We start from the raw sequence: 60,134 nt of genomic DNA, 5'->3' as shown, positions 1-60,134 counted from the left end.
GACTCAAGTAGGAAGGAACTCGGATTGAAAATATCTTTGCTAGTGATTAAGTGATATTAACCCTGGTCGGACGACTTGAACCATGGTCGGGCGAGATGCCCTTGTTCAAGGGAGATGAACCGTGGTTGGACGAGATGACTCTGACTAACTTCTATCTGAGTTCTACTCAATTTCCTGGAAACAACTTAGAATCTAATCCTACTTTGATATACTCTAATCTTATATATTTTGATTCTCTCTTCCGGACCTTTCAAGGGCATCCCCAATATATTTGTTTGGTATTTTAAATCTGAGATATATATTGTGTATGACAGGTGGTATGTTCCTCGTACCAATTACATGACAAATTACGACATTATGTAAGAACCTAAAGTGGTATAATAAATATAATGTGGTTAAATTTTAAACTTTTTTATACCAAACATTGGCGCGAATATATACATAATAATTTCACACAACATTGAATTACAATAAATAAATTAAATATGCATTTGATAAAGTCATCCTCCCACGTTCTCGAGTCTTTTCAACTGCATACTCTGTCAAAAGCACTATATAATAATTACTATTAAATACGGCTTCTTAGTATAGACTAATTATCATTATTCATCTGAAACGGAATTACAATCCCAATTCCAAAAAACAAACAAACAAATAAAGCAATCTAACAATTACTTTTTATATATATAAAAATTAATGTGAGACGATATTACAGATCAATTTAATGAGATAAATATTCAGTTTCAGTCATTCGTGAAAAAATATTATTTTTTATTGTAAATATGAATATGATTAATCCGTGTCACTTTATATTTTGATTTAAGGGAAAGAGTGCAGATCGAATTCCGTGATTTAAGACACTTTGATTAAGGGCCGATGTTTACTGAAGTTGATTGAATATAAAATCCGAATTTAATTAAATATTAACAGGATATTGAAATGTCATGTGACAGTGGTTAGTGAACAAGAATCTTGTTAGCACAAAATTTATGTTGGATCTGTCACCATATTTTTTAAACAAAAATTCTTCAATGATGCATATTAAGCATTCGATCTTAACATCTATTTCCAGTTACCTCCAGTCCCAACATGTAATACAATTTAATGGTTTCAAATTCCATTAATTCTTGTAAAATAATAATAAAAAATTGGATTATTACGATTTTTTTTATATGTAGTTGTCACTTGTGGATGTACTGTCTTCGCATTTTTTTCACGGATAACTTTAATGTTTTAATGAAGAAATGAGTTAATAGATAATAATGTTAGAAACAATGCTAATAACAGTAGCGTAGAACTCGTAAAGATAAAGCAGTAACCGAACAAATATGATGTTTACAGTAAGAATATCGTGCAAAGGAAATCAAAATCAAACCGAGGCCTGTAGCGTGTACAGTTTCCTTAAAACAAATTCGTCCCCTCCGGTATGTGCTTCGAGGTTTCAACAGACGTCTGTTTCCCAGGATACAACAGAACAACCAGCAGTGACTTAGCACGAGACACTACTACGGCGAATTGAAAACGTATCTTTACTTTATCACCGAGATTTAACGGATGCCAAATGGAAAGATAACAATATGTAATGCAAGAGAGTGCTTGAAAGAGAAAAAATTTTCATTTTTATGAAATGAGGAAATGAATACACTATCTATAAGCTCAAAAATGCACACCAAAAGTCATGCAAAATTAATTAACTCAATTAATATTTTCATTAACTCAAGAATATGAAGAACCAAAACTCTTCCATTAACTCAAGAATGTGGAGAGCCAAAAGACACTCCAACATTCATGAGACATAATTTTTTATTCAACCTCTAAATTTATTAAAATTTCCAACAATCCCCCACATGAATGAAAATTGATACAAATCTTGGTGACAAAGTTCTACAGTTGAATCCTGCATAGGATAGGTAGGTGTTACCTTTTGAACCTTCCCTTATGAAATATATTTGCTTTACTAGCTGATCAGTAGACATGATGTCCTTGAACTATTCTGCCGTTTATGTAAATTAAGATATACTTCACACAAGACTCTCCCTGATACTATTCAGTTCTCATGATTGTGTTCGTTTTGGCCATGAACACACGCCTGGTTCTGCAAGAGGGTCTAAAATTGAGCCCTGCAACTCCTTCGAAGCGGCCCCATTTCTCTCTCATATAGGTGATTATATATTGCTTTTTATCAGAATCATTAAAAGCCGTAAGCTTATCCTTAACATTCACTGTTTCATAATAGGAATGGACTAGGGATAACCCCCACAGTGATATACCAAATCAGTGCGATTAGGTTGTCCCATTGAACCTAGTTCTTGGGATCTCCAGTCAACGTAGGTTGGGTTTTTCTTCGCACCAATTTATACTATAGGCTTGAGCCCCATTCCTTTGACATTTTCGCAACTAACTCTCTGTTTAACCCCTTGGTCAGCGGATCCTCGGTTTTGTACTTCCTGTCAAGGGATTCCCACAGCTCTTTAACTGTTTTCTTTTCGCAAAACACATTGTAGAGCGAATCGGCCAATCCGTTTAGTACATAGTTTCGACATAAGAAATCAAAATGATTCCATGCCTCCACAGCACTAACAGATTCAACATCTCCCTCACTCTCCTCGAGTTTAGGAGCATCCTCGGACAGGAATCTGGTCAGGTTCAGCATCGTCAAGTAGAACAGCATCTTCTGCTGCCACCTTTTGAAGTCCACACCAGTGAACTTTTCAGGTTTTTCACCGTGACTGGCTGGGACAGCAACCGCAGCAGCACGTAGAGTAACATGAGGGACAACTTGAGCCACAGTAGGGACAACATAATCAGTTTCCCTTTGCACGCTGGTTTCAATAGTCATATTTGAAACAAACCACGTAATGAGTAATCTGTTTTAAGTTTGTTAAAAACAATGCTAATAACAGTAGCATAGAACTCATAAAGATAAAGAAGTAACCGAAACAAGTATGATGTTTACAGTAAGAATATCATGCAAAGGAAATCAAAACCAAACCGAGGCCTGTAGCGTGTACAGTTTCCTTAAAACAGATTCGTCCCCTCCGGTATGTGCTTCGAGGTTTCAACAGACGTCTGTTTCCAGGATACAACAGAACAACCAGCAATGACTTAGCACGAGACACTACTACGGCGAACTGAAAACGTACATTTACTTTATCATCCGAGATTTAACGGATGTCAAATAGAAAGATAACAATATGTAATGCAAGAGAGTGCTTGAAAGAGAAAAAATTTTCATTTTTATGAAATTAGGAAATGAATACACTATTTATAAGCCCAAAAATGCACACCAAGAGTCATGCAAGATTAATTAACTCAATTAATCTTTCCATTAACTCAAGAATATAAAGAGTCAAAACTCTTCAATTAACTCAAGAATGTGGAGAGCCAAAAGATACTCCCACATTCATGAGACATAATTTTCTATTCAACCTCTAAATTTATTAAAATTTCCAACAAATAAAGCTTAGGGAGCATAATAATTCAGTATCTATGCCAAAAATTATGAATGATTGAGCCTTCATAATTACTGATGTCTTGTTAAATAGTAGAGTAGGTCTCTTGTGAGACGATCTCACGAATCTTTATCTGTGAGACGAGTCAATCCTAACGATATTCACAATAAAAAAATAATATTTTTAGTATAAAAAGTAATACTTTTCATGGATGACCCAAATAAGATATCCATCTCACAAAATACGACTCATCAGACATTCTCACACAAGTTTTTGTCTAAGTTGTATGAGTCAATCCTCTCCTATCTTTATTTCAGATATAATTGATCTAATAAAAAATCGATCTTTCTGCTAAAAAAAATCTTTTTTTGTTTTAATAATTCGATCCTTCACTTCAATTCTCTGTCTTCCACAATTCAAACGATTTATTTCGTATAATCTCAAACCGGGGTCTTAATATTAGAATTTTCACGGAATAATTAATGGCAATATAATTATCCCTTTTGAAACAAGGCGAGATAATTAACATTTTATTCTCATTCAATTCCCTTTCCGTGCACCAATCTACCTAGGACTCAACACAAAAAGAAGAAAATACAACTAGCCCGATTGTTTTGAATTTCATCGCTGAAAACTCTTGTTATTGAAAAATGAAAATTAATCGTCGCTAATTAAAGACGGTTAAACCATCATTAAAATTGAAAATATTAAATAAGAATGTAATTATGTTATATATAACGATTGTAGCCCATAATCTAGCACAAGATATATATACAAATTCTAACCAAAAGGTATAATAATAAATAAATCAATAAATATTTTTTTACCCAATATTCAAGTAAAAAAAAATCTAAAAAAATGGTAAATGGGGTTTGTACATTTCACTTTGAATCCTTAGTGGATCCCCCAAGAGTTGTGCCTCCTTGGCCATCTTCCTCCATCACGATCGGAGTCCTGATTTTGAATCTCTCAATCTTAAATTCATCAGTTCTATCATCCAACCCTCTTCCGTTGACTGCATACAAGGAGCCATTAATGCTGTGGCTCCGCCGCATGCTTTTCTTCTTCATCTTCATTTTCTTCTTCAGAATCGCATCACCGATTTTTCTGAACAATTCCTCGTGATCCCCCGGGAAAATTTTCTCGAACAATTCATGCCTTCTCACGTAGATTTCCTCGAACGATTCCAGCAAGGCAAGAAGCCTCGGATCGACCATCTCACCCGACTTCCACCGAATCATTTCCTGCGTTTTCGGATAGACAACGGAATTTGATGATTACGTATAACAAAGAACGACTCTTAATATTTGAAAGTTAATCCTTGTGAAGTTTTTATAGTAAGATCCGCCAGCTTAACTCGTTATCTTGTTTGACAAGAGAGAATAATTGGTCAATCCAAGTTAAGAAAACGTGGCTGACTTTGGAATTATCCATGCTATTCTGCGTCACAATCCTAGCGATATTCATAATAAGATATATGTCCATAAAATACGACCCGTGAGATCGTCTCACACAAGTTTTTGTCAAATTTGTGATCGCGGGTGTCAGGCGTAAATGCATCGATTTGAGTAAAACTCTATGGATTCAATCAATCAAATTTTATTGTAAGTTATAATCTTCTGATAAAATATAATGTTAAAAAAAAAGATGATGAAAATAAGAATGAAATTAGATCAATACACTTTTATAAAGATTATGTATTTACAAATTTCATAAAAAATCGAAAATATAATAAAAATTTCTGAAATCCGAAATGAGAAGACATAAAATGCTTGGAAATAAACTAAAACGGGTATAATGATTAGACTAAGCTATTTGAATTTTCCATAACTTTTTTCTAAAGTAATTTCTAGCAATTGGTTGAATGTGTATCTATGACATCCAGGTGTTAATTTCTCTGTTTTTTTTAAAATTTTTTTTAAAAAAAAACTATTACTATTCAAATAATTTTACACATAAATATTTAATGTAGACTTTGAAAATAAATATATTATATCGACACTTTTATAATTATAAAATAAATTAGAAATGTTCAACCAAAACACAAACCATAAAAAAAAGTCGTAGTTTAAAAAATAAAAAGCAGTGTTGTAGATAGGGTCCAAGCATGTCGCGTGTCCACGTCAACGAATATTTTCTAATCTCTAAAATTTATATTTAATAAATCTTAGATAAGAAAATAAATATAATTAGTTGGATGTTCTATTTTTATGTAAAAATAGATTCGTTCAAAAAAAACTCCACGAGATGTTGATCGTAAATGATAAGATTGGTTACGTAAAAAGACGAAAATGATCATATATGTACTTCTATACTATTCTATTATTATATAATACCAAAGCATTCTATACAAACCGAACTAGAGTCATGAAGTAATTTTAGATTTATCTAAAACATCCTTCATCTTATCAACAATTCATTATTTTATTTATGTTTTTAAAATTTTAAATGATTATATCATCTTTAATATTAAAAAATTATTGTAAAATTATTTTGTAAACAAATAACACAACGACTAGGTAAATAAATATGCATACAGAAGTAAATGCGTAAGTAAATGAAACAAGATTTTGTGATCATATTCATTAAAAGACTTTGATCGGTATAACTCTTGTATAGACCTACTTCAATTATGATTTATTCATGCATAAATCAAAATTCTTAGTGATAACACAAACAATAACAAATTTTGGTTATTTAAGAACTCTCGGTCCACCGAAAACAATAATATTTCCAACAGCTAGCTTTGGACGGCTAGAGTTAGTAGTGTAGCACAAGTTGATCCTTGATGATATGGTATGAACAAATAGGTGTGTGCAGGATGAGCATCTTGATTTTGAAAGAATAAGAGTACTCAAAATATTGTATAATGCAGATTGTAAATGCTCGAATCATTTCTATGTTCTTCAATTATTTTTCAATAATCTGAATCTGCACACTTATATCCTATATTTTCCAATGGTGGAAAAACTTTTCGACCATCATCTGTGCTATCTCCCGACAACAATGCAGGTCAATCTCTTTTCATTGTACACTGCATTAAATGATCATTTAATGTTTATCTGCGACATTTAATGATTTTTTGTCATTTACGACTTTTTGCTCTTTTAGCTTCTGAAAAGTTGATTGACTATTGACATTTTGGGAAATATTCATGTCAAATGAGAGTCGATAAGATACTATGCAATAATACTTTATCTTATAACATCTAACAGCTCGATTCCATGTTATCTATCTCGATTCGTAAGTTGGATTGCAGTTAGAGACGAATGATTTTACTCTGAACACTCGTCATTACCTAAATTTAGGGTATTTCAAACTTCAAACGGTTTTGTTAGATTTGTTTTGTGACAAAAATCATTTATTTATATTTTCTTAGTTTTTTTTTTCTTAGTTGAATTTTCTTAGCTGATGACTCTTATTTTATTTGTAATTTACTGTGATTCATCTTTGACCTGGTAAGATAATGGTGTTCATTGAGTTCTTTTTTAGCTTTAGATTTTCTTTTCTTTCAATACAATTGTTTATGCCATTATTTTTAATTACGAAGATTTGATTGTATATCTCTTGCAAGAATTTGAAATTGTTATAGAATATTATTAATCATATCGAGTACAATAGCTTATGTTTGAAATAAATTTCTCAAAACTGAAGTCGATAAAAAAAATATGTCGCCAATCAACTATGTCACATGATATATTGAATGATTTGACCATATTGTCTATTGAAAAAAATGATAGCAATGCTTCATTAAGATGATTTAATTGACAATTTTGCTCAACAAAAAACACGAAGACTATGAATATTTTGCTATTAGATTTGATTTATATATGTTGTTTCTTATAATTTAATAAATTTACTCATTATAATAGTTTAATGAATTATATATTGATGATAATTATGTGCATTTAATTATCAGCTCGTACGTAATATTTTTATATTTAATAAAAAATTATATAAGACATTAAGCGACGGAACTCGTAAAATAACAAACATGTATGATTGTTATTACAATTTTTTCTTTTTTAAAAAAAAATACCCTTTAAGGTAGAACAAAACAAAAACGAATTAAGACTGAAATTTAACATGTATTGAACCAAAATCTGGATTAAGAAAATATAAAGGATTCAAAATGCAATTTTTTTTTTTAAAAAAAATCAGTTATAACAGACGTTTTCCATTTCCTAAATTTATGATTTAAAATATATATATATATATATATATATATATATATATATATATATATATATATATATTAAAACGATATCAATGAATAACCGTACTCCAACTTTACGTTGAAATTCATTTCCCACGAGAATAACTCACACTGGTTTTCTCCACAGATAACACACAAACACAGAGCATTAGCAGGGACTACAGTTTTCGCCATTCATCGCCTTTCACAACACGCGCTGATTTTATGCATGTTTGTGTGTATAGGTTTATGTGAACAAACTTGGCTCAGATATCCAAGTCCACATCGTTCTCTCCGAGTGTTACGCGCAACGAATTAGTTCTTTTACTTGAATTTACTTTCTGTAGCATTGGTTGACGATCGGACTTCGGATAATGGATAAAGAAGAACGCAAACAATGGCTGCTTGATACCATTCAACAACTCGAAAATGATGTAATTTTCTCTTCTATTCTCAGCTTGTTTTCCGCCTTTTTTGTGTATTCTTGAATTTTCTTGTATTGAGCTATGAATCCGTTGTTTCCGTTTTCGGTTTTCTTGAAATTCATCTCGATGGCTGATATACCCTATACCCGATCAAGACTAAGTTACTTGTATCAAGAAATAAATTACATTGATAAGAATTGAATTAACTGACATGGGATAGTTAAACTTGGGAAATTTTGATGTTAATTGACTTTAAAAGGTTCGAGTTTATGTGGGTTCAATCTTTCTTGGGAACTCGAGTATGCAAGAGTTTCTGTTCCTCGACATCAGCCTTTTGGACATATATCATATGTACACAATCACGAGTGATTTTATGTTGCATGTGGTGACATAGAACTAGTCAATGTTAATTGTTATTTTCATCATATATCGAATGATACTTAGTTCACGAGTATATCTCACCACCCTTTTCGGATAGAATGACCTTACATTTTTAGTTTAGCATTGACATGATCTTGCATTTGCATGATTATGGTTGTGGCTTTAATTTATGCATAATATTCGATGTACATATCGTTGGAAAATTGGCCAAAAAACAACACTAAGCATTAATCTTGATACTTGTAGGGATTGGTTGATTACCCTTTTCGGGAGTGCTATTTGATGAAGGAGGACAGTGGTTCTAGATTTTTTCTCGACTTGATTTCTACTTTTTCCAGGGATTTTAAAAAAGTGGCGAGAAGAACGGGAAATTTTTTGTACAGCTTTCTTATGACATCATTCACTTGCCTTATCTTATGTTTTTAGGGGGCGATTTGTCATTGTTAATTTGTATCGTTTCTGGTCGATCATTGACAGGAATGCAACACCTGTTGACTTTAATGAGATGAAAGAATTTTGTATCAGGCTCAAAGGAAGTGCTGCAAGGTAATTTACACACATGTGTATTTAACCGCGCGTTTTATACTTAAAAATGTTTCGATGATATAGATCTGGATGTGGAAGTTATCCCCTTATGCAGGTCTTCTGCTTGAATTTGCCTAATTAGTTTCATGTTTGAGTTACATTTTTTTAATCTCTATGTTCATTGAATGAAAAAGCTAGCATTTTTGTTTTTAAAGTTGGTAAATTTACCTGTCTCTTGACAATAAGGTGGTGGAAGGATTTATGTTAATGCTTTGTGTTTAATTTACAGCATTGGAGCGTGTCGTATCAGTGCTGCGTGCTCTAATATTTTACACCAAGCTATTGAGAATAAATCCAAAGAAGAGTAAGATAGCTTGATTTTCTCTGCCATTTATGGAGAAACTTTTCCCTTTTTCTCTTTTGTCGATTGATCATCACTTCATATTGACACGATCTTAATTCTCAAGTATTTTTTGTTTGTTTAATTTACTTTGAAGTCGATCAATCCGAAAGGTACGTTACTTCAAATTACGGTATCTAACCGAATGCCATCAATTGAATATATCCTTGAATTGTTCTAATTCCATAGAGGCTTGGAGCAGGCAAATATTTTGCATTCTCTTGATTTCATGTCTGTTATTATCCCTTATTTCAGAATGTATTCGGGCAGTCAGTGCAGCAATTTGATTTTATATTTCATAAAATTATTAAATGGTCTTTCATGATATCATAAATTTCAGGTGCCTCCAGGCTATGAAAAATATAAAGCGTGAATTCAAGAATCTTAAGTATCATTGGCACGAAATTCTCCGGGTGAGTAATGACAGAAAGCATCTTATTTCACCGAGCCTTCACAAGATATTAGACGAGGGTTAGATGGTTCAACCCTTTTCCTGATTTTTTGTGGTTTGGATGCTATGATTCCACAATGCAGATGATTTTCTGAGGTTTGCATGCCAAATTGTTAGTTGTGGAAATGACATTCAAAAGTCGAAGTGTTTTTGAAAGCTCACAGGCTTGATCTCTAGCACATTTAAGATATTTGAACATCAAGCTCAAAACTTTACAACTTGGGTTCAGCTCATTGGGCTTGTTAGTCGAGTCTATTCAAGCATTATTTCAAGTGCAGCTAAGTTTGGGAATACAGACGCCTACTCAGTTAGCACAATACAGAATATACATTCAAGTCTTGTCTTGATTGCTCCTTTTGGATTATATTGTTAGAAAACTAGGATCATGAAATAACTCACTTTACTGTGGAGAGTGTGTGTTGCTAACATAGCGTTGAGCAAACTTTGGCAATTTTAATTAAAAGGTTGATTCATTCTATGGCACAGGTCGAGCATAACTTGATTTCCGGAATGTACGGCTGAACTTTTGTGGTGGAACGCATACAGCAGCAGTTGGATTGTTGTTTCATGATCCTTTAGTCGTCATGGATATTCATCTTTCTACCGTCTAGTCGACGTTATGTCGAAGTTTCTGAGTCCTTTTGGCATACAAAGACAGTTGAATTGTTGTTTCATCCTTTAGTACTCTTCATGGATACTCATCTTTCTAGCATCTAGCCGTTCTGTTGAAGTCTATTTGAGTCCATTAAAGGCATTGAGTATAGTCTTCTGCCAAATTTCGTGATATGTGTTTCATGATATCAATTTTAATATAATCATACTTTTACTAGTTTGATATTTTGATATTTGCTTTTTTACTAGTTTGATGATATCAATTTTAATCATACTTTTATATCCGGTAAGTTATGATAATTTTAATCTTGTTTAATCGAAAGTAGGGTTGGAAACGAGACAGCTCTAGACGGGTTTGGCCAAACCTGAGACCCGTCTCGCGTCAATTATTATTTGAACCTTACTCATTATCATCCCTGATATGAGGTGCTTATGTGACACATTTCGGTGTCACGGTGGTACCGCCATTGGTACAACAATAATATCACATGAAAAAATACTAAAATTATAAAAAATAATATTAAAATTTAACTGCCATATAAACAAAATCTCGAAGATGTAAATATAAATGAAAAAATATATAATTTTTTTTTAAAAAAAATTGTTATAACATACGTTTTCCACTTCATTAATTTTTTAATTTATATATTAAAATGCTATAAATAATAAATAACCCTACTCCCACTTGATGTTGAAATTCATGTAGTTGCGCACGATGATAACTCACACTGGTTTTCCCCATACATAACACTTAAACACAGAGCATTCGCAGAGACCACACTTTTCGCCATTCGTCGCCTTCCGCAGCACGCTGATTTCATGCATGTTTGTGTGTGTATGTTTATGTCGACAAACTTGGCTCAAATATCCAAGACCGCATCATTTTCATCGGATTCTCTTTTTGTTATGCGCATCCAATTAATTCTTTTAGTTGAATTTACCTTCTGTAGCATTGGTTGTCGATTGGGGAATGAATAAAGAAGAGCTTAAAAAATCTCTGTTTGATGCCATTCAACGACTCGAAAATGATGTAAATTTCTTTTCTTTTCTCCCCCCACTCCCATGTTTTGCGTCTTTTTTTGTGTGGTCTTGAATTTTCTTGTACTCGGCTATGAGTCGATTGTTTCCGATTTCCCTTTTCTTGAAATTCATCACGAGGTTATATAACCGATCAAGATTAAGTTACTTGTATTTGATAAGAACTGAATTAATTGACATGGGGAATTTTGATGTTAATTGACTTTAAAAAGTTTGAGTTCATGTGGGTTCAATCTTTCTTGTGTACACGAGTATGCAAGGGTTTCTGTATCTTGAGTATGTACACAATCACGAGTGGCTTTATGTTGCATGTGGTGACATAGAACTAGTCAATGTTAAAACACATTATCGTCGAATGATGATTAGTTCACGAGTATATCTCACCCATTTTGGATAGAATGACCTTACATTGTTAAAACAGATTAATATTGACATGATCTTGCATTTAGATGTACATGGTTGTAGCTCTAATTTATGTATAAATATTCTATGTGAAAATCGATAAGATTTTCTTTGGGTTTTGTTTGCACGACATATCATTGGAAAATTGGCCAAAAAATAAAACTAAGCGTACTATATAGATTTTCCTTTTTATCTTTGATCCGATTTGGGTTCGACCGATTTACTCTTGATGCTTGTAGGGATTGGTTGATTACCATTTTCGGGAGTGCTATTTGCTGAAGGAGGACACTGATCCTACATTTTTCTTCGAATTGATTTCTAATTTTTCTACCGAAGCTAGAAACGTGGTGACAAAGATGGGAAAGACTTTGTACAGCTTTCTTACGACATTATTGACCTGCCTTATCTTATGTTTTTAGGGGTGATTCGTCATTGTAATTTATATTGTTTCTGATCGATCATTGACAGGAATCAATCACTTGTTGACTTTGTTGAGATGATGGATTGTTGTATGAAGCTCAAAGGATGTGCCGCAAGGTAATTACACCAATATATATTTAACCGCTCGTTTTAGACTTAAAAATGTTTCAATGATATAGATTTTGATGTGGAAGTTATCTCCTTATGCAGGTCTTCTGCTTGAATTTGTCTAAATTTCCTGTTTGAGTTACTTTTTTTTTTAGTCTCTATGTTCATTGAATGAAAAAGCTAGTATTTTTGTTTTTAAAGTTGGAAAATTTACCTCTCTCTTTATAATAAGGTGGTGGCAGGATCTATGTTAATGCTTTGTGTAATTTACAGCATTGGAGCGTGCCGTATCAGTGCTGTGTGCTCTAATTTACACCAAGCTGTTGAGAATAACTCCAAAAAAGAGTAAGATAGCTTAATTTTTTCTGCCATTTATGGAGAAACTTTTCCTTTTTGCCATTTTGTCGGTTGATCATTACTTCGTGTTGATACGATCTTAATTCTTAAGTTTTTTTGTTTGTTTACTTTGAAGTCGATCAATCCAAAAGGTACATTAATTCGAATAACCGTATCTAACCGAATGCCATTAAACTTTAAATAACAATCCGAAGACAACAAAAGATCATTGATATGAAATGTGGAATGATAGGAAGCAGAAAAAGGGTTGACAGTGAAACAGTGGAGAATCTATGGTATTTGTCTATATAGTTTCTTTTACTCCAAAAGGCTCTTTTTCTCTAATTTTTGTTGTCAAAGAAGAATCTTGTTAAACTCTTTATTTTATATACTTCTGTATTTGAACGATTTGTAGTGAAGTAGATTTGTATCTTATGACACTTTATAAATACGATTATCCACATGTCATACATTTGAATTTCTGGAATATATCCATTGAATGTATCCTTGAATTGTTCTAATTCCGTAGAGACTTTCGAGCTGGCAAATATTTTGCATTCTCTTAATTTGTGTCTGTTATCTTATGTTTTCCCTTATTACTGTGTTCATTCTAATCTAATTGTGGATGACACAGTTTCAGAATACTTTTGGACAGTCATTGCAGCAATTTGATTTAAATTTCAAAAATTATTAAATGGTCTTTCATGATATCATAAATTTCAGGTGCCTTCAGGCGCTGAACAATATCAAGCATGAACTCAAGGAACTTCGGTCTCGTTTGAATGTTGTTCTCGAGGTGAGTAATAACAAAAAGCATATTATTTCACCAAACTTCACAAGATACTAGATGAGGATTATATGGTTCAACCCTTTTCCTAATTTTTTTGGTTTGGAGGATGGGATTCCATAATGCAGTTGATTTTTCATGCCAAATTGTTAGTTGTGGAAATAACATTCAAAAGTCGAAGTGTTTTTGAAAGCTCACAGGCTTGATCTCTGGCTCATTTTGAACCTCAGGCTCATCATGATGGTTGAACTTGGCTCAAGCTCAAAATTTTAGAACTTGGGTTCAGCTCATTGGGCTCGTTAGTCAAGTCTATCCAAGCATCATCTCGGGCGCAGCTTAGTTTAGGAATACAGTCAGTCAGTCACCTACTCAATTAGCATACTACAGAATATTCAAGTCTTGTCATGATTGTTCCCTTTGGATTATTTCGTTAGAAAACTAGGATCGTGAAATAACTTACGTTACTGTAGCGAACTTTGGCTATATTAAATTACCATTTTACTTGTTCTAAAATTAATACTTGTATTCTCTATCTTACATTTCCTGTTTATTTTCATATTGTTTTTTTGTTCCCTGTATAAACTCGATTAAATGTTGATTCATTCTATGGTGCAGGACGAGCATAAGTTGATTTCCGGAGTCGGCTGACGACTTTTTATGGTGGAATGGTGTTTTTCGCATACAGTGGAGGTTTGGTTGTTGTTTCAGCGTTAAGTACTCCTCATGGATACTCGTCTTTCTAGCGTTTAGTCATTATATTGAAGTCTATTTGAGTCCAATAAAGGGTTTTATCCCGAATGATTTAATCAACGATCTATGTGGAATGAGCATTGAGTAGAGTTTTCTGTCAAATTTTCATGTGAAAGAACAGAGAATGTTTGGTGTTAGCTAAACTAGTGCGTCCGAGGGGCTTCTTTCGTTGGTCCTACTTTCAATGTTCATGCAAAGCTTTTGATCTTCCCGCCAATAGAAAAAATGAAATTGACCGTGAAGAATATCACCGAAAGGGATCTCGAGGATAAAAACTACAGGCAGGTGAACCAGCAATTGTCCGGAATGTCAGATTTTTTCTCAAAATCATGTTTTTTACGTATACATGAACATGAAAAAATATATGCGGAAGCGGATCGAGTGTTACCTCCGGTCATTGAAAATTTTGATTTCTCTGATTTTCTTCTCGGTTGAAGCCTTCTAAGCACTGCACGATCTCTTTAGATGATGTATATTTCTTATGAGGTGTGTGTGCTTAGGGATCTCAATCGTTGCTATTTATAGGCATATCATACCATCAACGAGAAAATTTGGGAGCATGAATTTCAAAAGAAGATTCGTGTACGTAACTTAATTTTCTTGGCCGTCGCCAATTTCAATTTGTACACGCTATGTGTCACGTTTTTCTTACATTCTCCCACTTGACACATATATCTCATTTACCATAGGAGAAAATAAAATACATGAATCATGGCGATAGGTTATCTAAAAGCGATTATTATCTTCCATGTATCACAATGTATTATATCTCTCAAATAACTTAATGAATAAACCATATGTTTATTCGAGGTCCAACTTTATCGATATTTCTCGAATAACTGAATGTGTGCACAACAAATATGAGAAAATATCACATCATAGTTTCATTAAATTTGTTCTTACAACAAAATTACATAAAAGAACCAAGTCTCATTCTTTCTGTATGATCCTTAAATTTCAATGGTGGCATGCCTTTAGTCAAAGGATCTGCAATCATCAATTCAGTGCTAATGTGCTCGATAAGTAACTTCTTATCTTTAACACGTTCTCTTATGGCTAAATACTTAATGTCGATGTGCTTGCTTCGACTACCACTTTTGTTATTTTTAGCCATAAAAACAGCAGCTGAATTGTCACAATATATTCTTAATGGCCTAGATATAGAATCCATAATTCTAAACCATGAAATGAAACTCTTCAACCATACACCATGTGAGGTTGCCTCAAAACAAGATACGAATTCAGCTTCCATAGTAGAAGTAGCAGTCAATGTCTGCTTTGCACTTCTCCAAGATACAGCTCCACCAGCTTGCATGAAAATATATCCCGAAGTGGATTTTCGTGAATCAATGCAGCCAGCGTAGTCTGAATCAGAGTAGCCAATTACTTCCGAATTCTCAGTTCGTCTGAACATAAGCATATAATCTTTGGTCCCTTGAAGGTACTTCATTACTTTCTTTGCAGCTTTTCAGTGATCTAAACCTGGATTACTCTGATATCTTCCCAACATCCCAACAATAAATGCAATGTCAGGTCTAGTGCAAACCTGAGCATACATCAAGCTTCCAACAGCAGAAGCATAAGGAATGTTTTTCATTTGTTCCCGCTCTAGATCATTCTTTGGGCATTGGCTCAAATTGAATTTATCGCCTTTCACAACGGGAGCTATACTTGGTGAACAATCTTTCATCCGATATCTCTCTAAAACTTTGTTGGTATAGGTTTCTTGAGACAGACCTATAATACCTCGAATTCCATCTCTATGTATCTTAATGCCAATGACATAAGATGCATCGCCCATATCCTTCATATCAAAGTTTTTAGAGAGGAATTGTTTCACCTCATATAACAGACCCTTATCATTGGTTGCAAGTAATATATCATCCACATATAGAATAAGGAAACAAATCTTGCTCCCACTAACCTTCTGGTATATACATTGATCCATGGGGTTCTCAACGAATCCGAATGAAGAGATAACATCATGAAATTTTAAATACCATTGACGGGAAGCTTGTTTCAATCCATATATAGATTTCTTAAGCTTACAAACCAATTGCTCATCATTACTAGAGAAGAATCCTTCAGGTTGTTTCATATAAACCTCTTCCTCTAGTTCTCCATTGAGAAAAGCTGTTTTCACATCCATTTGTTGTAAATCGAAGTCAAAATGTGCAACTAATGCTAGAATGATACGGAGAGAATCTTTCTTAGATACAGGAGAAAAAGTCTCCTTATAATCGATTCCTTCCTGTTGAGTGAATCCTTTAGCAACGAGTCTTGCTTTATACCTTTCAATGTTGCCTAATGAGTCTTTCTTTATTTTGAAGACCCATTTACATCCAATGGCTTTTACACCATCAGGCAACTGAACAAGATCCCAGACTCCATTAACTGCCATAGAATTCATCTCTTCTTTCATAGCATTAAACCATAGTTTTGACTCATTACAACTCATGGCTTGTGAAAACGTTTCAAGATCATTTTCGGCTCCAATGTTAAAATCCGATTCTTGTAAATACACAACATAATCACTAGATATTGCTGATCTCCTTATTCTAGTAGATCTCCTTAAGTTGTTTGGTTGATCAACAATTTCTTGTTGTTCTTCATTAACAACTTGATCTACTGGATTGTCATCAGCAATTTGTGGAACTTCAGTAACTTGTTGTCTAACACCCATTTGGTCTTGAGAGGTGTGAATAAAGACCAACCTGTCATTTGAATAAGAGGGTTGTTCATTAATGTGATCATTCTCAAGAATTATGTCATTTGAATGATCACTCCCACTAATCAAATCATTCTCAAGAAATTTTGCATTTCTTGATTCCACAATTCTAGTGTTGTGAGATGGACAATAGAATCTGTACCCTTTGGATTTTTTGGCATACCCAATGAAATATCCATTTATGGTTCTTGGGTCCAGTTTTTTTTCATGTGGGTTGTAAACTCTTATTTCTAAAGGACAACCCCAAACGCGTATATGTTGCAAACTCGGTTTCAACCTTTAAATAACTCAAATGGCGTCTTCGGGACAGCCTTAGTTGGAACTCGATTTAATATATACACAGCTGTCTTAAGAGCTTCAGTCCACAAGGATTTAGGAAGTTTAGTGCTACTAAACATTCTCCTCACCATGCCCAATAATGTTCGGTTTCTCCTCTCAGCTACGCCATTTTGGTCCGGAGAACCAGGCATAGTATATTGGGCAACAATCTCATGTTCTTGGAGAAATTTCGCAAACGGACCAGGTGCTTGTCCATTCTCAGTGTATCTACCGTAATATTCTCCACCTCTATCAGTTCTCACAATCTTAATATGTTTTCCACATTGCTTCTCCACTTCAGCCTTAAAAACCTTAAAGGCTTCAAGTGCTTCGTTTTTGTTATGAAGCATGTAGATATACATGTATCGTGAGTAATCATCAATGAAAGAGATGAAGTATTTCGGACTTTGCATGTCCATATCTGGACAACAAATATCTGAATGTATGATTTCTAATATTTCCGTACTCCTCTTGGCACCCTTTTTAGACTTATTCGTCTGCTTTCCCTTAATGCAGTACACACAAGTCTCAAAATCAGTAAAATCTAAAGTACTGAGCACTCCATCATTTACTAATCTTTTAATTCTCTCTATGGAGATGTGTCTCAATCTCTGATGCCACAATATAGAGGAATCTTCATTTATAATACATCTTTTAATACCTCCTTGAACATGCATAGTGGTGTTATTATTTTGTAAAGAAATAGAGAAAAGACCATCAACCATTGTACCATTTCCAATAAGATTTGATTTATAAAACAAATTTATTGATTTATTCAAAAACTGAAATGAATAATCAAGGGGTACAAGTTTTGAAACTGAAATTAAATTCCTAGAAAAACTAGGAACATAAAAAGTCTTTTCCAATTTTAAAATATAACCACTATTCAACACTAGGCAGCAAGTCCCAATAGCCTCCACATGCGAAGACATCTTATTTCCTGAATAGATGCTCCGCTCATTTTCTATTGGTTTCCTTAGGTTTTGCATACCCTGCAAGGTATTTGTAACATGGATTGTAGAACCAGAATCAATCCACCATGTGTTATAAATATTATTAACTATATTAGATTCATAACAGACAAATGAAGTAGGAATACCTTTCTTTTCAAGCCAATCCTTAAATTTATTGCGATCCTTCTTTATGTGTCCCGTCTTTTTACAGAAGAAACACTTGGATTCTTTCTTAATGTTAGGTTGAGGTTGAATTATTCCTTTCCCTTTTCCCTTGACTTGCTTCTTGTACTTTTCTTGCGTGGTCATAAATACATTATCACTCGTTTCCATCAACAACCTTCATTCCTCTTGAACACACATGGTCATTAATTCATTGATTGACCATTTATCCTTATGTGTGTTGTAAGAAATTTTGAAGGGTCCATATTGCTGTGGAAGAGTGCATAAAATGTAGTGCACAAGAAAAGTCTCAGACATTTCCACTTCAAGTGTCTTGAGCCGAGCCGCTATGTCCCGCATTTTCATGATGTGTTCTCGCACACCTCTCACACTGGTGAGCCTTAATGAAGAGAATTCCATAATTAGGGTACTGGCAAGTGCTTTATCTGAAGACTGAAACTGTTCATCAATAGCCTTCAGTAATTCTCTGACATTATTATGCTGATCGACAGAACCACGCATACCAGCAGAGATTTTGGTCTTTATGAACATTACGCAGAGTCGATTAGATCGCTCCCATTTTTCATAAAGATCAACATCATCCGGAATGCTGTTTTCAGTAATAGCAGATGGTTCGTCTTTCCGTATAGCATAATCAATATTCATCCACCCCAATTGAAGAGGAATTCTTTCTTTCCAAATTTTATAACTATCGCCCTTTAGATCGGGAATGTCACATTTCATATCAGAAAAACTCGCAGGTTGCATAACTGCACAAAATATAATATGCTTAAAATTTTGAGACAATATCATGTTTTACCAATGTAATTCATGTTTTTAAAAAATCTAGTGACATAAAATTTGCCTGTGGGCTAAAATTTTAATTCAATAAGATTTTTCTGTAACTTTATGATAAAACTATCAAAATGTATTTTCCTTAACTCCTTGGGTAAATTAAGAAAAATATAATTTGATATTTTAACCTAATTAGTTATATAAATATAATAAAAATCTCTGTGGGGAAAAATTTATTATGTCTATATAATTAATTACAATTGTTGTCCATTATGTGATCCAAATCCTCTTAATGTATAATTTTTCATAATTAAGGATGTTGTGGCTATTCCTCAATTATTTAAAATTATACCGTTCACCAGACAAAATTTTGGCTTTACTTAATGCTTTATATAATAATTATTTTGCAATCAACACTTTCCAAGAGTGCTCCCAGGAAAGATAGGTAGGGCTAAGGCTTTTTAAATACCTAACTCCTAGTCAGAGCAACGTTCATCAGGGAGACTAGTGGCTAGTCAAGGCAGTTTAAACCGATCTATGAAGAACTCCCTCAGATCATGTTTTCTCACGTCACCTTATAATTATTATTCATCTTAATTATCCACATTTATGTGAATCTTTATAAGCCAAAATTTTTCATTAAATAACTTTATATTCACATTTTTACTTAATATGAACAAAAACATTCTCAATCAGTTTTTCTCTTCAATCAGAGTAGTGATAAAGTGAGGATCACATTTACGTGAAAATGTGGGCTCCTCATCAGTTTTTCTCTTTTATCAGAGTAATGATAAAGTGAGGATTATTTGCTCATTTGTGAATATCTGAAATATTTTATTTTAAATATTATATTCACATCTTTCTTGATATGTTCATTTTAAATTATAAACAACTCAATATAATTTAATATGAACATAATGTGAATATTGATTTACAAAAAAAATTTTCAATACAATTTGTATTTAAAAAACTTAAAAATTAAATGCAAGTATAATATTAAATTTGCATGTACACATCAAACACTTATCCATAATATTTGATATTATATGTAACATGCAAAAAATAATTTCTAAACATGTATTAGAAATTACGCTGAATTTGGAAATATTTTAATGTGTACAAATTATTTAACCAAATGCTATATGTATATCAAATTATACATATAACTTAATAACACATTAATTATTTATTTATTATTATTATTATTAAAAAATAATAAAATAAATAAATATATATATACACATATATTATAACCGACACAGCACACATGCACAATCAATATATGTGGGTCCCACTTAATTAATTATTTTAATTAAAAATAAATAAATAAATTAAACATTGCATTGAAGTCTTCACATGAGATATCCCTTCAAATTGAAGGATTCCATTTGAAAAATAAAAAAAAATGTATATTTTTATTTTCAAGGCTCCAAGGTGCAACCGAGAACAAATTCTCAGGTAAGTTTCTTATGATTATTATGTTCGAAATTCAAGTTTCAAATTTTCATACGTAAATTCACAGAAGCAAAATTTTCAAGGCAGAGGTATCACGGCTCTGATACCAAATGTCAGATTTTTTCTCAAAATCATGTTTTTTACGTATACATGAACATGAAAAAATATATGCGGAAGCGGATCGAGTGTTACCTCCGGCCATTGAAAATTTTGATTTCTCTGATTTTCTTCTCGGTTGAAGCCTTCTAAGCACTGCACGATCTCTTTAGATGGTGTATATTTCTTATGAGGTGTGTGTGCTTAGGGACCTCAATCGTTGCTATTTATAGACATATCATACCATCAACGAGAAAATTTGGGAGCATGGATTTCAAAAGAAGATTCGTGTACGTAACTTAATTTTCTTGGCCGTCACCAATTTCAATTTGTACACGCTATGTGTCACGTTTTTCTTACACGGAACACTCAGAAAATAAAAATTAGTTTTCTGAGATGTAGTTCGCAACACTCAGTTTTAATTTTCTCAATGGCTATAAAAGATTTCAGGTTTAATGCGTGATTGTATACAATTAGACCAACTTGACCGTTGAATACATCAATTTTTATTAATTGTATGAATTATACTTGATTCATAAAACTCCGAATTGAATGCACGCTCGTTAAAAGTCTTGTGATGAACATAGGCGAGCCATGACCATTGTTCAGGGATTTTGATATAAGCTTCATATTTTTATTTCAGACATTTCAAACTGTGTCATTAAACAGAAGTATTTATTTCTAACATCAGGCAAGAAGTTATTATAGCTTATATATTCATTTCTGGATCAAACTTTTACACTACGCAGCAGCAACAGCATCAGTAGACTTTGATCCCGATTCAGCTATCGCCTTAGGGTCGTTAGGCTTTGAAACTGGTTCAGGTTTCGCCACGGGATCATTAGGCTTTGGCACGTTTTCGGGTTTCGCCTCAGTCGTTTCCCATAAGGAAGTCACCTTCCCAGTCTTCAAAACAGTCTGTAGAACAGATTCTGGCTTTACATTGCCCTTCACTGTCACCTTTTGCTGCTCCAAATTGATGTCGAATGATTCAACTCCTATCGAATAAGGTGCAAGCAATCAATGGCCTTGGAAGATTTAGCTAGACAATTGACAACTTTAAGTCCAGGTGAGTAAAAGATTCAAGAAAACACAAAAAAGTGATCATCATACTGTTAGAAGCTAGAGCATCTATTGTCGTGATTTCGGACCATTATTCAACTCAAAACTTTTAAACCATAAGTAAGGAGGATCAATTGTCACAAAGACCAAGAAGAGTAATTGTTGTTTCTACTACGATAACCAGCAAATGAATAAAGACGGAGAAAAAAGATGTCCTCCAACCTTCCATTTTCGAAAGAACCCTGTTCACGGCCCCTACGCAACCTTGGCAGGACATCTTAACCTTGAGCACAACAGTCTGCAATTGATCACAAATCTATGAATGTACATTATATGTTTCCCAGAAAACATTTAAATCCAAGCAACCTGCTAAATATCATAATTTGCTCACAACAATTATACTAGATTGCTCTCCCATGATAGCTCAAAAACCATCTCTTACCAACCCCAGAAATTTTTTTCGAATAACCCATAATTAATAAAATAGAAATATGATTAATGACCATGTAACAAATTCAAGTTTGGAGCACATTTCAAGAAAAAATTGTTGGCAGAAACTCATGCAGTATATTCAGAGTGAAACTTGCCTCAGACATAGTGAGTATTTACGGAATGTGTATTCCGACAAGAAGATTAAAATTTTCTTGAGGGACAGAAGTCTGGTGATAATGGAGAGCTTCATTCATTCTTGCGATATTTAAAGAGGAAGAAAATTAATTAATAAAGAAAAATATAGTAGCGTGTAAGCTGAAGTGTCATTCCATCACCATCACAACAATCATTAATTCATTAGAAATCAAAGTCTTATTCAAAAGAGCCAATTTTTCTCTCTAAAAACTTGGTATTAACTCTCTGGGTCAATATATTAACTTGCAGACTATACTAGTTAGGTAAATCATATTGGATAAATATTGTGTGACGAACTCGTTCGAAAAAGTGCTAATAAAAGAATCGAACTCTTATCTATTGGTTTCACCTACTCCGCCAACTCTCACACCTCTCAAAACAAATATGCACCGTATATAGTGTGTATATTATACCAAAAATATTGTTTTAGTTACTTCTCATAAAGTCAACTCATCTGACTTCATTAGTCTAAAATCACATTTTTTCATTGGAATACTCTCCACAATTTGAATGCAATACGGATTGGGTAGGAAGATTATTGTTAGTTAAGCATACGTCGATGTGATAATAGTAAAATAATAGACGTCATTTTAAATATTGAACGATCGAATATATGTCTGAAAAGATAAGATATCTACTGTCAAGTCCACATTAATCGAATATACGTGTTGAATTCGTTATTCGAAAGAAAAGTAGGCGTCATTATAAAGGATATATACGATTAATCGTGCGTGATGAGTCGACTTGACATGTAACAAGAAGGTGGAGATGGATTGTCTTTGGTATATTTGGTTAACAAATTTTGTTGGACACCAACCCAAGAAAACGAACATGTGCATTTGGTGGACTCAAAGTAGACTGAAAGGAACCTTCTTTTGATTTGTATTGCGTAGTACAGGTCTCTTTATCCCATGGTACTACACGAGCAAAGACGTACCATTTACTCCCAAGTACAGGCGTGTAAAATTTATTTTTATTTTTTACTATTTTTAACTGTGTAATTTGTGCTTTTTTTTAAAAAAAAAAAATTGCCTTTCCTTAATTTTGAGACTACATATGTTGTTAAAATTATTATCCTCCTACCATTAATTTAAAAAATGTACATTTTCAATATATGCTTTATAAATTTTTCTTACTTTCGAGTTTAAATTATTGGGGAAAATATAATTTTTTTTTAATAGTAGTTGAAAAAATATTTTTTCATTAAAATTTGCACATAAACTAGTTAAAGAGAAAATGTCTCATATATATAATATTTGAGTGACAAAATACTATTTTTTTCCATTCTTTTAGCCCTCTTATTTCTTTTTCTTTTTTTTTTAATGAAAAATTAAATTTATGTAAAAAAATCTAAAAACTTATTAAAAACCAGAAGATTTTAAATTATATTTTTACATTTTCAATTTTAATCCTAATTTAAAAAATTATTATTAGAAAACATTAAATTTAAAAATTAAAACAAAAAATTACATTTATGTATCAACAGTTTTGTGACACAAATTAATTTTTTCGAAAATATCCTTATCAATCTAGTAAAATAATATCTTTTATATTTAATATCCAATTAAAAAAATTCAAATATTCACAAATTATCTCCAACAAATTAATATTAACGCTCAAAATTGTGAATGTTCACATATTATCTTTTACAAATTACAAATGTAATATAATTTCATTGATCCAAAGAATAATTAAAACATAATAAAATACCCACAAATCTTTTTCTTGCTAAATAATGTGGATCAACTTCGCTCAGTTCAAAATAGCATATAAATAACTAAAATTGACCAAGATACAATATCCATGCTGTTGCCCCTTTAGATATATATACTCTAACGTCTCTTCCTCATTCCGCTACTTATCAAAGTCGATGCTGGTAAATCGCACAAGAAAAACACACCTAAATGGTGCTCCATCATCAAGAAGACATGTTACGGTGTGCTGTTTCACCAATTGCCCTCTTTTCTGCAAGCCTAGGAACGTGAAGCTGTTACTTGCGCTCACGGTTCTGTGATCACTTTGTTTGTCAATGCACGTAAAAGTCACACTTCCTTCACAATCACGATGCAGGTCTCAGATTTCCCGGACTATACTTTAGTGGGCTCTTTTTGGCAACATCGACCGTAATCATCCAGCCATTGATGATCTGAAAGAAGAAAAAAAAAGAAACTTGGATAATCTTGTCAACATCAGTTAAGTCTCTAAACAATTAAAAAAAAAAACTGTGTACGGGTAAACCAAGTTCAGCCACCTTGCCATTCATCTCACGTAGAGCTGTATTTGCAGCCTCCTCGGTCGTGTACTCTACAAATGCGTAGCCTTTGGACCTCTTCGAGATTTTGTCCATTATGACTTTAACTGCAAAGAAAGGAAACTTAAATACAAACAAAGGCAATAACATGTTTAGATGGCATTCTTCTTAAGTAAATAATCACCCCTCTTTTGTCCATGGCGTTGTACCTTCAACTAGTTCACCAAAACCTGCAAAAGCTTCGCTCAAGGTTTTTTCGGATGTGTAGAAGGATAGGCCTGAAGAGATAAACCACACAGCAAAAATACTCGTTTAGTAGGAAAAAAGGGTGTGGTGTAACGTATATGGATCAGCAGTCCTATTGCAGATTAATCAAGGATTTAAAAAGTCATAGTTCAAGACGTGATCTATGAGACCATTCGGCACAACAACATGCTCTCGAACTCGAGTTCAGAGATATTCGGCTCGTAGTACGAGACTGTTCCCGAAGCTCGTTTATGTGACTCAAGCTTGAACTCGACTAGTTTGTTGGGCTGTGAGTGTACAATAACTCAAACATTGGAAAACAACTAGTATTGTCCCACATCGATATCTGAACGAAAAAGAAGAGATTGAAAGTCTATAAATGAGAAGCATACCCGCATAAATTCTCATATCTTAGTCGGAATTTTGGCTAAGAATAATCTACGAACTTGAAAACGAGTCCGCTTGACTTAGGAATTTCAAAACGAGCCTAACTTGAGCCTATATATCTTAAACAAGCCGAGTTCGAGCTTGATACTGTTCGGCTCAGCTAGTTTACATCCCTAGGTAAACTAAAGTTTTACGAGCTCATCAGTGCAAGAGTATTTTCCTGAATGCATACCCAGAATCTCGATGTATAAAGTTTTTTAATGCCGATTAAGAAGATATGACTGATAATAAAGTTGCCAATTTTATTTATATCCCATCAATCACTTGATCATATTCACGGTTTATTCACTAGTTACATAAGACCGTAAAACCTCAAGAGTTATCACTGGTCCTTCGGGTGTAGATAATGAAAACCGAATTATGAAACAACATGATGTTCTCAAAGGATATAACTGTGTTATTGTCAGTAAAAAACAGGGTGGTAAAAACTGGCCATCCTGAGGACAAGAATTGAAGCTGTCGGAATATAATAGATTAACAGAATTTCAACAAATTTTGGAGTGTAAATATACCAGTTACAAAGAGCTTTTTTGTTTTAATATTGGTAGTTAGCGATGAGGCTGAAGAATCTTTCATGGCACAGGATTCACCTGCAAGATGAACATATGCATGAGTTCAAATGTTGCCTTGTCCATGAACTAAGTCCTACAGAACTTTTTGTTATTTATTCACTTAAAAGTAGAGCAAACTGGCAAATCAGTTCGAGTATATGCAGATTTTATGGCATAGAGTTTCATTTCATTTTCTTTGTTGAGGAATCTGTTTTTAACAGTTGCTATCAGGTGCAACCATGCCTGACAGGGAAATTTCCCTAAATTGGGGAGAAACATATCTAAAACAAAGCACTAATAATGGATCCCGGATTGACTGCTACACCGTCTCAAATATAAAAACAAACTCATCCACACTCCCCAACTTTTATATTGTCATATCTGCAGCAGCTGATAGCACTATAATACTCAAAGATAGAAACACTGTTTATTTTTAACATATATAATTTACAGCCCCTTATTCAAGAGGAAAATGAAGTCCTGTATGGTGGTGACCATACGTTCACAACCATTTGAACACACAGTCCATCCAGAAAATGTAGTGACAAGACTAACCATTGTAATCTTTATCGTCCGACCCAAAATTTTCATCTGGCTGGACAGACAACACTCCAGGAATTCCTGCAACCAAATAAAGATATTTGTTATCAACATAGCAACACAAATCGTTCATATTAAATAATCGATGCAAAAAAAGTACCAACCAGCTAACTCTTGAGCACATTCATTGTCTAGTTCACAACAGAAGCCATAGTTGGATTGCCAAGAAACGTGATACATGCACATCTGAGCATCTTTCTCACTGTAATAAGGATACATGATCTGACCTAAGAAAAACTTTACCAAAAGAACAGCAGAAATAATAAAAATTCAAAACAAAAACTAGTTCGCACTTCCCCAAAACTCTCATTAAGACTTGGGTGTAGTAGTCAACCACAAGCGCCTTCCTAATGGCTCCAACTGCTGGCCTACCCATTCGAACAAGCCAGTGTTTAGTTGTTCCAGCAGGAAAAAATGATGTATTCCCATTAAAATAGGTTGATTGAAGACGGAACCCATCGTTCAAACTACTGTAGTCTTTTTGTACGGAGTCAAAATTGGGATCTGGCTTAACCAACAGAACCTCTGGCCTGCCTATGAAGATTGAAAGCAAGTATAGCTAACTCAAGATCATCCAATCATTCACATACACTTCGAACTTGTAAAATAACAATGGAGTGATTTACTTTACTTTGCTAAACAGACAAACCAAATCTCATCAAGCTATAGAGTAGAGAATCATTGTTCGTTTATGGAAATAAGCTAACTGTGAGCATAAAAAGTCCTCGATGTTTAACCACTGTTTTCAATAAATATACTTCTTAGCATAACAAAAAAATTTCACAGTCGGAAGAAACTCAATTTTCTTCAACAGTAAGACCGGAGATCATCCTCAAAACATGGTGTCAATGGATTGAGAAGTACCGGCTAGTTCATTCGCACTTTCCTCATCGATATCACAGCAGAAACCAAAATGAGCATCAGAAGAAGCATCATACATACACCTCTGAGCATCCTCCTTGCTGAAAAAAACCACGAGTCACAATACAAACCAAATATAAATCCCCCCAACAAAAGAGACAGCAAAGGCAGAGCAATAAGACCAAGAAAAAAACCAGCTCCATCATCGAAAGCGAGTCAGCATAGGCATGGAGGAAAAATGAAAGTGAAAAAGATCAAAATTTGTGACGTCATAACAAAAAAACCCACCAGCCTAAAACCCCTTCCAGTACATTGACATAATAATCAATTACTTGAGGTCTAGCAGTGAATTCCGGTGGCGGGGTATCCAAGATAACCATCCAGTGCCGCCTACCATCACCATGGCTACTATTGGGAAAAAGAGCAGTTGAAGAAGTAGAAGTGGCTGCTGCAGAAACTGGGGAAGAAAAACAAGAAATGGGAGAACAATGGGACGTTGCTTTGAGGTGCAGGGCAGGGGATTTCGGGTGCGGGATTTTGCGAGGTTTAGCCGAGACAACCGGAAACGATAAGGCGGCCGTGACCGCTGCTGAACACGACACGGTTTCCATATTTAACAGAGTATCTAAATCCCGGCAGACCTTGTCCTTCCTTTTAATTGGTTTTTTAAAAAAATTACTATATTTTTAATTATTATTATATAATATATGACACTTAAAAAATGAGTCATTAAAATGAATATAACTCCCTACAAATTTATTTTAATTAAGAAAAATCTGACTTTTTAAATCTGATAAAAAAGAATAACTTAAAAAAAATATGATCTTTACGCATATTTGTTAAAATAAAATAAAAAAAATAACATCACGTTTTGATTCAATTCAAATTCAAATCATTTGTTTTTACAAAACACAACACCTTACTACTATAATATGTCACATTTGATTAAATATTTACATAAATAATTATATGCATATTATATATAGATCGATTTTTTTCACGTAATGGGTCGAGTTTTTGTTTTTAGGTCAAACATAGGTCGAGTTTTTTATATTTGGTTCGAGTTTTTCATATTTAAATCGAATTGTTCATATTTACGTCAAGTTTTTTTCACATTTGGGTCGACTTTTCACATTCGATTCAATGTTTCCAAATTTGAGTCAAGTTTTACACATCTGGATGGAGTTTGGGATGAAGATTTGGGTAAAGGTTGGGGTGAAGTTTTATGTAATAGTTGAGTTTGTGGTCTAGTTTTTATTTTGATTAATATAAGTTTTTATTTTTATGGAGAAAATAACAAAATTAAATTGACTCCATTTAGAACTTAGATGACTCTCAATTACCTCATTTCCTATTAATTTATAAATATGATATCAAAATATTAAATTGTAAATAATACTAATATCGTCATTAATTTTGTTGATACAATATCGTGATATTTCCAACAATAATATTATTAATTTATTTCACTTTATTTACTGTTATTATTATTATTATTGTTGTTGTTGTTTATTCTTTATCGATAATCATAATTTAATTTATTTATTTATTGTGTTTAAACTAATAATAGTATTTGAATAACTGAAGTTTCAAATACATATTATATTATTACTTACTATAAAATAAATTAATTATTTGAAAATATAATTATTAATAAAAAAAATTTCAAATCAAATACTTTTTTTTGGAAGATAAATACGCTTATTTTTTACGATGTTCTTCAAAGGATATTTCAGAGGAAACATATTAAAATTGAAGTTATAAATATAAACTTCTAATTTCAACAGTTTTTGAATGGAAGTGATTTTTTTATAATTTTCCTTGTATGAATCGAATATTTGAATTGGGCAAACATTCTTTCACTGGAACATAAAAATTAAATAATAATAATAATTTATAACTACGCCCGAATTTTTTTTACTACAGGAAAACTATTACTCTCTATTCCACTGTACGGAACTTTTATGTTTTTAGAACTTACACTCACTCTCTTTTCCTACCAGTTCGAATTCACACCAAGAGCGTCATGTAAGAGCCTCTCAAACTATGTGGATAGAGACAGACATGCCAAGACATATCCTGAATCCTTACGACAAAAGTGGTGCTTCAATGTTCTCTGCTCCGTCCTCTAAATTCTTGTCACTCGGGGCGTCTAGTTTTAACGTGAAAGAGAAGCATAACGAAACCACCTGAAACATAATGTGACATTAGACTCATAGCAAGACACCGAGCCATTCTTGGAAGACAGCAGTTTAGTTACCATGCTCAGAGATGCAACAATGATACTGAAACCTTTACAGTCGAAAGGTGCGTTGCTAGATAGAAACCATGCTGCAACAAGACCAGAAACAGTGGCTTGAGAAAATCGAGAAAAAGGGCTGCATTTTTGCTTCAAAAATTATAGAATAAGAATACAGACTTACTGGTAAGTGGACTCATCGCAAGTGGAGAAAGCAAACTTGCAATGGATTGAACACCAGCTATGAATCCTTGAGCTTTCCCCTGATTTAGAATGAGCTAGTATGATCATTTTATACTTCGAAATAGCTACGAAAGAGACAATATTGAATTATCTGCGCATGTATAGCAGAACTTAAAGACCCCAGTAATTGCTGAAGCTTTTTCTGGCTATATTTCTATCATCTTTTCGGTCAAAATCACAATCTTATGTTCAGATTTCGCGTGTGGTACTTTCATGGTTTAGTATAAAGCAGAGCAGTTGCATATGGTAACTACTGTTTATTGAGCTGAGTTATGCAGATTAGAAATACTGGTATAATTCCAAGATTCCTCACGACACATGAAAATGAAATCCAAAATATTTGCATGGTATTAAAAATCACATGATCCAAACATTAATATTAGTTTGAGGTTTGCTCCCACAAGACTTGCTTCTTGCTCTTCAAAAATTAAGTATTTGGTATTGCAGACTTACCTGATCTGCTGAGTTTGATGCCTTAGATATAACTGCATAAGTCTGTAAACACGATGAGAAAATGAATGTGGATATCATTAACATAATTTTTTTACAAAATAATAGAGTTAAGCGGAAGTGCTTACAGATGGTTTCACAAGGATATAGATAACTCCAAAAGAAGCACTCAAATACGGCACCTATATTTAGCAATAGCTTTCAGTCAAACAAATATTAAATAAATAATATTGCTCGCAGTCTCAAGTAAACAGATGAATCTCAACTTGTGTTTCAAGCTTATGCCGAGTCCGCCGCCCTTTAGACATACAATTTCAAGTATCATATGTAATATAGAGGCAGCAGAGTAAATATTTGTGAAATTTAAATTTTTTAACTTAATATAAACTTGCAACAAAGAAAACTTGACTCACCCACGGTGCCCATGCTAAGCCATATAGCAGTCCCTGCACAAATAAATCACTCTGTTAGATCATTTTCTTTCACATAAAAAATAATAATAAATATTATCTACTGAATTTAAACCCACAGTTTTTGGTATCGTAAGTACCGCATTAACTTACATATGCTACAGACGCGAGCAAGGCTGCACTGAGGATCACTTTTTCTCCTACCAATGGATAGAGTAAAGGCAGAACCAGTATCTTGAAACATGGGATGAAAGGAGATAGAGATGAGCAAGAAAGACAAGAAAATTCAAGAAAATCGTACACCAAGTGCGAAATTGGAACAAAATACGTGGTTTAACAAGTAGTAAGATATTACTCACTCCATCATCCAAAAAGGAGACAAAAATAGAGAATGCAGTTAGTAGATAAAAAGATCCGAAAAATTTGTTTCTCAGAGTTGGCTAAGCAGAATTTTTTTTGTTATCAGCATCAAAGAAACAAAAAATTGGAAGAGAATCATAAAGTACCTGAGAAAAAATCGGAGCCTACTCCCACCATCATTAAAATTTCTGATAATTGGTTTTTGTTAAAACCGAACGTGGACTTCAAATAGTACTGCAAGGGAGACAAGTTTAAATAATTTTTAAGTATACTTCCAGTAAATCAAATTACTTACATTACGAACTACATAATTTCTTAATACTACTTTTATTTCCACGAAGATCAAAGAGAGCGGCAGGAGTTTTTGGTGTTCTGAACACAATATACAGTATCCAACGCAACAATTTCTAATGTATATCTTAACTGATGCCCGAAATAAAATATTCTTTCAAACTATTGTCAAACAAACACATATACTGAAACTAAACAGCATCACTGATTAAGTATAAGTCATGTTAGAGGCAGAGACGTACCAAAAGGACACTGCTGATTCCAGACATTCCCAATTCATAGAAGAAGGAAACAAGAGAAATGCACTTCAGTGTTGGACTGTGCAGAAAATGACAATATTTCAGCAAGCATGTAACCCGTATGAAGAAATTTATTTCCTGGACTTCGATCCAGTAAAATCCCGATTTCCTTTGCAAAAAAAAAAAGCACCACAATACCTTCTGGTGACAACATATACTGCATTCTTCATCGAGTAATATCGTTCTTGAACAGCTCTAAAAGCTTTATTTAAATAAGGGATATGCCGATCAGGTCTCATAATAGGCCTCACTGTTTCTGACAGAAACAGTGTCATGTAAACCGGCACAAAAATCAATAGACCAATTGACACCTGAAAGTAGAAGTTTAATCACATAAGTAAGAAGTAAATGACAGATAAAAATTGAGAAACCTTGAATTTAGCATCGTCAGCATGCCTCGAAAATGTATTCTTCGGGAAGAAATCTTGCAAGAATGTTTCCAACAACATGTGATGCAGAAAAAAGGCCTGTGATCCAACTAAAAGCTGCAGCTCTTCGTTCTTCATCCACAACATCTGCCTGCATGGAGGAAAGAGATAAAGTTACAAGTAGTTCCAGCAGTTATGGACTAGAATGCTTGTGTTGGCGAGAGAGGGAAACGAAAATAATTCGGGAAGAGGAAGAGAAGGCCGGAATATACATGACAGGTAATATAAAGAAAATTGTACAAACAAGCACTTACTGCATATGCAACCGAAATGCAGAAAATGCTCCCCTGGCTTATGATGTAAGATATCGTCCGGAGAATATAGTAAGCATATACCGAGCCTTTCGATTTATCGATGGCAAGTAAAGCTGCAAAACGTAATACAATGAAATCCAAATATTCAAAAAACTTAAAATATGCAATATGTATAATACAGTAGACCGTTTATTTTATGTATAACATGTGTCATGGAAAGAATGAAACTGCCTGAAGAAAACATACTGAAAGGCACAATAGTGGTCGAACAAGTTAGAAGAAGCATCGGTTTACGCCCATACTCGTCTGCCAGCTGGCCTAGCAGTGGAAGAACTATCATCTTGAATATCCCAACAACCTATGACCACAAAAGAAGTCCTAAAACACGAGGAAAATGTAAGCAACAAACGTAGTTTGTGTTCCATAGAAAAAGTTGATTAATTTGTCTCTTCGTCTATCCCTGGAAGGTTCGATTCTTATATCATCCCTCTGCATACAGAGGCTAACAATTTAAGGAAAAAAAATCCAATTCACACTAAATACTTATGAAATAGTATTTGCCGCATGTAGGAACAACTTTCTTAAAAAAGTTCACTTCCAGGGACAACTTCAGTCGCTTGCCCAGGCGGCACCCCAAGAATCAGTGGAACTGCGGAAGAGAGCCTATACAGCAAAACTAAACCTTTGATTTTTAAACTCAAAAAAGGAAAAATGGTGTTACGGCCCTGCCTGTCTGGCTTCTCCACTACCAAAAAACATTGAAAAATGCAGGAGCCGGGTGACTTATCATCATTTTGTTTTAGCATAATATCATCAGCTTTTGTCTTGATATCTTGTGTTGATTTCTTTAACAAATAGACCTATACAGACCACAGGATTCATAACAAATTCTCTCTCTCTCTCTCTCTCTCTTCAAGATACTAAAACACCTAATCAATCATCAGATCAACAAAAACTGGAAAAGGGAAATTCAAAGTAAGATAACAATAAATTATACGTCAAGAATGTCACAAAAAAATCCCATCCCCCTCCTCCTAAATCAAGCAAATTTTGCATACGCCTTTTAAAGAGAAAATTAATCAAAAAAGGAAAAAAAAGTCAAAACACTAACAGTTTGCTGGATGCCATTGATATATATAGCTTCAGGGCAGGTCTTCTGGCCAGGGCAAAGAGCATTAGTCGTCACATCAACAAGCACAGAAACGGTCATCTCTTCTGCAACCCAATGCACACATAGCGGTAACAGAAGGTGAATCAATGGCCGAAGCCCTCTCATACCTTCCCACCAATTACCCATTATCGATCTCCAAAAAAAAAAGCTATCTTTCTTCACTTTGCGCCAGTCTTTGAGGAGAAACGAGCGTGTGAATTGATTTGTATTGGTAGTTATCGACAGAGGACAGTTTGCATTGATCAAACTGTATCAGCCTGAGTTGTTAACAATGTTACGTTTGAACCAATTGAGGTCCCGTTCACGAAATCTTATGCTCGTCTCAGCTCGAATAGAGCCAACGACTCATTTATAGAAACCAAAATCTACGAACGTTTGCGTTATTTTACGATTTATCAGACAAGGACGGGGCGACTTTTGCAACATGTTTATATCACTGCATCAACGTAATTAAAAAATCGTCACAACCTTGTGTAGACAGATACCTTGAATATAATAATAAAAAAATACTTATTCATAAAATCCAAATTATAATTCGTAAATATAATTTCTGCTTCTCCTAAGGTAAAAAAAATATGAGAAAACGATATTTAAATTATTTTTTACCAATAAAGTAAAATGATGATAAGGTTGGCGTGGAATAAGGTGCTGCCCATTCCATAATAATAAATGTGCTGCGTCAAATAAGGTTTCTTGAATGGATCAAAGAACAAGTATCCATCATTTGTACGTCGTGGTGTATGGGTTGTACATCTGATTTGGTTCGGGACACGGGGGTTGAGCACTGGGGCACACTTGTGCACGTGCCTACACTAGCTAAATTGATGGGTCACACGATCCATTTAATTCTGGCATATGCTTTGTTGACAATTTTATACTTTTAAAAAAAAAAACCATTTCACGGGTTTATTTTTGTAACATGCGTGAATTTGATCTATAGTTAAAATGAAAAATAATATTTTTTCATCAGCCAATTAATAATATCGAGCTCTAAGATTAAAGTATAGCAACTAGTGAGTATGTATGGTAATTATATTTATTACACTTGATTATAATTTATTACAACCAAAATTTTAAAAAGTATACATTGGGGAGAAATGTGTAGGAATATATTACAATAAGTTATTTTGTAACTTTTATCATGTTTGTCGTTTATTTTTTATATATTTTTATCCATATAATCGACCAAATATGTCAACAATTAAAATTTTAATTTAATTACAGATTGCAAATAAAAAAATAAATCAACTGTCCGTATTTAATTTATCAAAGAATATCTCTAGTGTAAGAGTTGGGCCTTAGTGATCCGCTAAAGCTCCAGTGATAAAGTGGGCCATAAGTGATCCGCTAACAGCTCAAGTGTTAAGTTGGGCCATTACAAAAGTGATGTTACCCAAATATGTACAATAGGTTCGGTATGGTAAATCAAATCTTTTTTCAGCACATTACGACAAAGGTCGGACATGGTTTTTTGTATGAATATGCATGAACGAACTAGATTTAGAGGGGATGTCAGATATGTTTCTGGCGTATATTCTCAGATGCTCAAGTCAATACTGAGATAAAAATCAAGAGTACGATAAAAAGAGTGTTGAGTGATGATAATAATAAATTAATGTGTCAACCTATAAGATATATTTTGTATTTATAGAGTTGTGAAAAATCATAAGAACAAGTTTTTAGAATATTTTGTGTGTGTATTAGTTTATAATCTATTCTATTTTATTAAAAGTGAGGACATGATAGTAACAACCTAGGGGATACCAAATTTTCCTTCCAACTTTACCTGCCATAGCCTGCCATTAGGCGGGTGGGGTGGGGCGGGCCAGCCCGCCATTTTGGCGGGCCTCTAAATAGTCAACCCAGCCCAACCTACATTGGGCCGCGGGTTAGGCGGGCCGACCCGCTTATTTTTTTAAGAAAAAAATGTTAAACATATTTCAGTCAAATAGTTTCATAAAATAATTAAAAACATTGAAACTAGAAATTAAGAAAGCATACAACATAATCCATAAAAAGTAAAGTGTTTAAACCAAACATGAAGATTGAGACATGAAATAGAACATAAAGTCGAGGAAAAAGACAGTTGTAAATTTTAAAAAAATATTATGTCTTTAACAATACACATAATTAGCAAACCTCCGTCGGGTCCAAAAAATTTCACTGCAACTCGTCGAACTTCAAACGAAACCACTATTGGGTTCACAAACAACTGCTATGCTTAAAAATGATTTTAAGATTCATTAATAAAATTTACAGGAATTTCTTCTCTTTTGTTTTCTTTATGTATATCAGTAAATTTCTCTTTTTTTATTTTCTTTATGTATATTTGTTGTAAGAGTAAATTATCAATAAATTTGTTCTAAGAGTAAATTATCAATATATTTATTCTGAGACATGGAGGCGCATGAAACTTATTCCAATTTTTATATAAAACTTAAAACTTAAAAATATAAAATGTTATCCTAATTTGGCGGGCCAGTCCGTCTCGTTTGGGTTCGACCCGTCTTGGGCAGCAACCCAAACGGGCTCAGCCCATTTAGCTCGCCTCCAAACGAGCAACTATTTTATCAATCCAACATGTTCAATTTTTATAGCAGGGCGGGTCGACCCGACAGACCTAACCAAACTTGACAAGTCTACGTGCAAGTAACTAGTTATAATAAAGATTGGGCATCACGTGCTATTCACGTGTCAGCCACATCGCCAATAAAAATATCCTCAAACCCTATCTTCCATCTCGCTTTGTCGAAACCCTAAATATTATTTTCTTGTCTTGTAATGCACCCAATGATATTTTTATGATATTGAGCTGATTATTCAAATCTGAGCCTTATTGTTCCTCGGAATTTACCTGGATCCGATGATTTACGAATCTGACATCGACCTCTAGAATTATCACTTGGAGAAGATTTCATGGAGAGTGCTGCGGCGACGTCGTTGGATGCGTCGGATGACGGTCTCGCTCAGCCGGAGTCTTGGGAGGTTGCCGATGTGGACGCCAGCGTGCGCCGCCTCATGATTTCTTCTAGAAAGGATTCAAGCTCTACTAATACTAGTTCAAGTCAACCTGAGATAGCCGAGGGCTCGGGGTTGGTTTCAGGCTCTGGTAAAGAGGATTTGATCCAGTCAGTGGATCAATTTTTGCGGGAAGCCATACAGAATCCTCGCGAGCGGCTCTCCGGTGAGTCTTTGTTCGAGGCATTTAGGATTATCGATCTGTTCGATTTTTTTTTCCACTTTTATTTCCTTTCTTCGTAACACCTATTTTTTTCTGTTTGCAAAAGTTTTGAATTCAAGTGTTAAATGGAATCATTTGCATGGTTCTTTAGTTTCTACTAATTATCTATGTTTCGATTTTCTTCTATTAAGCTAGTTTTGCCGAATTTTACTGATTTCCTTAATTTATGGTATTTTCAATTTTTCATACTTATTTTCTCTTCCAAGAGAAAATTTAGTTAATGGTCTAAACATGCTGATTAATAATTTTATACATATTTATGTAGTTTTCAAACTTACATGAGTGGCACTATTTGCAAAATATTTATAACTTCGTGAACGAAAGGGGTGTGAGGGATGGCTGGCTGAGGCTCACAATTTCATTGTCAGCAAAATGAATCTAGACTTACATGAGTGGCACTATTTGCAAAATAATGATGCTTTCACACATTGTATTGAAGCTGGATTTGTACATTACCTGAACATATAGTCGTGAAACTTATTTTTTGTCTTAAACCAATTTTGAACTGTCACATGAGTTGATATGCATGAGTGAGATTTGTCCGCATATATCTTTTTTATTATGGTCTGTGATTATGTGTTATTTCTAATCCTACGTTTGCACTTTTTTATTATCCCTTTAGTTTGTTTAAAATATTATCAAATCTGATGATATGCACAAATGAGCTGGCCTCAATCTTCTTTCCTGATGGTTTGTTCGATTTTGTGATCCTATGATTGAGTATTGTCTTTCTTTCTTTCTTTCTTTCTTTTGTTTTTTAATTTGTCTTTGATGCTTGAGAGGATAATGATATTCTGGAATGTTCAGTCCTGCGAATGGAGCAGGATGTTGAAAAGTTCATTCGCGATCCAACCAGGGAACAAATGGAATTCCAACATCTTCCTACTTCGTATTTGCGCTTGGCTGCACATCGCGTTGCCCAGCACTATTCTCTACAGTCCATGGTTTTATTGGATAATAATCTTCCCGATGGATCTGGCTCTAGGATCATTGTTCGGAAGACGTCTAATATTCGGTTTCCTTTGATTCGTCTGGCTGATATTCCTGTAAATCTACCTACTGAAGAGGGTGGAGGTTTAAAGGTTGCAATCAAGCAAAGGCCACAAAAGGGATCACAGACTACAGGCAATTCAAATGTGCATTTAGCCAAATCCAACAGTTCTAAAAGTGTGGAGGAAAGAAAGGAGGAATATAATAGGGCTCGGGCACGGATATTTAGTTCCAGCAGTTCCGGTGGAAGTTCAAGTGGGAAGCCAGAAGCTGAACATAGGACTCAGGATGGTTTTCAACGTGGTCCAATGGGGAATAAAAGGGTAGAAGAAAGACTTTTTCCCGTAGGTGGGTTTGATGTGAATATTGGCAGAAGTTATTCTGATTCTTCTGTAATCGGCAGTAGAATAACTGGAAGTATGACCGAGAAGGAGCCCATAGGCAGGCCCAAAACAAACAATAGAGTGGCTATTTTTCGGGATCGTGAAGGTGATCGTAAGGATCCCGACTATGACAGGAGATATGACAGGTATGCTTTACTCTTTTTCCATCCTTGCCAAATTCCACTCCTTTTTGTTCATGTTTGACATCGTTACTGTTAGTACTTCGCAATATATTTTTTATCGTTGTGATTTTTACTTTTTTAGAGGGTTCACATTCAAATTGTTTTTTGTTAAAGAGTTTGCTATTCTGTTTTTTATTTAATTATGACTGTGCTTTAGTTTAATAATGATCATCGCATTTGCTTGTATTTAACCAGTGAACACTAGGTGGATCCTCGTAATTCTGTTAAATATGAATTGTTTTAATTTTTTTATGAACATTGATGGTTTTTGATTAATAGACAGCAATTCGTTTTGCTGATCCCCCCCATATTCTTTTGGATTACTTTTGGACATGGATCTGGCTTTGGTCCAGAGTTACTTTCAAGAGTTTGAAAAAACGGAAAAAAATTATGTGGCTTTCATTGGATGGGCAGGAGCTCATGTTTTACAATTTTCTCAGGTACATGCAAAGGTTTGACCCTGGGTTTGGATTTAGTGGAGGGGCATACACAATTCAGCCTATGTATGCACCTGCAATAAACTACAATACTGAATTTCCACAGCTTGGATCAAGTCACGGGCAGCCCTCAATTTCTTCTGAACATCAGCCTCGACCTGTTCCCCAACATATACCTGGGCCATGGGTTTCACCATCAGGTCCTAGTGGTATTGGGTATGGTCCTACAGAAGCTGTGTTGTCCCCATTTAGTCCTGGTAATGTTAATGTGCACGCAAACTCTGGGCTCTACTTAAATTCTCCACAGTATCAACCAGCTGGATTGCCTTACATCCATCAACATGAACTGGTTCACCAGCCTTTTTCACAGGTATGATTTGTTAGGATGTCCTATCTATTTCTTTGGTTCGACTAATTTGGCTACCTATGATTAATTTGGCTACCTATGAGTGACTTCCTTCCCATTAACGAAAATTTGGCTCCCTCATTCACGAGGGTATTTTTTTAATTGTGCGAAGAAAATGCACAATACGTGGAGGTAGACTATACGGTTATCTAGGGTTTATAAATTTACGTGCCCATTTTTATTATAAAACGAAATTTGGTATTATATCATTAATAGCTCTGCTTGTACTTGATAATTAAATTGATATTGTTGTGCCTGACAATTATGTTAGTTCATAGCATTCTGCTTAACCCCTCCAGATTATTAGATTGTAAAGTTTAATTTTCACATTTTGTTTAACTTATTCCTGTTTGATCTTCACCGTTTTTTTTAAATTGTTGCTTAGACATACAGTCACAACCCATGACCTTTTGCTAATTTCTCATTTCAGTCTCATCAACAGCAACATGATGCAAGTTTTGGAATAGCCCGGCCTCGGTGAGGGGTCTGGGCCATGCCTGCACCCAGCCAGGAAGGTTTTGGGCCTCCTTGAAATTGTGGCTGCTAGGGCGGCATATTAATTCCCTGGCTAGGGTGCAGGCATAAGTGACTGAGATGAGCTGGGTAGTGGTTCTGGATCTTGCATTCCCTACTTTTGGTCCATCCAGCAAATCTCAGTTTGATTGGAAGCTTCTTGATGGAGTTTGTTGTCAGCGGCATCGCTAAAGATAGTTGACTGAGCTCCCTAGGGCTCTGCCTTTCTGCTGCTGATACAGGTGATGATGATGATAAAAAACAAAACTGGAAAAGGAATATCAGAGCTGTAAACTTGAATACCGATTGTGGCCCCAGGTATCTTCAGTAACTCAATAATCTTTGCCAAGTTGCAAGTCTCAGCTACCTCTGCCGATGTATGTACTAATTACGCAGCCCATCCTCAGAAAATTGTAGGTTTAGGGGTGGAAGTAAGACGACTTCTCGGCAATTCAGACAAAACTCAAGTCAAGCTTGACTGCTCGAGCTTTTCATTCTACGGGAAGCTCTAAATGAGCTACTCAAAATTTACTGTTCAATTGGGCTGCACCTGAAATTAATGTCAGAAATTTTCCCAACCAGATGATCCGTGCTAACCCGACTCATTAATCCCCCTTCTCATGGGGTCTGAATATTCACATTTTGGTTTTATATTTTTGGATATATGTAATATGTTGAAACATAAATATAATTATCTCTTTTCAAATCTAGCAGGTTATCTTTTAACTGAAAGAGGGTTTTCACCATAAGGCATTGTAGACTGAATTTAAATTGTGGCAGCACAAATTCTTGTCAAAAAAAGGGAATCCAGAATGCGGTGCTGAAGGATAGACTACTGTTCGGTCATACACAGAAAGCCCCAGCCGGGGCGGAGGCTACAACAATGTTTAAAGGTCAGATATAACTTGTCTTACAATTTCGGCGGAGTGGGGGCTGCCACAATGTTTAAACCTCTGATATTTCTTGTCTTGCAATCTGAGTGTTTGCATATGTAATGCAGCATTAAAATTTTCCATTTTAATCGCGCTTTTTTGTTTCAATAGGCAAAGACGCGTGCGACGCACGTGAAAATACATTTCTATTATCAATAATTGTTGTTAAAAAAATGCGATCAAAAGAGTTTAATTTACAAAAAATTATATATTAATGATTATGCTATATTAGTCGATAGAAAATGAGTAATGCTACATGTGCAACCAAATTTGTACAATAATTATTATAATTCAAAAAAATCAATACAGAAATTTCATTTATTAAAATCTCATGATAAATTAAATATAAAATCTCATTAGATAATAACAAAATCTCACTATATAATTGTTGTAAATATCGCAGTACGATATATTGGTTGTACCTTTAGCATTATCCATAGGAAATTCAATGTAATATAATTTGTACTACATGTATTATAAAATGAGTGCAAAAGATATTTGTTTAAAAATTTTATGTGTTATAAATCTAAGGTTATTCTTGAATGGAAGGATTTCAAATCCATGGATTTCAATACATTCAAATGTATTTTTGTTATTTAGAGAAGTAACATCATAAACTTCAAATCCACTCATTTCATGTTTATATAGTAGCATTTCATGTTAATTATGATATTTTTCAAGTCCACTCAATAATAATGTTATTTGAAATTTATTCTACTTTATATAAATAATAATATGTAAATAAGTAATGTGTATATTCAATATTTGATATATTATTTCATTGTTAACAATAAAATTATAATTCTAATCCATAAATTTGAAATCAATTTATCCAAGCGCAATCTAAATAAATTAATAATTGTTGAAAAACATAGTAGTAATAAATATTATAATTTTGTATAAATTAGACATTGGAGAAAATATAATATAAAATTGATATCACAATAGTTATTAAAATTAAATTTGAGAGAAGAATAAAGTATAATACATAATGTTGACCACTTATTTTACAACTTGTTATTGATTTATGAAAAATAAAAATATAATATAGATAATATATTCTAAACCTTAAATTAAATTATTGCGTCAAATGTTTTCTTCTTTTATATTTTCAATTTATATTGCTTTCACGATTTTTTTTTTTTTGTCATCAATTTTTTCTTCTCTGTGAAAAACAATATTCTTGCCATCTTCATTAGCAAATCTTATGAGAAGAAATGTATATTCTTCTCTATTTGATGCCTCTACAAATCTCCACACAAATTAAGTGTTTTATAGAAAAAAAAAGTTTGTTTCATCAAGCAAATGAAACCAAAGAATTTTGTTATTTCAGTATTCTACAAATTATATTTATATTTATTTTTTGTAAATATTTTAACTTAATCTACAAGCAAATAAAATCAATGAATTTTGGTTACTCTATCTTCTAGACAACTGACAAAATATGATTTAATTAATATTTTATTATATTTATCAAAAAGTGTAACTCTTAATGATATAACATATTTATGCAATATGTTATTTAAATACAAAAATTCAAAATTACGATAACATATATTTTTTTATATTTCATACTATATTATTGGAAGTATTAAATTTGTATATATTAATTTTTTTTTCTGAGAAACTTCTTGCATATATAACTCATTCAAAAGATTATAGATTTACAAAATAAAACAAATCATATTCAATTTAATATTTTGTGAAAAATATTAGTTTAATTATTTGGCTTCATTAGTTTAATTCTTCATTTTAAAATAATTAATCTTAATGAACGTAAAATAAAATATATTTAACATCATATCGTTATATAAACTAAGTTTTTGTGGAAAAAATATTTTCACTTTATTTACAAGAAAATAAAACAAAAGAATTTTGTTATTTTAATCTTCTACAAATTAACTTTTTTGTGAAAAAATCTACAAATTAAGTTTTTTGTGAAAAAATTCTTTTTCACTTCATCTATAAGCAAATAAAACCAATATATTTTGGTATTTCAATCTTTTCAAATTAATATTTTTTGTGAAAAAGGTTTGTTCAATTCATCTACAAGAAAATAAAAATCAAAGAATTTTAAAGTTTCAGCTTTTTTGGCAACTTGATCATTATCTAAAAAAAATGTAGTTTGACAATTTTGTCCTTATCATAATAACTGATTTGACAAAAACATCCTAACTAAATTTTTACTGTGTGTACAAACTAAGGACAAAGTTGACAATACACAATAGAAAAACTTTGACCTTGATCCACACTTTTATAACATGTATAGATACGTGCATTTTGTTCGTTTGCATCAGCTATCACGAAAATGATTTGATTTAATTTAATTTGAAGGGCTGTAATAATAGTGATTTTTTAACCTGTTTCATATGCGTAGATGAATGATAATATTTTAATACGTATAAATCGTAAAAAAAAAATCACATGGAACGAAGTTTTTTGACTAAGAACGTATTTTTTTGGGATAGTGCTACAAGTGCAAGGAGTTTGTGGTTTGCTATGGTGAAATTAGGGCAGTAATTTGTGTACTATGGCACCATGGCAGCGACACCTCTGGATTTTCTGTCTAGATATTTGCGCAATACCAAGTATGAAATTAAACTAGCAAAAATGATGTTACCATAGAAGTCAAGAACGTAAGCTCCCAACTGTTTACGTGTTGAAGAGATCATCTCTTACAATCAGTGGGAGTAATACGGGAAATTGCATAAACTCACTTTTAAGATGATATCGAATTTTAGATTTGGTAATATTTTGTTTTAATCTTTTACCCATGTTCATTGTACATACATTTCCCCGTATCACGCGACCTGGAGGAAAAATGAAGGCAATATGTTTTTCGATAGCTTTCCTTTGCATCTATTTACTATAAATAAATTTCTATTTCTACTATAAAACGGTGAGAGGGGCAAAGTTTTTACATCGTGAGATATCATTATTGTCCATCATTATGTAAAATGGGATGGGTATTTTTTTGTAAGTCACATTATACAAATATGGCCAAAGAGGGAGATAAACTCTTGAAATAACAACAAAAACTACTACAGTCGCTAACTTTTTATTACTTTAGTCTTTTGTTTTAATTTTTTAAAGTCTTTTAAGTTATATTAACCCCTTCCCAATTGTATAAGTTTATTTCTTTTTCCAAACAAATTAAGAAATTCATTGAAAATATAATTATACAAACAACTTTCCTATTTTATCCTTGTTTAATTAGTACTTATGTAAATGATTTTTCATTTTTTAATATGAGACCCTAAATTAATAGTGATATATTAGGAAAAAATAGACGAATTATAGCTAAATAGAATATATGCTTGTATATTTCAGTTAAACAAACAAAAATGGTAGCCTATATATTGTCATGAACACTCTTTTCATATGTTATTATATTAATATTCACTATTGGAAATCCTCTCCATGCTTGACAATATAAAAACACATATTACTATTTCAAAGAAATTGTAATCAATATAGAAAATAGTTCGAAGTTGTTCTACATAGCTCGCGTAAAGAGAATAAACATATATTATATATATATAAATAAATTTAAACAAAAACAAAAGCAAAAAAATAAAGTTCAATATTTCAAAATAAAAAGAAAACTTGTTCTTCTTTCCATTTATTTTTTTAGATAGATTTTAATGTGTATAATATATGTTTTAATCTTACTATATGAGTCATGTAGGAGATTATTGGTTCCAAAGAAGTAATATATATGTAATATTTAGTGGTTTCAGGTAAAAAAAAAAAAATTAAAATAAATCCAATTTAATGAATGAAAATCAAATATTAACAAGTTACATGACTAAAACCAAGAACATACCAAGTTACCCGACTAAAATTGCAATTTTTCAGAAAAGCAAATATCATTCATTACTTATGCTAGAGATAAGATAAATTAATAACAAGAAAAATGAGTTAGTAATAGTTTTTTAAATTCCCATTGAAAGAAGGTTTCCTTCCTTTTAACAAGCTTTACACAAATTTATCGTACATACATTCCCCCGCTTACATACATATTTTCGTTATGCAAATTTGTTGTACATACCATTATTTGCCCATTTACATGCATATTTTCATTCGACTTCTTGGTCCTGTCGGTTTTTTTTTATCACGCGGCCCGGAGGATCACCGGATCTTGTGGCTCTAGGGTTGGCAACACCTGGAATCTCTCAGGACCCGACTTGCTATGCTCGATCTGAGCTTCATATTCTCCATGAAAGAGTGATGCCTCGAAGTAACCATTGTTATCAGTGGTTCCATGCACACCATCTCCATGTTTAACTTCATTTAAGAACTTGTCCAGCACATCTCCTGTATCCAAGTTCTTGAAGTTATCATCTGTTAAGCACATCCTCCAGCACCCTTTTGGCTGTGGATACCATGAACCCCAAAGCAGCATGCCTTGAACTGTAGGGTGAGAATGAATCTCCCTCATCCCATTGTCCAAGGCCCACACCCTGTCTGGAGAGTAAACGGAGACATCCAGTTCAGTCACCCAAACAGGCAACTTCGTGGAAGCAAGCACATCCAACGAGGCCCTCATATACGGCAGGCTCAACCAGGTAAGATGGGCTTGCAACCCGATACCAATAGTCCCGTTAAACCCCTTCTTTCTCAACTCCGCTATCTTCTTCAAATAAAGAGGTGGGGATGCTAGCTTGTCCACAGCCTTCTCTATTGTGAAATACTCGTTCAGAAACAGTGTGGTTTCCGGGTCGATCTCCTGCACCTTCTTGAACAAATCGACAGTGGTATCAGGGCCTAATTTGTCTTCGTAGAACGAGAAATGCATGTTCTCATTCAGGACATCCCAGTGAATGAATTGGCCCTTGTATCTGTTCACCACCGACTCTACTCTCATGTCCACTGCTGCTTGGAAGTATTCACGGTTTTCGGTTAGGTTTCCGAACCAAGGGGGTAACTTTACCGGGTTTGCCCAGAGGATTGTGTGGCCTCGGACGATGAGGTTGTGTTCCTTGGAGAATTCAAGTAATCTATCCGGCAGCGTGTAGTTGACGATACCTCTCACTTCCTCTACTACGTTCCATTTGAGATTACGGTCGAAAACAGCGTATCGGAATCTGGGGAGGAACCAGTTCTGGTACGCCGTGTTGTTGAGGATGTGCACGGTTATTGCGGAGCCCACTGGGAAATGGGGCTCCATCTGTTTGATGGATACTTTGGCATTGGGTACGGGTTGACCAGCTTTGTCCACGGCTTGGAGTTTCACCTTGGTCTTGCGTACCTGAAATGGACATACGAGTTGTTGGCATCATATGATGCATGGAAATCTAGTGAGAAACATGTTGTACGTACCTTCTCGATGGTTCCATATTGGTGGGATCTCCATTCTTCATATGTGAATGGCTGCAATGAGATGCTATCTCCCCATATTTCAGCAGTTGAAAGGTCGCTCTGAAAATTTGAAAAAGAAATTATTAGAATAAATAAGTATAAATTTAGATATTACAAGGATCACACAATCAATATAGCAGCAGAAAAATACTTCAAAGTAGAGCGTCGCGGGGCCGGAGACGTCGACGATGAAACCACCCTTGAGCATGGACCAACAACCTTCTCGAGCCTCGACCCTGCCAATAATAATACTGACGTTGCTATGTTTTGGCTTGATCATAGCTTTTATATGGGCCTCTCCATCCCTTACTTGCAACCAAGCTACAAAACATAACAATACATGCTATAGTTTCAGATATCATAAGATATGAATATTAGTATAACGAGATAACTCGTGCAAAAACATGCACTAGTTGAAATTCAATTTTGATATTGGATGAACGTACCAGAGAAGGAATAGAGCATGTCTTTGTCGAGATGAAAATCTTGTGCAAAGCTGTGGAAGGAAGTGTTGACGCGGGCGGAAGCAGCCAAATCGGTGGCGGCGGCAGTGATGTACTTATTGCTACCTTCATCAGCTACTTCGATCCGGATTCTTGCTTTTCCATAACCTTCCCAACCAGTCAATCCTTGACTCAGTTCAGGATTCACAACTATCCCTCCATCGTATTGGGGTTTCAATGGTGTTTTAAGACACTGCATGCACGCACGATTCGAGAAGTAAATAAACAGTACGGATTTCATATAATCACAAAGAGAAGCTAGCTTGCCTCAGCTGTGTACGAGTAGTCATAAGGCCGTAAAGCGGCATAAACTTGGGAATTACCTGTGAAACACACAAAAAACAGCGCGTAAATATTTGAAACTAAACCATAATAGTTAGCACTACGTCCATTAATTAAGTTTCATGGCAAAAAAATTTCTCCGTATACTCAACCCCTCCAAGACTGACTTTTTACACTCAATGTTATAATCAAGGGATATCGCAAAAAAAAAATGGTATATATTATATCAAGGATTTCAAGATTCATCTTCTTTGGAAAAATGAAAAATTTAAAAACAACCCATTTTGATTTTGTAAATGCTTTCCATGATATTTACTAGTTTTAACATGTCATAAAAAGTTTATCTGAAAAAAGTCAAGGGAAATAGATGTACAATTCAAATTCTTACCAGATACAAAAACAATGACAAAAAGAAACAAGCAAGGTTTCAAGAACTTCGCCATTGTTGAGAAGTTTTTGGTGTTTTTCCGAAGAAACTAATGGAATAATTTTTTATTTTGTTAAGAAGAAATATTTTTCTATGCCACCAAAAAGGTGTTTTTGGTGGGGGGAAAAACTTGAAATGGTTGGTTTGATTCGATGCGTTTAAATAGGGGGAAAAAAAAGAACTACGAGTATTTTGGTCCACAAATTTCTCTTTACTGTTTTTACTTGCATATTCGTGAGGTTGTTCATTCTTCGCTGCTTTCCATGAGATATTGAAAGGTGCGCATGATTCTTCGAATTATATTGATGATAACTAGTTTTAGTTATATTTTCTTCCCCCAAAAAAATAATAAACATACTAGTATTCGCATAAAGATATTTTTATAAAATAAAAGCAAACTTGAATTATTTTGATTTTTCAAATACCTATTCCTGTCACTAGCTATAGCTGCATCTTTGAGTATGCTTCTTTCTTTGGATTAGACATTCTTCTTTCTTGAACAATAGTTGGAGATGGTCCAACATTTTTCAACACAACAATTATCCATGCTTACTCTCTTCCAATCTTGGTTCCACGTCAATTCAAAGTCTAGATAGTGTGTTCGTCACGACAAATTCTATTTTACATCAGAAGAATTTCTCCCCCCGTGTATTGTCAACCATTTAAATTGTAGTCGTCCCACCTATTTTTGTCTGGTCTACCTTAATTCAATAGCTATCCTAGTCATGCACAATGGTATTTCTCCCCATATAGGATAGAACAAGCTGTGCGGGAGCTCACACTATTATTGTTGGTTACCTTTATTTCCATGATTACTCCTCTGTATACACTAGCTAGGCTATCTATATGTGTGTTAAAGGGCTGGAATTGGAAAAGGAAATGTTGATGTACCTTTCTTCCCTTGATTCACTTTTTGAAATACATTGTATTGGAACTAATCAACCCAAAAATTATTGATGCTTCATTTCTGTTATTGAATGTTCAGTAAGTTTTTGGTTTCAAATATGGTTCCATCTTCCATTGCATGAATCTCCAATACTCGCTTCCACTTAAAGTAAGTTCAAAATATAAGATAAATTAATAACAAGAAACATGAGTTCAAAAATGAAGGCCGAAGTTAAGGAAAATTCACCGTCCGCCTTATGATTACATCGATTTTTAATCAAGAATCAGAAAAAGAAAAAAAAGGGAAAAAAGAAAAGGAAAAAAAGGCCAACGTATTACATTGGCTGTTGACAGACTCAATCACACTTGAATAATATTCGGCCAAAGAAGCCGTAGACTGATATTCAAGACTGTCAAAAAGAAACTGAACCATGCGTATCATATTAGTACACTTAAAAATATTGAAAAAGCTCCAACTTAAATTAACTTGGGCAAAAACAAATCCAAACGCTCGAGCCTCTTCTTTTCACTTGGGCAACCCTGTCTTGGGATCAATAAGAGATTGGTTTTCGTCGGTGAGTACTACAGGACCTCTCCCAGGACCCGTGCAGATAAAATAGCTAATGTCTCCCTTGTATCTATGGGCTGGAGTATTAGCATTTATCTCCGGAGGTGGAGCCAATGTTTCAATATCCTTTACTTCCTGAACGCCCGCATCTTGTAAAATTGTTTTGTCACCAATAACATAACTGCGATAAAGGTAGCATATAACCAAGATAAGATTGATATATGTTCATACAGATTGGAGAAGTGAAAATGAAGGAGACAATGGTTGGAACAAATTTCGAAATTGAAAAACACCTGTTCAAGTCAGTTTCTGATTTAGGAGGGAAGTAAAAGAGCAGCCTCTGAAGCAGAAGGGCAGCAGTCTTTCTGTCGCGTGAAATTAAAACTGCATTTGGCCCCGCATCAAAAGTATAAGCAACCTGTCAAATATCTTGTTGTTAGTTGCTTAATATGCGTTCTAATTAAAATGTTATTCAGGGAAACCGTAACCGGGTTACTGATTGATTCAGCCATCTGTAACAATAGGCCTTTGAGAAAGTATCAAGCCTATTTGAGTTGGACACTAATGATTGATTAGCTCAAAGGTCAACTGAAGATAGAGAAAAGAACCTGAGATGTTCCTTCAAACCGATTCCATTTCTCGACGCAGCTTATTATCCTGAAAAATGAATGCCCCGATGAGATTACCACAAAGTGCTTCTTTGGGGGAAAGTATTTGCATATAAGAGAATAGAGAGCCATAAATAAAAACAGAAAAAGGAACTTGCCTGTGGGAAGTATCATTCATGTAAAATATAGGAGGGCAGGTATCCAGAGCGACAGCATGAAACTGATTACTGTCGGCACAAGTCAGGGCAGCGAAAGCAGGAAAATCACGATTTTTAATTGCTTCCTCCATTTGTATTATCCGTTTTGGCACTACAACCTGTAAAATTCGAAAAGTGGAGTGACCTTCAGAAGTTGCCTAAAAACCATTGAGGTTCTCAAAATGACCGAGGAACAATAATCTTTCTGACATCTAAGAAGCATTCAAAAACTTCTTAAAACTAGTGGGGAGGAACATTATATACCTTTGCTCTATGTTCTATCAATGCACTGGTTTCAACCGTATCACGCATCCCTGAGGTACTGCTTGTTTCCTTCTGGCTTGAACTTACCTGAACCCGAAATAAGCCCAAACACAAAAGTGACAGATAGTGAGTCACAGGAAACAAAAAAAGGAAAAAAGGAAAGAAAAAAGAGAGAAAGACGCTGATGGTTTTTATATGGTGTAACACATGAGAGCTACACCATAACAGCTTAAAATGCTAAGGAACTTTATAACAAAATATTTTACGACAGTAATTGGACTAAAATGATTAGACAGTAATGTCAAATATATATCTGAAATATTTATCATTTTTTTATGAAGGTCATTAAACATTTTCGTATTTACTCACTGTCAATTAGCAATAGCTAATTGACACTCAAAGCAAAGGATAAAATAAACTGTCATATAGATACTCAATTGTCTGGTAGCTAGTAAATATAAAAGAAATTATGTAGACCCAAAAAACGATAATGTGATAAATTAACTAAGGCAACCAAAAGGGAACCCTATCACCAAAACGTATTATTATGAATTGACAGTTTAGTACTAGTGAAAACACAAATAAGATTCTCAATTAATACAGGTACAGCAGAAAATAAAATATCGACAAAAAGAAAATTAAGAAAAAATACTCCAGCCTAGGATAATGGATTAATTGTGACAGGTGAATCAAGAATATCACGACAAAGTAGTATAATTGAAAATAGGGCAGTTACATGTAAAGTAAGTCACTTGCATTCTAACCAGGAAAGGATGGATACGCACCACTGCAATAACAATAACAAGGTCATCCCAGTGCTTCTCGTCTGCAAGTTGAACTGCAATGCTGTCACTTCCATTTTCCTCCTTCAACCAAGAAAAATAATTTGAGAAAAAAATGACCATTACATACTTTTCGAAAGAATCCATGACAATGCTAAGAAACTACACATACTTTTCCCATGATCCACTTGACAAATCCACCATAGAGACTGCGACAAGCACTTCCAGAACCTTGCCTGGACATGAAAATATAAAAAACAAATTTTTTGTTACGTCTGTTGACATCTCTTGAATTTTATACGGAGCTAGGAGTGACCATCAATTAACAAAATATAGAGATAACATCAATTATAAACAGAAACAGAGACAAAGCAAAGAGTGTGTAGTGTGTGTACTGGCATGCATCGATGAAAAGATAAACTTTATAAGGGCATTAAAGTAATCCTGCAAGCAAGCAGATAAACTTGAATAAATAAAATAACTTGGATTAACAAATCAAGAGGCAACTGTTACCTTGCTATAGCAGATAGTTTGCTGTGATCTTCTTTGACATTCATAAGTTTGGCAAGGGAAAAAACTGGGAAAAAGCCAAGATCATAATTTTGTTGTTAAATTTAATTTAAGTAAATAAAAAAGTAAGATTTAAATCTTGCTATTATAGCAGAGATAGCGACAAAATAAACACCATCAAATCTAGATATCGAATTGTACTTTAAGCTCACATATGAAAAATGTTATCAAACTAATCAAGCATATTAAACCATAATTTGAAGTTTGCTACCAAATAAATTATCCTCATTCCTCGGTACCATTAATTAAAATTTCCTCAAAAAAATAAAATACAATCTACTAGGACATGTTCATTTTTAACATCAAAAGCAGAAGTAGGACATCCTTATGTTTAACAAAGGGTGATACTAGGTGCAATCAACTACTTCACAAAAAATAAAATAAAAGCCAATACATTTTAGGAAAATCAGAACTATCACAAAAAACACCAACATGACAAATATATATAACTGCTAATCCATCTCCTCTTATACCCATGGTTTTCAGTGTGCGTAGACAATAATAGCAACGTCGACTCCAAATCAACCATTAAAAAAAACTTCGGTAAGTATAAGTCAACGGAGGGATATTCAAGTTACCTAGGCAAGCCAAGCCAGCAGCTGAGGAAGCTAAGCCAGCAGCGGTAGGAAAATTGTTATAGGAAACTATGTGCACATGCATCTTGTCCCAATCCTTTTTTGTGATCTTAATACCATTGTCATCGTCCTCGACGTCATTAGCACGGAAGCGAAGTTCCCTCAAACAATTTTGGAATCTGCCTCTAGAAAGAGATATCTCCTACGCTAACCAGAATTCATACATGCACTAATATGTCAGAATCTCTAAATTATTTGAATCTATCTCTGTAACATGATGAAAAAAGAAACCCAAAAAAATTTTCTGGAATATCGTACGGATGGCAACCCGGACTAGCAGATTCAGACGCAACAATAAAAGAGGGAATATAACAGAAAAATTACAATTCAAATCCATTAAACTTTATCCAGCTAGAGTATTTCTTTAGCTAGCAAGCTTTTATCGGTAATATTAAAAGTCTTTATGAATTAATTCATTTAAAATGGTAAGCAAACTGGACCCCCTACCAGCTCATCGAAGCGAATACTTTAGCTCAAGAAGTACAAATAAACATTCAAAAACTGCCCAATCTCAAAATTTCCGAGTTTTGACTCAATGGTTCATATTTTGCACCAAAATATAAAATGAGAATACACAGACAATTCTAATAATCACCCAAAACCAGAACTGAGACTCGAGTCAAAATCAAATGGTAGATTTGCACTGAGAAAGCCAACAGTGGACAAAAAATATAGCATTCAGCTGAAAACAGAAACATCGACATACCGCCGACAAAGAAAAACAAACAAATATCAACAACGTAAAAAGGAAATTTTACCTTCCCATTCAGCCACATTCGATCCTGAGTGAAGGAAGGGCTAACGGCAACGGAAGTGGTGGTGCAAAGGTGGGCCGGATCGAGAGTAACGCTAATACTATCATTGATAGGAAGAATAAGAGATTCATCCCTCTTCCCCCAGTACTTAATCACCGCTATATTCGTCGGCGTCTGTGCCGTCACTGCCAACACCCAATTTTTCACGCCATCCGCCTCCATTCGCGTTACTGCAAGAAAAAAGAAGAAATATGTTTGCTATTCCCTCATGCCTCAGTGCGTGTGTGTGTGTGTGTGTGTGTGTGTTGGATCGGATATCGGAATTGGGAGGAAATCAAGCTTTTGTAAATGCGAATGTGGGTACACTTTTCTGTACGTATATGCGCATGTGTAACATGTGCGTCGCTGTGTTTGGTCAGAGAAGAAGAGCTCGACTTTATTGCATTGGACTAAAAATTCTGTATATATTTATTTTACGAAGAATGGCAATAGAAATGAGAATAATACAGCTAAAACATTCTTTAAAGTGATTATTCAACTTTATTTCCCTCCTGAGGTTCGAACAAGAAAGGGAATTAACAAGAAACAGCATATTTGCCATGAAATGCTGCACTAAGTTGAGAATTTCCGAACTCGAGATTTCGTTTTAGATTCATAACATTCGTCACAAAAATATTTACTATCAAAGTAGAAAAAAGTAATATTTGCTCGTGTAAAAGAAAGTAGTTTTCAGATTAACGAATAAGTTGCAATGACAATTAATGTGATATAGTAAACTTTCTTTACCAATAAACATGAGTTTCAGTTCAAACAACTCACATTCAAAGTTAGGCACAAATCAAATATCAACGTTAATAACAAACGCCACCCAAGACGTGTAGCTATCAAGATTCGGATAGTTTGAACATCCCCACAAGAAAATATTTTTCATTTTTCCTTTTTCCAATTGAAGAGCTGTGTCGTGTCCCCAAAAATGTTCATGTTCAAGAAAAACCATCAAATAAAATTTGGGTAAGAAATTAAACTATATTTGTAATAAAAAAATCGAGTAAATTGATTTGAGCATATTGACTTGATAATACAAGAAAGGTGACTACAACCCTTTAGCATATCTTTGTTTTTAGTTTTCCATGATCTCAACATGACTCAAAATAATGACAGGGAACTCTTATTACACCACCTGTAGGGTTACATAAAACAAACAAGAAAGGCTTTTTCTTCCATATATAACATTAACAGCACGAAACAGAAGTTTCGACCCCAACACAACAATGTAAGGATGAATAGTTCATGGAATACTACTATCAGTAGCTTTCCTCGTCGGTTTCTGGCCGTCGCAGGTAGTAACGCAGGCAATTCACAAGAACCTGCAAGTTCAAATCATCATTTGCTATTGATGCAACGACGGCGCGAGCAAGAAGATGGAGAAAAACAAGAACGCAGAAAGAAACCGAAACAATTTGATCCATGCACAGATGCACTTCCAATATAGTTATGTAGGTAAAAAGTGCTCATCGTGGTTTTCTTTATATTAGAATATTGAGCTCTCCAAGCCACCAAGAAGATCATGTCACACCTTGGGCCAAGGAGTTGGTGTAAATGAGAGCGGATACAATTTGCTACTCTAGAGACAACTGCTTGCATCCGCCCTCGTTTCACCAGAATTATTGACTCAAGTTGCCAAATGAATTCATTATGTAATCTCGTAAGGCCGCTCATACGTCACACAAGGGTCGTACTAAAAACGTACAAATTGTGGGTCAGTGGTGAAGAGAAAACCTATGTAAAAAGACCGGCAGAAGCAAGTAAATTTGAATACCTGAGACAAGGAACTGTTCAATGCTGCTCCTCGATAGCTGACATGAAACTTGTCTTTGGCAACCAATCCCTATATTATTTTTACACCAAAAACCAAGTAAATGTGGCTATCAACGAAAAAAGAAACAAGTTTTGTGCAAAGAATAAAGTTTGTCCGAGTGATCCAAACTGTGAAAAAGGATTACCTCGGTGTCAATCTCTGCTGATTCGACTGTTATATTGATGTCTGACAATATTTTGATTATCTCTAACAACAATCCAGGTCGATCCGCTGTTTCTAAAGAGAGTAAGCTGAAAACGCCACAAAATTTGTTTATTGCCAAGCCATTCACCACAAGAGGTGTTCAAAAAGTCCATAAATATAAGAAGAAAAGAAAATAATGGTGGTTGTGCAACTATTATACATATTTCATAAGAACAACGTAACACGTTCCATCCGAACAAATGGAATTCGAACCAAAATTACCTCAAGTAGTTCTCATTACAAATGTAGTTTATAGGCTTTTTGAGCTGCGATCTAATTAAAATAATTAAGATAACATTTGAAAAGTTAATCATGGGACCTATCATACCTCCTCCTAGGTCCGTCTTCCTTAACATGTATATGAGTAGCAATTTCAACGTCAATCTGCACCAAGAAAACAAAACCAAACTATACTTTGTCATTGTTTGTAGAAAAAGTATGATGTTCATTGTGTTCAAGTATGCCACTATTGTCTATATATTAAAAATAGTAAACTACTGTTGCATAAGAGAGTATTCAGCTATTGAACAAAGAAGCAACTGACAGTAGCTACAGATAGGACATGAACATGATATATTCCCTATTATGAAACAAATTTCTTCACAAGTTAAATCGAAAACAAGTTACAAAATTTAAACCTTTAAGAATAAACATGGATAATTAGCAAAATAGCTTTGTTCAAACTTTTCTTTCCGAAAAAAAAACTTGTATTTGAAAACACTGAAATACTATCAACAAAAAAGAAGAAAACACTCAAATACACTGCAGAAAATAAACATCAATGAAGCCCGAAAATGGGGAAACAGATGACAAACACATCCAAAAGAGGAATGCGGTCAAATTGGAGTAGAAAACTGAAACAATAACTGATATTTTGTTTGACATCACCTTTTTTTCCGGGGGTTTTACTCCAAATGCTTCACCCATAGCAAGTCGTTCACTTGATTCCTGTAGGACAAAAGTTTCAGGTAATAGCTCATCAACATAGGACCATAGCAATTAATTTTCTTAGATCGGACAAAAAAATCTCCAAAATCAAGAGGATGGTTATGCAATATTTGCATCAATTATATAAACATACCGGATGATACTTAAGAAGGTTGTTGATGATGGTCAAGCGAATCCTTTCCAAGACATCAGGATCTTCGATTTTACGTCCAGTGGATCTGAATAATATAGAAACATTATATATATGAACAGTTCAAACAGCAGAGAGACAACTTTAAAAAAGATCATAACATCTCATAAAATAAAAGGAACAGATTAAAACATGATCAGGGGGAAAAAAGTAAAACCAAATTCTGGATCAACAAGAAATAGATCTTTTATATAACTAGTAATTGCACATTACTCACGAGTAGAACAAGTGTAACACAAAACCATACTCACAGTCGTGTAATAAAAAATTTAGTTTGTGTGACAGAGTTCTCAGTGGTGACAGTTCCCTTTAAAACATCCAAGCCCAAGTCTTTGAGTGCCTTCATCTGCAGCAATAAATAAAGGTTGCATGATGGCAAACTTTCAACCAGAAGTAAAGTATAGCAGACTTACCAAATAACAAAAATGTGTTACAGATAAAGACAGAAAATCAAACAAGCTAACATACAAGTTGCCATGGAAGCAAATAACATCGATATTAAACATAAAACAAAAATCGACATTGGGTCGACAATAAGGAGAAAGTAATATGTACTCCATGAACAAAAATGAGATGCAAGTTTCTTAACTTTGCCACCTCAAAGTGTTGTCGCATAAGTGAATTGTTCAGAAAAGCCCAGACGTAAAGAAGTGGAAACAAAGTAGAATAATCCTTTACCGTATCAAGAAGAGCACCAAGGCGATCGCCAAAGCTAAGTTGCACAATGGTTGCATCAGGATCAGTATCTTGATCTATTAAGACGATTGGCATTGGAACATAATCAGTCTCTGGCCCAGACTTCTGTGACAAATTGTTTTATCAATGTCAAATTTCTTGAATTTAAAGAAACAAATATTTTTGCTTTAAGTTAAATGTACTAATTATTATGAACATGTGACAACTGTATATCATGATTGCTAATTCACAATTTGAGTCCCAATTTCCTTCTTCGATAAATCTTACACAAAAAAGTTCGATTCCAAATGAGCTGATGGGCTACACAACTTATAACAAGAGGTGATTATGTCATTCCATCAAAAAGTTCAAAACATAAATAATACTTTACCACGTAACATAGTTGAATTACCAGGAACATGTAACTCAAACTTGAACATTCATTTGGCTGTAGGCTGTGTCGCGGTCCCCATGATTATCAAATCGAGCAAAAACAAGATCAAAGCTTAGGGTTGTATCATATTTAATTCTTCACTTGTCTACCCTAGTTTGCACTTTTTCACTGACACCAGTAGCTTATTTATTGAGAATGTCCAATTTATTATCTAAACTAAAATAATTTCCTGTTAATTCACACTTATCTTTCCTCTCTACCGAATAAAATCTGGGACCTTCAAGAGTCTCTCCCATTGTTAGAGGTGGATTTGAAAGCGTATGTCATATATTATAAACTTATATACCTTCTTTTCTTACTTGAGTAAGATATCTTAGTATCAAACTGGAGATCCATCAAAAGCTTCGAATAATTAATTTTTTGACGTTCTCCATTGTTTCCAGTAGGAGCCATAAGTAAAATTTAACCATATAATCATCCTCGGTCACCATTCTATGACACTGGCGAATTTTCATGCTTTTCTCTCCCATTTAATTGTTTGAGTTCAAAATTGCCGATGTCCTAATTTGTTTTAGTTCAAAGCAAGCCTAGTACTCATAATATTGAATTAAGAAACAAATGATGCATGCATAACATGAGATCATGCTAGAGGCAATATAATAATTTCTCATTTAAAGTCATATCAACAAATAAAACAGGCGATATACTTATTCAACGTGCCAGAAATGTGTGGCCCTCAACTATCCATCATATGTGATATGAATAATAAGAGATTAGCAAACCCATTTGCATGTGAACACATTGACCAATTTCCAACTGTGTAGGGAAAACATTAATCCATACAATTCAATTTTATTCCACTAAATTTCTTATTAAATCCACGGTCCACAGATCATCCAGATATACTTGTAAGCCTTTCCTTGAAAATGTCCTCTGGAGTAAAACCTATTTCCCTCTTTTACATAAAGGTAAAAGATTAATACCCAGAACAAAACTAGCAGATAAAAATTAAATCACCAAGTCCAGCAATAACTGTACACGTTTAACCAGTTACAGTAGTTTATGTATACAAATCTCAAAGGCTCGAGTTACATAGAAGATACCCAAATTCAATTTTAGGCATTTAGCAGGGCTGCATAAAACTTGAAAAAGACAAAAATGTGGTCTCACGCCCGCTTCTATCTATCAAGAAAACCATTCATGCATCACATCCAAAACTCTACCAAGTTTTTTCAGCTCAAGAAATCAAAGAACAGTTAATCTTACGAAAGTCTTTAAAAGCTGCAACAGTTCATCAAATTACACCATGTAAAAACACCTTATAGAGACAAATTTACTTAAAGCATGACAATTTCCGAAAAATGAAACTACAGCAACTCATTTCCGAAACTCAAGGGCGGCGCAAAATTTACAAGATACATTAACTTACCAAAGAAAATGAACTTGAACTTATTGAATCCACTCCATCCACAGAGGCACACATCACAACATTCCTACATGCAAGTTCAAGCAAGTCACATTGAGTAGCAAATGGGTAATGCGGGAAAATGAAATCCACGCAAAATTTTGAACTTTTTAATTCAATTAACGCTTATCGCCCCTGTGACTGCCCAAAATATCCATCCGCTAGCGTAAAATATCGATAAATATCAAGAAAAGGAAATTATTAAGACATAAGAAATCATTTATCAATCATCAAACTGAGACGATGAAAGGCTTTTAAACAAATATAAAAAAATAAAGCCCAGAAATCAAAAGCATTGAACTTGCATCCACATCCCAAAATCAGAACACCGATCAGTACAGCGACAGAGTTTACAAAAAACAAGGAATTTCGTATAACAATCATCGGGCAATTGAAAAAGCACAACCATTGCTAGCAACTAAACGTGCCAGGAAACTCAGTAAGCCAAAAAATCAACTCGAACACAATTTTTTTTAGAAAAAAAACCCCCACGAATTTAAAAGAATGAGCTAACACCCGCCGATAGAAGATATTTCACTTTACTTGTTGCGCGTTGAATCGATTCTCGGGGAAACCAAGAAGCAAAGATCGGATTTTGAGGGGGGCAAACAACGATTCGGAACAGAAGAAAGATTTGAAGGCCTGAACCGAAGAGAAGTGAAAGAAGAAGTGAGGTAAGCATTAGCCATCGCCATTGATGCTGCAGAGTAAAGAATTGTTAATAGAAAAAGTGACGACTGGATATTTTTTGTGCTGAAGCGAAGACGGGAAGTGAAGTAAATTGACGTGGTATAATGTTTAACAATATCAGAAATTCAGTTTTTTCCTTTCCACAGTCTCAAATCTTTCATTATGTTTCAAAAGATTTGTCCAAGATGGTGCATAAATATTTCCAAAATATACCCAAACTACATTGATTCTATTATATTAAAGAATTATTATATTAGACAATAAAAATAATATCAAGAATATTTTAAAAAATATATAAACTCTAGAACTAGCAACTCTTCTGGGAAGAAGATATCGGAAGAAAGATTGTCGCTATCTTTTGAAGGTGAACTCTTATTATACCAATGAGAAAATCAAAATAGTATAAAAACCTTTAATTGACGACAAAAAATATCAATTTTATCAAAATTGTCTCGTAAAGTAAAATAGCTTGATGACAACTATAAAAATGATTGATCTAGATGATCTACAAGATTTTGCAGAATCTTTTGCAAATATCAAGATCGTATATGTGAAATTTAATACAACTAAGGTGAACAACCTTTACTTAGTATAATACAAGAATCATCGAGGGAAAATATGGGATCCTATGATACAAACATGGGAAGACCTCGAAATGATTTCTAGGTTGGTGGAGAAGCACGCCCAACGAGAATAAGATAGTTGAGAAATTAAATTTTCTTTCAACAAACACCATATGAGAAATATGTTTTAAAACCAATACATCCTTACGTGGTTATGCTTAATCTTGATGTACTAGACTTTAAAAACAGAGAAGATCTTATAGATGATTGAACATCGCTATGAGAATCGCAGCATAAACAATTGATCTCAACAGATAATGTTTCATTAAACTTTTATAAACGAGTCTTATGGGATCAGTAAAAATTTCTCAGGACATGACTTCAGTAGAAACCAAAGAGTCAGTCTTAGCCGATGAATCTCTTAGCGAGATAGCAGGAATAATGGATACCTTATTTAAATCACAATTTATATGAGTAGATTATTTCAACAATCAATATACAAAGAAGAAAAGGAAATTTATTCAAGCTCTGTATAGTCTTGAATGACATATGTTTAGTTGATGAAAAAATTATGTTATTCACTAAATATAGATGAAATTCATGAATACCAAGTCTCTTGGAAGAAATGCAAATAAGGGAATAAGTCC

General features: G+C 33.9%; 7 protein-coding genes and 1 pseudogene across 11 annotated transcripts; 2 read left to right on the top strand and 6 right to left on the bottom strand.

Annotated features, from left to right (window-relative positions):
- The first annotated feature begins 11,166 nt into the window (after window positions 1–11,166).
- LOC142524829 (histidine-containing phosphotransfer protein 1-like) lies at window positions 11,167–14,584 on the top strand. Its single transcript, XM_075628946.1, has 7 exons — window positions 11,167–11,276; window positions 11,392–11,471; window positions 12,121–12,251; window positions 12,350–12,418; window positions 12,683–12,754; window positions 13,469–13,541; window positions 14,148–14,584. The coding sequence occupies exons 1-7, from the start codon at window positions 11,261–11,263 to the stop codon at window positions 14,178–14,180; spliced, it is 474 nt and encodes a 157-aa protein (XP_075485061.1). The 5' UTR covers window positions 11,167–11,260; the 3' UTR covers window positions 14,181–14,584.
- A 6,817-nt stretch (window positions 14,585–21,401) lies between these two features.
- Window positions 21,402–22,643, bottom strand: LOC142524546 (copper transport protein ATX1-like). Its single transcript, XM_075628580.1, has 3 exons — window positions 22,439–22,643; window positions 22,074–22,149; window positions 21,402–21,787 (listed from the first exon to the last, which is right to left on the bottom strand). Exons 1-3 carry the CDS (start codon window positions 22,445–22,447, stop codon window positions 21,531–21,533), a joined length of 342 nt encoding a protein of 113 aa, XP_075484695.1. The 5' UTR covers window positions 22,448–22,643; the 3' UTR covers window positions 21,402–21,530.
- A 1,463-nt stretch (window positions 22,644–24,106) lies between these two features.
- On the bottom strand, window positions 24,107–28,086 carry LOC142524706 (organelle RRM domain-containing protein 1, chloroplastic-like). The gene is made up of 9 exons (XM_075628775.1): window positions 27,723–28,086; window positions 27,438–27,535; window positions 26,867–27,107; window positions 26,678–26,775; window positions 26,529–26,594; window positions 25,935–26,012; window positions 24,939–25,007; window positions 24,730–24,836; window positions 24,107–24,624 (listed from the first exon to the last, which is right to left on the bottom strand). Exons 1-9 carry the CDS (start codon window positions 28,043–28,045, stop codon window positions 24,538–24,540), a joined length of 1,167 nt encoding a protein of 388 aa, XP_075484890.1. The 5' UTR covers window positions 28,046–28,086; the 3' UTR covers window positions 24,107–24,537.
- Window positions 28,087–29,304: 1,218 nt separating this feature from the next.
- On the bottom strand, window positions 29,305–33,923 carry LOC142525095 (uncharacterized; annotated as a pseudogene).
- Window positions 33,924–36,307: 2,384 nt separating this feature from the next.
- On the top strand, window positions 36,308–40,785 carry LOC142524126 (uncharacterized). Of its 4 annotated transcripts, XM_075627894.1 has the most exons (6): window positions 36,308–36,763; window positions 37,601–38,339; window positions 38,816–39,182; window positions 39,649–40,049; window positions 40,139–40,356; window positions 40,446–40,785. In XM_075627894.1, exons 1-4 carry the CDS (start codon window positions 36,496–36,498, stop codon window positions 39,697–39,699), a joined length of 1,425 nt encoding a protein of 474 aa, XP_075484009.1. In that variant the 5' UTR covers window positions 36,308–36,495; the 3' UTR covers window positions 39,700–40,049; window positions 40,139–40,356; window positions 40,446–40,785. The 4 variants fall into 4 exon arrangements, with proteins under 4 accessions (XP_075484009.1, XP_075484008.1, XP_075484011.1 ...); XM_075627893.1 differs by having other exon boundaries at window positions 40,139–40,785; XM_075627896.1 differs by having other exon boundaries at window positions 37,628–38,339; window positions 40,139–40,784.
- Window positions 40,786–44,534: 3,749 nt separating this feature from the next.
- LOC142525603 (endo-1,4-beta-xylanase 5-like) lies at window positions 44,535–47,356 on the bottom strand. The gene is made up of 6 exons (XM_075629926.1): window positions 47,198–47,356; window positions 46,795–46,850; window positions 46,471–46,720; window positions 46,176–46,345; window positions 45,986–46,084; window positions 44,535–45,914 (listed from the first exon to the last, which is right to left on the bottom strand). The coding sequence occupies exons 1-6, from the start codon at window positions 47,250–47,252 to the stop codon at window positions 44,778–44,780; spliced, it is 1,767 nt and encodes a 588-aa protein (XP_075486041.1). The 5' UTR covers window positions 47,253–47,356; the 3' UTR covers window positions 44,535–44,777.
- A 1,104-nt stretch (window positions 47,357–48,460) lies between these two features.
- Window positions 48,461–52,925, bottom strand: LOC142524899 (diphosphomevalonate decarboxylase 1-like). Its single transcript, XM_075629057.1, has 10 exons — window positions 52,504–52,925; window positions 51,689–51,887; window positions 51,054–51,117; window positions 50,713–50,776; window positions 50,544–50,624; window positions 49,759–49,845; window positions 49,456–49,613; window positions 49,298–49,346; window positions 48,983–49,107; window positions 48,461–48,870 (listed from the first exon to the last, which is right to left on the bottom strand). Exons 1-10 carry the CDS (start codon window positions 52,720–52,722, stop codon window positions 48,648–48,650), a joined length of 1,269 nt encoding a protein of 422 aa, XP_075485172.1. The 5' UTR covers window positions 52,723–52,925; the 3' UTR covers window positions 48,461–48,647.
- Window positions 52,926–53,529: 604 nt separating this feature from the next.
- LOC142524559 (ACT domain-containing protein ACR12-like) lies at window positions 53,530–59,039 on the bottom strand. 2 transcript variants are annotated; one of them, XM_075628599.1, is made up of 10 exons: window positions 58,778–59,039; window positions 58,199–58,262; window positions 56,379–56,498; window positions 55,952–56,046; window positions 55,644–55,728; window positions 55,451–55,510; window positions 54,891–54,946; window positions 54,504–54,609; window positions 54,320–54,388; window positions 53,530–53,867 (listed from the first exon to the last, which is right to left on the bottom strand). In XM_075628599.1, exons 1-10 carry the CDS (start codon window positions 58,927–58,929, stop codon window positions 53,805–53,807), a joined length of 870 nt encoding a protein of 289 aa, XP_075484714.1. In that variant the 5' UTR covers window positions 58,930–59,039; the 3' UTR covers window positions 53,530–53,804. The 2 variants fall into 2 exon arrangements, with proteins under 2 accessions (XP_075484714.1, XP_075484713.1); XM_075628598.1 differs by having other exon boundaries at window positions 56,379–56,501; window positions 58,778–59,034.
- Between the last annotated feature and the right edge of the window lie 1,095 nt (window positions 59,040–60,134).

Source organism: Primulina tabacum, chromosome 14 (genome assembly GCF_025594145.1).
Source record: "Primulina tabacum isolate GXHZ01 chromosome 14, ASM2559414v2, whole genome shotgun sequence".
Classification (NCBI taxonomy): Eukaryota; Viridiplantae; Streptophyta; class Magnoliopsida; order Lamiales; family Gesneriaceae; genus Primulina; species Primulina tabacum.
The sequence above is the reverse complement of the archived record's forward strand: the minus strand, read 5'-3'. Positions and strand labels throughout refer to the sequence as shown.

Bases quoted from the DNA above. Each gene is read 5' to 3' on its own strand.
- LOC142524546 (XM_075628580.1), bottom strand. The intron at 21,788-22,073 runs GTTGGAGGACAT...CTTATTCGATAG, and splicing joins GGTTCTTTCGAAAATGGAAG to GAGTTGAATCATTCGACATC.
- LOC142524706 (XM_075628775.1), bottom strand. From the start codon at position 28,045: ATGGAAACCGTGTCGTGTTCAGCAGCGGTCACGGCCGCCTTATCGTTT. The intron at 27,108-27,437 runs GTACTTCTCAAT...CAATCTTCATAG, and splicing joins AAGTGCGAATGAACTAGCCG to GCAGGCCAGAGGTTCTGTTG. The intron at 26,013-26,528 runs GTTAGTCTTGTC...TTCATCTTGCAG, and splicing joins GGACGATAAAGATTACAATG to GTGAATCCTGTGCCATGAAA.
- LOC142524829 (XM_075628946.1), top strand. The intron at 11,472-12,120 runs GTAAATTTCTTT...TGATGCTTGTAG, and splicing joins TTCAACGACTCGAAAATGAT to GGATTGGTTGATTACCATTT. The intron at 12,419-12,682 runs GTAATTACACCA...TGTAATTTACAG, and splicing joins CTCAAAGGATGTGCCGCAAG to CATTGGAGCGTGCCGTATCA.
- LOC142524559 (XM_075628598.1), bottom strand. From the start codon at position 58,929: ATGGCGATGGCTAATGCTTACCTCACTTCTTCTTTCACTTCTCTTCGG. The intron at 56,047-56,378 runs GTAAAGGATTAT...TTATTGCTGCAG, and splicing joins TTGGTGCTCTTCTTGATACG to ATGAAGGCACTCAAAGACTT. The intron at 53,868-54,319 runs GTATTCAAATTT...TTGAACTTGCAG, and splicing joins TGAACAGTTCCTTGTCTCAG to GTTCTTGTGAATTGCCTGCG.
- LOC142524126 (XM_075627894.1), top strand. From the start codon at position 36,496: ATGGAGAGTGCTGCGGCGACGTCGTTGGATGCGTCGGATGACGGTCTC. The intron at 36,764-37,600 runs GTGAGTCTTTGT...TTGATGCTTGAG, and splicing joins TCCTCGCGAGCGGCTCTCCG to AGGATAATGATATTCTGGAA. The intron at 38,340-38,815 runs GTATGCTTTACT...CAATTTTCTCAG, and splicing joins TATGACAGGAGATATGACAG to GTACATGCAAAGGTTTGACC.
- LOC142524899 (XM_075629057.1), bottom strand. From the start codon at position 52,722: ATGGAGGCGGATGGCGTGAAAAATTGGGTGTTGGCAGTGACGGCACAG. The intron at 51,888-52,503 runs GTAAAATTTCCT...TGGTTAGCGTAG, and splicing joins GAATGTGGCTGAATGGGAAG to GAGATATCTCTTTCTAGAGG. The intron at 50,625-50,712 runs GTATGTGTAGTT...TCTTGGTTGAAG, and splicing joins TCAAGTGGATCATGGGAAAA to GAGGAAAATGGAAGTGACAG.
- LOC142525603 (XM_075629926.1), bottom strand. From the start codon at position 47,252: ATGGCGAAGTTCTTGAAACCTTGCTTGTTTCTTTTTGTCATTGTTTTT. The intron at 46,721-46,794 runs GCAAGCTAGCTT...GCGTGCATGCAG, and splicing joins ACTACTCGTACACAGCTGAG to TGTCTTAAAACACCATTGAA. The intron at 45,915-45,985 runs GTACGTACAACA...TGTCCATTTCAG, and splicing joins AATATGGAACCATCGAGAAG to GTACGCAAGACCAAGGTGAA.